This window comes from Hypanus sabinus, unplaced genomic scaffold (genome assembly GCF_030144855.1).
Source record: "Hypanus sabinus isolate sHypSab1 unplaced genomic scaffold, sHypSab1.hap1 scaffold_1085, whole genome shotgun sequence".
Lineage (NCBI taxonomy): Eukaryota > Metazoa > Chordata > Chondrichthyes > Myliobatiformes > Dasyatidae > Hypanus > Hypanus sabinus.
The window spans coordinates 61,092-133,180 of record NW_026779142.1 but is presented as its reverse complement, the minus strand read 5'-3'; the positions used below and the strand labels follow the sequence as shown (position 1 = coordinate 133,180).

The 72,089-nt window shown below is 45.1% G+C and overlaps 3 protein-coding genes across 3 annotated transcripts in view; 1 reads left to right on the top strand and 2 right to left on the bottom strand.

Moving 5' to 3' along the window:
• The window catches only part of LOC132386270 (carcinoembryonic antigen-related cell adhesion molecule 5-like), a 43,586-nt gene extending 15,103 nt beyond the window's left edge, over positions 1-28,483 (bottom strand). Inside the window, exons 1-3 of the mRNA XM_059958547.1 lie at positions 28,354-28,483; positions 3,288-3,563; positions 1,853-2,113 (exon numbers count right to left, since the gene is read on the bottom strand). Coding sequence (XP_059814530.1) covers positions 1,853-2,113; positions 3,288-3,563; positions 28,354-28,483 — 667 coding nt within the window. The remainder of the gene's footprint in view (positions 1-1,852; positions 2,114-3,287; positions 3,564-28,353) is intronic.
• A 19,107-nt stretch (positions 28,484-47,590) lies between these two features.
• LOC132386269 (hepatic and glial cell adhesion molecule-like) lies at positions 47,591-54,099 on the top strand. The gene is made up of 4 exons (XM_059958546.1): positions 47,591-47,667; positions 47,847-48,161; positions 51,366-51,653; positions 52,971-54,099. Exons 1-4 carry the CDS (start codon positions 47,616-47,618, stop codon positions 53,081-53,083), a joined length of 768 nt encoding a protein of 255 aa, XP_059814529.1. The 5' UTR covers positions 47,591-47,615; the 3' UTR covers positions 53,084-54,099.
• A 691-nt stretch (positions 54,100-54,790) lies between these two features.
• Positions 54,791-58,902, bottom strand: LOC132386271 (cystatin-B-like). The gene is made up of 3 exons (XM_059958549.1): positions 58,763-58,902; positions 57,005-57,115; positions 54,791-55,256 (listed from the first exon to the last, which is right to left on the bottom strand). The coding sequence occupies exons 1-3, from the start codon at positions 58,823-58,825 to the stop codon at positions 55,131-55,133; spliced, it is 300 nt and encodes a 99-aa protein (XP_059814532.1). The 5' UTR covers positions 58,826-58,902; the 3' UTR covers positions 54,791-55,130.
• Between the last annotated feature and the right edge of the window lie 13,187 nt (positions 58,903-72,089).

Below are 72,089 nucleotides of genomic sequence, written 5' to 3'. Positions count from 1 at the left end.
GGAGTCTCTTAAAAGCCGTATCCTATCGGCCCCGACCATCGGCGCCGGCAGCTCATTCCACGCACTCACCACTCTCAGGGTAAAGAAACTTACCCCTGACATCCCCTCTGTACCTACTTCCAAGCACCTTAAAACTGTGCCCATTCGTGCTATACATTTCAGCCCCGGGAAAAAGCCTCTGACTATCCACACGATCAATGCCTCTCATCATCTTGCACACCTCTGTCATGTCACCTCTCATCCCCCGTCGCTCCGAAGGGAAAAGGCCGAGTTCACTCTCCCCATTCTCATAAGGCACGCTCCCCAATCCAGGCAACATCCTCGTAAACCTCCTCTGCCCCGTCCCTGTGGTTTCTACATACTTCCTTCAGTGAGCCGACCGTATAGAGCACAGTACTACAAGTGGGGTCTGTCCGAGTTCCTATATGGCTACAACATTACCTCTCGGGTTTTAAACTCAATCCTTATGGTGTCCTAACCACAGAAGCAACCTGTGCAGCAGCTTTGTGTGTGTTACAGTAATATACTCGAACCCAAGATCCTCCAGAGTCTTACCATTGATGCTATATTCTGCCTTGACATTTAACCTAACGAAATGAACCACCTGACACCTATCTGTGTTGATCTCCATCTGTCACTGCTCAGCACAGTTTTGCATCCTGTCAACGTCCCGCTGTAACCTCTGACTGTGCTCCACAATATCTGGAAAACCTCCAACCATTCCGTCGTCAGAAAACTAACAGTAGACAATAGACAATAGAGAATAGGTGCAGAAGTAGACCATTCGGCCCCTCGAGTCTGCACCGCCATTCTGAGATCATGGCTGATCATTCACTATCAATACCCAGTCCCTGCCTTGTCCCCATATCCCTTGATTCCCCTATCCATCAGATACCTATCTAGCTCCTTCGTGAAAGCAACCCATCCCTCCACTTCCTCATCCAGACAAATTATAAAAAATCACTAAGAGTAAGGGTCCCAGAACAGATCCCTGAGGCTCTCCACGTCACCGATCTCCATGGAGATTATGACCCGTCGAAAACCACTATTTGCCTTCAGTGTGCAAGGCAGTTCTGGATCCACAAAGCAATGTCCCCTTGGAGAAGGGGAGAAGGGTTCAGGTTTCTAGAACATTGGGAACTCTTCTGGGGCAGCTGTCAACTGTACAAACAGGATGGGTTACACTTGAATCCTGGCGGGAAGGCAGAGAAAGGCTATTGGGGGGTGATTGTTACAAATGAGCTGGATGGAGAAGTAGAGGAATAGGTTAGTAAGTTTGCCGATGACACAATGGTTAGTGTGGAGGCCGGTCAGTGGTTAGAGCGGGGCATTGATAGGATGCAACACAGGGCTGAGACATGGCAGATGGAGTTCAATCCTTATAAGTGTGAAGTGGTTCATTTTGGTAGGTCAAATATAATGGCAGAATATAGTATTAATGGTAAGACTCTTGGCAGTGTGGAGGACCATGGGGATCTTGGGGTCCCAGACCATAGGACGCTCAAAGCAGCTGCGCAGGTTCACTCTGTGGTTAAGAAGGCGTAAGGTGTCTTGGCCTTCATCAATCGTGGAATTGAACTTAGGAGCCGAGGTAATGTTGCAGATATATAGGACCCTGATCAGACCCCACTTGGTGTGCTATGCTCAGTTCTGGTCGTCTCAATAGACGAATGATGTGGCAGGCACAGAGAGGGTGCAGAGGAGATTTACAAGGATGTTGTCTGGATTGGCGAGCATCCCTTATCAGAATAATGTCTAATCGGGTTCAGGCATTCAGTTGAATTGCACGGGCCTGGCCGCACCAACACCGTTAAATATACGACTTCAACAAAGGGAGGTACGGACTACCTACCGAACACATTGATTTGCGTAGTTGAGGCATTGTTCCTTTTTGTAACCATGTTATAGGCCTCACAAGTATACGTTCCCGCGTTGTTCACAGAGATGCTGTCGAGGACGACCTCCTGCCCACTGTGTAGGTGGGCACCGTTCAGTTGCCAATTCAATTGAGCATCTGGGTGGGACTGTGAGAAACATGTTAACCTTAGGGAGCCTCCGGCAATGTGAAAAGACGAGTGCGGTTGAGTGATGATGGATGGACGATCCGGTCCGTCTAAAAGAAACGGACAAAAGGGGTTGCAACAAATCACACAGGAGATACAACAGAGTTCCTCAGCTGCAGAGGAAGAACAGCCCACCACCAGAGAAAGCGCACCGACACACTGGAGAATGCATCCGTCTGAAAGCCACGCGCGGGAAAGAGGAGAGTCGGGACACTGTGTCAGATTATCCACGTCTTCCGAAACTATGAACTGCACAGTTACCTCATATCCCAAACCCGTCTCCTATTCCAACCTAGATACAATGCACGCCAGTCATAAGCGTATCGCTTTGTACAACTTCCCTATGTGTGTGTTTTGTGGAAAAGATTTCAGGAAAACTTTCCAAACAAAATACCCAACACCACTCTGCAGGGACTCGGAGTGTGGATGCAATAACTCATGTAATCAGGGTTCGGGCTAAATGTCATGTGGGCCCACATTATACTGTCAAGTCTCTGACCACGTGTGCAATTATAGGGACACTCCAGTTTACAACGTTTTATGGTAAGACGCGTTTTCAGTTCTAATATTCTAGTTTTAGTCTCTATCAGTGAGGACCGGTGGCTGTAACACCACTGCACTTTGTGATTTTCATCCAGATCTAACAGCTGTAAATTCCCGCTTCCACATGTGCACTGAAGCAATGTATCCCCCAGCTCGTCGAGTCTATGGACATTTGTCAGAAGGGTTGTGGGGCTGATAAGGGCTGTGGGCGTTTTAAACTCTGAACTCCACTGTCCCTTCCGGTGAACGGAATTATTATCAAAGTCCCTAAACGGCCTTACACAGCGCCGGAGATTCAAATGTCCATTTGTCTAAAAAGTAATATCTTTGCCCTCACTGGACCAAGTCCGGATCACCTTCCATTGTGTTGAGAAAAAACACAAACCAGAATTAGAATTTTGCAGAGATGATTTCGATATGAATGAATAGAACTGAAGTGACACACAAAGCTCAGCAGAGTCAAATCCAAATTTAATGGACATCACCATTGCCTTGAGCCGTGGGCATCGGACTTGTTCAAAACGCGTTGTTTTGTGTGAAGACTCATGCAGGATAGACCAGGCTATCCTGCACGTTTCATTTACCTGAAGTACAGATTTGAACCGACATAGTGTAATAAGACACGGATTTGAAATTTAACTGTGATATAACAGGTAACTACCGGAGTCTCGGGACACTTACAGTTGACATTAAGAGAAAACGGAGCGCTCGTGATTTCGTTAATCACGTTGCTTGCTCTACAGGTGAAACTTCCGTCTGTCCGTCGCACTCCAGAAACAGTGAGTGTGCTGTTATCGGCACTCAGCTCAAACCTGCCACCGGGAATGATCACGCTGTTCTGCTCAAGCCACAGGTAAGAGACATCCGTGCCTGTTGCGGAGCAGGTTAGTCTGACGGTGTCGCTGTACTCAATCAGTCTGGTGGCATCAGATGTAACAGTGACATTGGAAACAGGTCCTGTTAAAACAGAGGGGATTGGTTAGTGCACGACACAAGAATAGAATCTGCAGGTTTATGAATTCCGTTACGAATCTGAAAATGAAATCAAACATTTATCATTCCATAATAAGTAAACATTTATAAGTTATTCAATCTGATGGACATGATGTTTTGAGGTGGACGTTACAGGATTCGGGGAAAATTGCGAAGTTTGGAGGTTGGCTAACTGTGTTCCATTCATCGCGACCAGTGGGAAGTAGAAGCATACACGGAACAGGAACCGTGGTGTACAAAAGGCCGTTGTAAATAGAGTGAAGAAGGAAAAAAGAGCTTACGAAAGGTTCAAAAAACAGGGTAATGATAAAGATCTAGAAACCTGTCAGATAAGCAGGAAGGAGTTTAACAATAAATTAGGAGAGCCGGAAGCGGCCATGAGAAGGCCTTGCCAGACAGGATTAAGGAAAACCCCGAGGCATTCTACAACTATATGAAGAGCAAGAGGATAAGACGTGAGAGAATGGGCCCAATCAAGTGAGACAGTACAAAAGGGTGTATGGGATCGGAAGAGGTACTTAATGAAAACTTTGCTTCCCTATTCTCTACGGTTAAAGATCTTGGCGATTGTAGGGATGACCTGCAGCAGGCTGAAAAGCCTTTGACGATAGATGTTAGGGAATAGGATGTACTGGAGATTTTAGATATCATTAAGTTGGATAGGTCACCTGGACCGGAAGGGATGCATCCCAGGAAACCGTGGGAGGCGAGGGAGGAGATTGCTGAGCCTGCAGCGGTGATGTTTGCATCATCAATGAGGACGGGAGAGTTTCTCGAGGATTGGGGGGGTTGCGGTTGTTGCTCTCGTATTCAAGAAAGGGAGTAGGGATAGCCCAGGAAATTATAGTCCAGTGAGTCTTATCAGCTTGATTGATTTTTTTGAAGATGTGACGAAACACATTGATGAAGGTAGAGCCGTAGATGTAGACCGTATGGACGGGTTCGCAAATTTGTTGATGACAGAAAGACTGGGTTGTTGTGGATAGTGTGGAGGGCTGTTAGAGGTTACAGCAGGACACTGATTGGATGCAAAACGAGGCTGAGATGTGAGAGTTCAACCCAGATAAGTGTGTGGTAGTTCAGTTAGGTAGGCAGAATATAGATATTAATGGCAAGAATCTTGGTAGTACGGTTGATCAGAGGGATCTTGGGGTCCGAGTCCAAAGAACAGTCAAAGCCACTACGCAGGTTGACTCTGTGGTTGAGAAGGCGTACGGTGTACTGGCCTTCATCAACCGTCGGATTTAGTTTTCGAGCTGATTGTACTGTTGCACCTAGAAAGGAACCTGGAGAGACCCCACTCGGAGTGTGACGCTCATTCCTGGTCTCCTCACTACAGGAAGAACGTGGACACCATAGAAAGGGTGCAGAGGAGATTTACGAGGATGTTGCCTGGATTGGGGAGCATGCCTTAAGAGAGCAGATTGAATGTTCTCGGCCTTTTCTCCTTGGAGCGACGGGGGATGGGTGGTGACCTGATAGACGTGTAAAAGATGATGAGAGGTATTGATCGTGTGGATAGTCAGAGGCCTTTTCCCAGGGCTGAGATGGCGAGCAGGAGAGGGAACAATCAATCAACATCCTTTGCACTTTTCTTTTCTCAGCAGTGGAACGAGAACGGCTGCAGTCTTACTCGCTCTGCACTGGGACTCATATCGTCTGAACAATATTGACACTCATCTCAGGCTGCATCTCTCCATTCAACACAAACCGCTGCTTTTTACCATGTATGTCAAAGGTTTGGACTACAGGATTAATGGATTTGTGGCTATATTTGCCGATGATACAAAGATAGGTGGAGGAGAAATAGCGTTGAGGAAACAGCGAGTCCTCAGAGAGACTTAGATAGTTTAGGGGAATAGGCAAAGAAGTAGCAAATAAAATACTATGTTGGAAATTGTCTGGTCATGCACTTTGGTGAGCAAATAAACGGGCAGACCATTATTTAGATGGAGAGAAAATGCAGAGCTGCAAATTGGTTTGGCGGGCCTTGAGCAGGATACACAAAAGGATAACCGCCAGGTTCAAGTCAAGTCAAGTCAAGTCAAGTCACTTTTTATTGTCATTTCGACCATAACTGCTGGTTTGGTGCCCGGTAAAAACGAGACCACGTCACCTCTATCTATCCCCCTCATAATTTTAAATATCTCTATCAAGTCCTCCCTCAACCTTCTACTCTCCAAAGAATAAAGACCTAACTTATTCAACCTTTCCCTGTAACGTAGGTGCTGAAACCCAGGTAACATTCTAGTAAATCTTCTCTGTACGCTCTCTATTTTGTTGACATGTTTCCTATAATTCGGTGACCAGAACTGTACAAAATATTCCAAATTCGACCTTACCAATGCCTTGTACAATTTTAACATTACATCCCAATTCCTATACTCAGTGCTGTGATTTATAAGACCAGCATACCAAAAGCTTTCGTCACCACCCTATCCACATGAGATTCCACCTTCAGGGAACTATGCACCATTATTCCTAGATCACTCAGTTCTACTGTATTCCTCATGCCCGACTATTTACCATGTTTGTCCTATTTGGATTATTCCTAACAAAATGTAGCACCTCACACTTATCAGCATTAATCTCAATCTGCCATCGTTCAGCCCCCTATTCTAACTGCCCTAAATCTCTCAGAAAGCTTTGAAAACACACTTCATTGTCCAAAACGTCACCTACATTAGCATCATTTTCATTCTTACAAATCCAATTTACCACCCCATCATCCAGATCATTAATGAATATGAGAAACAACATTGGACCCAATACAGATCCCTCAGGCACACCACCAGTCACCGACCTCTAACCTGACAAACTGTTATCCACCACTACTCTCCGCAATCTCCTATCTAGCCATTGTTGAATCCAGTTTTACTATTTCAATATTAATATCTAACGATCGAACCTTCCTAACTAATCTTCCATGCGGAACTTTGCCAAAGGTCTTACTGAAGTCCATACAGACAACATCCGCTGCTTTACCCTCGTCAACTTCCCTCGTACCTTCTTCAAAAAACTCAATAGGATGTGTCAAACATGACCTTACACGCACAAATCCATGTTGACTGTTCATAATCAGATCCTGTATATCCAGGTAATTATATATACCACATCTAAGAACACTTTCCATTAATTAACCCACCACTGACGTCAAACTGACAGGTCTATAATTGCTGGGTTTGCTCTTAGAAACCTTTTTAAACAATGGAACCACATGAGCAATATGTCAATCCTCCGGCACCATCCCCATTTCTAATGACATTTGAAATATTTTTGTCAGAGCCCCTGCTATTTCTACACCAACTTCCCTCAAGGTCATAGGGAATATCCTGTCAGGACCCCGAGATTTATCCACTTTTATATTCTTTAAAAGCGCCAGTACTTCCTCCTCTTTAATCGTCATTGTTTCCAAAGCTTCCCTACATGTTTCTCTTACCTTACACAATTCAATATCCTTCTCCATAGTGAATACTGAAGAAAATAGATTGTTCTGAATCTCCCCCAACTCTTGCGGTTCCACCCATAGCTGTTCACTCTGATTCTCTAAGGGACCAATTTATCCCTCACTATCATTTTGCTATTAATATAACTGTAGAAACCCTTCGGATTTATTTTCCCCTTACTTGGATAGCAACCTCGCACCTTTTTTAGCTTTCCTAATTTCTTTCTGAAGATTCTTCTTACATTCTTTATATCCCTCGAGCACCTCATTTACTCCATGCTGCTTATATTTATTGTAGATATCTCTATTTTTCCTAACCACGTTTCCAATATCCCTTGAAAACCATGTCTCTCTCAAACGTTTAACCGCTCCTTTCAACCTAACAGGTTCATAAAGATTCTGTACCCTCAAAATTTCACCTTTAAATGACGGCCATTTCTCTATTACATCCTTCCCATAAAACAAATTGTCCCGTTGTTCGTTTTGTTAATAAAATGTGAGCCGTTAACATACCACTGTAATTCAGGAACCGGTTTCCAAGAAAAATGAAATCTCATTTGACACTGATCTAGACGCCGCAAGATCTGGGCTGAGAGACGTAGATTTCCCGGAACATCTAAAACAAATGCACAACTCATTTGCACGATTTAAGTGAGGATAATAAAGCAGATTCTCATAAGGCTCGGCAATGCACCGCCAGCATTACCCACTTCCATCGTTTACTCCACTACACATGAAGCGTGTAGATATTCAGGAAGAGGATGTGCTGGAGCTTTTGGAAAGCATCAAGCTGGATAAGTTGCCGTGACCAGACGGGATGCAGTCTCGTCGACTCTGGGCGGCGATGGGGAGGAGATTGCTGAGCCTCCGGCGACGATCTTTGCATTATCAATGAGGAGAGGTTCCGGAAGGATTGATGGGTTGAGGGTGTTGTTCCCTTGTTCAAGAAACGGAGCAGAGAATCCTGCTCTTTTTGATTTTTTTTTAATGACCTGGATGAGGTCATAATCATTTATAATAATTATCATGATTGTTCTTGTGGGTCTGAATCTGATTCGAATCTTTTGTAGTTTGTTTTTATTTTGGTATTGGTAACGAAGGCGAGGTATGAAGTTAACTCGGTGAAGTTGAATAAGGTCATTGACAAACTCCCGCACGGTAGACTGTTCCGAAAGTTTAGACATTCTGAGATTCATGGCAATGAGAGAGTTTGACTCAGAATTGGCTCAGTGATAGGGGGCGATGACTGAGGTGCATTCTCCGACAAGAAGCCTCCAACCAGTGGGATGCCACAGGATCAGTTGGGATCTCTGTCATTCCTTCTTTATCTGAATCACACGGATGTGAGTGTAAATGGCTCAATTAGTAAGTTTAGTGACGACACGAAATTAGGAGGTCTTGTTTCGAGTGCATCGGGTTCGATTGATTGATTGACAGAGAGATTTGATCTGACTGGGAGGCGATCCGAGGAATTACAAATTGGTATCAAAATATACTAACATGAGGTGATGTATTTTGGACATTGGCACGGACGGATAGGAGATTCTTTGCAGAGTTCGGGCGCACATTCCGGCAGGGTGGTGAGGAGGAAGTTTAGCACGCTGGATTTCTAGGAGACGGGACATTATGGCTCAGTGAGAATACAACTGGAGAATTGTCAGCAAGTGTGGCTACCATGTTATTGAGAAGGCATTGTCAACCTGGAGACAGAGAAGAAGAGATTTTCCAGGATATTGCCGAGAATAAAAGCATCAATTACAGGGAAAGGTTGGCCAAGAGAAGTATTTATTATATTCGAATATAGGCGGATACGGAATGACCCATGAATGCGCAGGATATGGCAGACAGCTGTAATCTCCGGGACGGGTTTGGATTCTAATTCGAGAGGGCACAGATACAAACGAAGAGGGAGGATATTGCAAGGAGAAATAATGGAGGATTTCTTTACACCTGATTCTGGAATGAGCTGCCAGAAGAAGTGGTACAGTTACAACAGCGTAGACACATGTCAACCTGGAGACAGGGAAGAAGAGATTCTCGAGGATATTCCATTCGAACGCAAGCTAATCCGGAGTGACAGATGAATTCTCGGGATACCGTAGACTGTTGTATTCTTTCCGATGGGATTCGGAGTCTGGACCTGCAGGGATCAGAGAGAAGTAAGATATTCCAAGGAGTACTAAGAGGCCATTTATTTGCACCGATGGGTGCATGCCTCTGGGGTGAACTGCCAAAGAAGTTGAAGAATTACAATAGCTAAGAGGCATTTGGGAGGCGACATGGGTGGGAGGGGCTTGCAGGGTAATGATTTAGCAGGTGGTGACGTGTGTTTGGAGTGAAACTGACAAGCAAGCCTGTGAGTGCTGAGGACCCGCCCCTAGTTTCTAATATCTATCCCGCATGCGCAATCACTCGCAGAATGCCGAGAAAGGTGGTTGAGAAAGATGGATCACTTGCAGATTTTAAACTGCAAACTAATAGATGAAATTAAAGACTTACTCAAAAATGAAGAATTGTGAGTAAGTTCAGAAAATGGGCTAAGTTTGGAAAACATTGGTGATAAGATAACTCGCATGAAAGGAGTATGAGAAAGCCTATTCCACACTGGTGAGCAAGCTCACCACGTGAGAGTTAAGTGGAAAAGGGGTAAAGGTTGATCAAATGCCACTTTGAATAACAGGTTCTGGTTTTGTTGGAATTCGACAAAGCATGTAAATAATAAAGACAACACCATGGAAGATTGAATGTTAAATTTTAAAGTAAAATAGAGACTAGTATTTGCACAAACTTCTGTAATGTAACACAGTATAATTACACATGTATTGTTTCACATTTTGTAACATACACAAGCTAAGATCACAACCTTTGGTATTTTTGGCTAATATATTAAATTGGAGTCTGATGCCACAGGAACTTATTAAGATATTAAGATACAACATATTAAAGGGAGTGATAATGTAATTGCTGACTGTTTGTCTAGATGCTAAGTTGAATATATACCTGTATTATCTTTGTAGTTCAGAACACTCCTGTATTTTGTTAGATTCTCTAATTCTATAAGACGCTGTATTAGTTAATTTTCCCCTTTCGTGAAAAGTCCTAGAAGCGTGGGGGTGTTACGATGATGAACAGCTCTGATGGGCAGAAGGGTGTAGGGTTGCCCATGTCCCCTCCCCTGGGAGAGTTACAAACCATTACTGTTCCCATGCCACTAATGAGAGAGAAGGAGATGGAAAAAAAACATACTGGGACTGGAACATTTGCTTCAGATAAGGGAGAGATAAAACTTGGAGAAAGAGACTTGTTGTTCCACCATATTATGACTCCTGTAAGATTTATGGCTCCGGAGAGGGCAGTTTGCTTGGTAGCATTCTGTTCATTAAAATTCCTCAGTGGACAGCCGGAGTGGGCTGGTTTGATGGACTAAGCCATTCAAAACTGATAGACACCTGAGACCCCGTGAGTAGGGATAAAAGTGAGGTCTGGGGAGGCACTCCTCAGTCACACCAGGAGAAGCACCAGGAGACACACCAGGGAGCACGGCTTAAGTGTTGGAACCCACGAGAAGGTGTGGGGCATCGGAGACCGAACGAAGGATCGGTCATTTTTAACTCACAGCGTTTATAGTAAGGCCGGTGAGGGCTTGTGTGTGTGTGTGTGTGTCCACCCTTGCCTGGGTGACGAGTCCACCATAGAAGAACGATCTAGCTAATGGCGAGAGGGGTCATACCTGAATGGCCGCAACAACACATCGACGGATCAAGAATGTAAAGGAAGGTTTGACTGGCTGTCACTCAGTGCTCTCTCTCTCTCCAACAATTACAACACATCGACCAACAACTACTTCAGCCTGTATGAACTGAACTGAACTTTATATTCACATATGACAATTCATTATCCCCTAGACATCGATAGAGCTTGTTTATTATTCATTATTATTATAACCACACTTTTAAGTTTAGTATTGCTAACGTGTATTATCTGTATATTTGCATTGTTGATATTGATTTGTCTATTTTACTAATACACACTGTTTTGAAAATAGTACCAGACTCCAACGGATAGTTCTATCTTTGCTGGTAAGATACTCAATTACGGGGTTCGTAACACCACTAGACATAATCACTATTATTATTTAATTATTTATGGTTTTATATTGCTATATTTCTACACTGTTCTCGGTTAGTCCGATTGTAACAAAACCCAATTTCCCTCGGGATCAATAAAGTCTGTCTGTCTGTCTGTCTGTCAGGTCATGATACATGTTGGGGCCAACGACATAGGCAGGAAGAGGGATGATGTCCTGAAGTGTGAGTTTCGGGAACTAGGCAGAAGGCCGAAGAACAGGACCTCAGGGGTGGCGTTCTTAGGATTGCGGCCAGTGCTACGTGATAGTGATGGTAAGAACTGGGGCAGATGGCAGTTGAAGGCGTGGCTGAGTAGTTGGTGCAGGAGGCAGGGTTTTTGATTTTTGGATCATTGGGATCTCTTCTGGGGGAGGCTGGACCTGTACAGATCGGATGGGTTGCACCGGAACTCGAGGGGGAGCAATATTCTTGCAGGTTGGTTTGCTAGCATGGTTCGGGAGGGTTCAAACTAGATTGCAATGGGGGTGGAAACTTTGCCCCGATGAGGAAGATAAAGAATTATAGGGTGAAGGAACCAATGAGAGAAAACTTGATGATGGTGAGGAAAATATGGAGGAATTTAACGAGGGGTTGAATTTAAGGTGAATTTAAATATAACCCCCCACCTTAAATTGAGAGAGAGAGAGAGAGAGAGAGAGAGAATGTCTTTAACTGCTGTCAGTTCCACCCAGAACAGAAACTATTTCGTCGACGTCCCTGCGGCAGGATACTTTATTTCTCATCAAATATCCCACTCATTTCACCAAACAACTACGGATATAATCAATCACATTGTTATATTTTTAAAAAAGAACAGCACTGTGTACACCACCTTGTAAACTTAGGTCATATCAAATTCTTCTCAGTCACTGGAAAAAAAAGCCAAGACCACAGACTTTTCCTCACAGGACAACTCACACGGTGCTGATGTCTCTCTGTTAAACCTTCTTTTGATCTCCCACCTACCCACACACTTCTGACGGAAGGGAATCAACACCGCAGACGGTGATCCACAACCAGTCTCAGCAACCGATTCTATAATGGAACCATCACATCTTTACACACCTCCCCGCTCCCCCCCCCATAAACTGCAGTGTGAGTAGTTCTTATAATTTCGCTCTCTCCCAGTAGCTACCGACCGAAATGTCGTAAAGATGTAGACAGAAAGTGTCGATCCCACCTGCGATGGAATGAACAAAGCAAATCCTCAGTTCCCTCGGTCGGGGATCGGTAAAGTCCCGAGTGTGGACGGATCGGCTTCCCGCTGTTGCAAGCGGTAGCCCGGGGACAGTTCCGAGATGCGGGAAGCTCGCACCTCCCGATCCTTCGGAGATGATTCGGAGCTGGGTTGAAAGAGCGGCGTTTCCGATAACACCTCCAACTACACCGGTTTCCCGCGGGACATGCACAGGAAGTCGATGTATTCAATTAGCTGAAGGGAATTATTAATCCTTTCAAAAGCGTTTCGCTACAGTTCAATTGCTGAACAATTGAATAAGTTCTCATTCTCATTTAAGGGGCTAACTGCCTTTGTGATGTTTGTATTTCAGTAAAAAAAAAGCTTCTGACCCTGTAGCGCGGCTCCAGATTCTGTTACCACCTTGTCCCGGTAAGGCTGTGTTACGGGTTCTGTAAGTAATGAACACACCCTGGTTAATGTTCAGTCAGCTCCTGGTGATAATCATTAAATAAACCCACAGCGTTATCAGTGGGTCTCTCCATGTCCTGTTCCTTAAAACAGGGTGCGTTCTGTCTCCAAACAAGCATCACTATGGAGATGAAATGTGATCTCAGTGATTTTGAGAGTGGAATGTGTGTCGGTGCCAGACAGTGCAGTTTTACAGACAATAGACAATAGGTGCAAGAGTAGGCCGTTCGGCCCTTCGAGCCCGCACCGCCATTCAATGTGATCATGGCTGATCATCCACAATCATTACCCCGTTCCTGCTTTCTCCCCATATTCCTTGACTCCGCTATTTTTAAGAGCTCTATCTAACTCTTTCTTGAAAGCATCCATAGAACTGGCCTCCACTGCCTTCTGAGGCAGAGCATTCCACAGATCCACCACGCTCTGGGTGAAAAAGTTTTTCCTCAACTCTGTTCTAAATGGCCTACCCCTTATTCTTAAACTGTGGCCTCTGGTTCTGGGCTCCAGACGGTGCCTGGTTTCAGATACTCACACAACCGGGACTATTTTGTCCACGTCCCTATCAAACTCCGTGGGATACTTTATGTCTCATCGATGTTTTAAAACCCTTTGCTTTAATCTTAATGACGTCAGCCAGGGAATTCCGTTCATCTGCAATTGATCACATTGACAGTTTCCATAACTGCACCGGTTACCACGACTTCACGCAAACAATATTCTATAGATACGGGTATTTCATGAAAGAAAGCAAACTTTCACCATCGAGCGTTAGGATGAACAATTAATTTTATTGCATTTCTGGAACATGAGTGAAATCACTGGCAGGCCTTCCTCCTTCAAAGTGACCCACCACGTCAACATAAAGTGAACAGAACGATGACGTCAGCTGGGGGCGCATCACTGACCTCCAGATTAGTTTTTTTTTTCTCTTTATCTAATTTCTCGCACTTTAACTGAAACTGGTTGATCTGCATCAAGCCCGTACCTCTCTGACCCTGTAACTCAGTAACTCTTTCTCTGAAGCTTTCCGCTCCTTTTGGATCCTTTTGTGTTCTCCTCCTGACCCCTCTCGCTCGGCGTCAGCTCTTTGCCGGTATTCCAGGACTTCCTGTTGTATCCTCTCTCGCTCGGCTTCTGCTTTATGTTTTCATTCGTTTTCCCTCTCTAATCTTTGCCATTCTGCCTTGACCGTAATAGTTAATTTCTAGCTCTTCCAGAAGTATAGTTGGTGTATTTTAAACGACGTTGTTAGCTTTTAACTGTTAGTCTATTGCGTCCTGATTTGAAAATAAAATACAGCATTAGTTTATTCACAATAGATAGTATAGAGTATGTTTTACACTATTAAGAAAATTGAGTATCATTTAACAACGTAAAAGATAGTTTTATTGAGGGTACTTACAGATCGTTTTGAATCAAAAATTTATGAGTATGCCAATCTCGTAAGTATCATTTGTACGTACGATTTCTATCCAATCCATTGAAAAGTTATTAAATTTAATCATGAATAGCTGATATACAAATAGTTTGGGGACCAGGGCGTGGGTAATGTTAAAAATAGCATTCTCAGGCACAGCACAGCCAGAGTTGAAAATATTTATAGAACATTAAAGAGAAGTGAATTTATTCAAGGCCAAGAACTGCACTGGCAGCAGTATGAAGCCATTTGGTAACATTTTTCTAACTGTTTGTCAACATTTATCTCATTTTATTAACTTTAACAATCTTAATAAAACTTAGGGTGATCTTAAATGAATAAGTATTACTTCACAAAATTTAAAGAAATTGCTCTTAAAATCTGAGAGAACATTTTTCAAAACTATTTCAGGAATTTATATTGTTAGACTAAAATAGACACTAGAATCAAGGCTGCTTTTTTCCTCACTGGTTAGACTAAAACCTGCTTATAAAATTAGCACATTCTTTATTACTTTTATTCTACTGATAAAACCAAGGATCTTGATTACCATTCTCTAAAGAGCTTTCTTAAAATGTCCAGTCATCTTCAATTATTGCTGTACATACATCCTCAGACTTTACTGTTCCTGAATCACTATTAGACTTGTACCATGTGGGTCAAATTGTTGCTCCTCACAGATCGGAAAACAAGATACCTGAGCATCAACATTGTTCATTACTGACTTATTACAAAACTGAGGTATGGGCTTGAATACTCTAGGACTCAATTCACACCAATGTTAGCAAATAACACATTTCTACGGACAATGCTCCAAAATAAATTACAGAAAAAATAGATTAAATTTACCTGTCAAAGGTAAGATCTTTGCAAGGCAAAGATTTTCTTCAATATGGAATGCTGAAGCATTCTAAACATAAACCCTGGTTTAGATTGCACTTCTTACATTCATAAAAAAAAAGTTCAGATGTATCAAAATAGCAAGATCTCTAGTTTTCTGTTGAGAACTCAATTAATTTTGATGATCGAAGGATAACTATATTTATAGGAGTTTAATATTAGTGCCACATCTCCGATTTAATCATTTGTGGATATGTTCTGCTTTCTAATCCTTTATTGGCAGGGAAGTTAAGATATTGTTATATTGAACAAGAGGACTGACAGTAATCTGTAATGCCATATTGCTCCCCAGTGTGAACACACCTGACCAGTTTTTCTTATCGACCTACATTATTTCAGTTAGGAACCAGTTAGAATGCAGCAAATTTACATTATTCTAGATATACATAGCAAATTGCATTCAAAGTTTCATCCAGTAAATTTTTTTGAATGTTTGGCTATGCAATAACAAGTGACAAAGTTTGTGTTTACTGTTTATAATGGGACTGAAGATTTCTGTTCTTCCCATTGTAATCAGGTTAGCTCAATGCAAGCCATGCTATTTCCAGCTTACACAACGGAGTGCATCATATAACCATTTTACTAGCCTACTCTGTGGTAATGTCTAATATAACACTTTCATTGCAGTTTAGAAAGGCATTCTGAGGAGCTTCTGGCTCATTAACTGTTCAATTTTGACGTTATATAGATTTTAAAGGGATGGTAATTGATCAGAGCCAATAGCCTTCCATTGTCCTGAGGGTGAAGAGAGAAATATTAGCTGGGCTTTCTGCTCCTGACTGTCATCCAGCAGCATCAGCTGCAAGGTTTGTGTATACACACGACAGGATAAGGATAAATTGGGTCAGACTTCATGAATGAATAAGCTGCCAATTTTCATTGGCATGGCTCACAGAAGAAAACTGGTCTGAAGCATATTGGATGGCTGTCCTCAGAAAACATCAGTGCCTCCGTGAGAGGGCTAAGAAGAGAGCCACTTGGAAGTCGGGTGAGGAGCCAAAGACTCATCATTTACTAGGAAAGAAATGATGTAATTTTACGACATGTGTTAGACCACTCCACTCTTTTGCAGAACCCTATTGATCACAATTGTAATGTTTCACATTCAGAAGACAAAAAGAACCTTTGATATCATTTATTTTAAGAAAAAAAAGTCAGTTCCTCTTTCAATATAAATAGACTAAAGACATCTTGATAGATGGGCTAGTGCCATCTGTAGAGCCAGGGTTAAAACCCACACATAATTTTGTTAAATAAATAAATGGAATGTTTTATTAAGACAAGCTGATTAAATGTTTAAAATGTACACAAATTCAAGTACAGAACATTGCATTTCATAGGGTTAAGAAAACAAATGAAGCAAACTCATTCAACATTTTGTATAATTCTTACCAAGAGGCAAAAGAGGAAAGAAAATGATGTGGTCAAATGCTACAAGTGAACTGATTCAATAAACTGTACCCAAAGTAAATAGAAGAGCATATCAAATTTCATTCTTTTATTACCTACACTACTCCCAGGGAAGATCAGAGGTATGGAGGAGAACTAAAAGGAGTCTTGCTCAGGCTCAACTTGTGAGTTCACAAAGTTCAAAGACTAAAGTAATGCTTGGCCTATAAAACTGAACATTTTAATTTATGTGATCAACAGCAAATTCCTCTGAGATAATTGCCTTAATGTTAAAACAGTGTGGAAAGAAAATTGAATAGTTAAGTCTTATTTACTTATTATACCCACACATATTATTTGAAAATATGCATCATTTACTAAAATAACACTACATTATTGAAAATTTAGAGATGGCATTTCTCCAAATGAAAACGCTAAATGGGAATTTATTTTTCCTGGCAGTAATCCTGTCTTCCAAGACTGTCGGGAGTTCATGGCGTTGAAAATCTATTTCTTTGGAAATTATCCCTTTACCAAAGGACCATGTGAAAAATGAAGCAAAATGAACCATAAAACCATAAGACTTAGGGGCAGAATTAGGCCATTCAGCCCATCGAGTGTGCTCTGCCATTTGGTCATGGCTGATTTTTAGCAGTCATGATTGTCCTTCAGTCACACAAACTCAACCCCAATGAACTAAAGTAGATAGAAAAAAACTAAGCCAACACCTTGTTATTGGTCCATTGCTCACAGACTACTCTAATGATCATTCATACAAATGTAGAGAAATGGTCAAATGTAAATGAAGTCTCCAGTGTACAACCCCAGTCAACCAGAAGTAACCACAGACCATATAATCCAGAACGATCTTCAAACAAGAAGGGGTACACTTCTCATAATTGTATTGATTATATATTAAAAATAAATTATAGTTGCTGATCTATATCAGCTCTACTTGTGTTTATTTACTGAATCTATTTGCTTTAATGGGTGGATGAAAGTAGAAAACTACTCTGAATGCATGGTCAATTTCCAGGCCAAAAGCAACTTAGGTCTCAATGCAACATTTTGGCTCAACGACCTACATATAGGTTGTTCTGCATTTACTTCAGCCTTTTCAATGGAGATGAAGCTCATAATCATTTATTTGTTCACAGAATCCTTCTTTGCACTCAAGTTAGTTTATCCCATCCCTGGATCCTGCATACTATCTAGTAACGGCTATTGAAAAAGTTAATACACATCATTTCCAGAACTCTGCAACAGAGGTAAACGAAATAGCAATTTGCATACGAGATTCCTTTTCCTTTGTGAATAGGTATCTGATCTCCAACATAAAAACTGAACCTTCAAAATAAGTATCTTTTGTTTATTTTCTGAAAAGGAACCTCAAGCTATTTCTTTTGTGAGTACTGGTTAGCTCAACACCTGATGTAACTAATTGTTAAGTTATATAGCTCATGCTTTGGTGTTTTCTACTGGAAACTGGTATCCGACAGTTTGTAAAGGACAGCAATTTGCTATTTCAACAGCTTTATTCCTCGAACTTGAATTGTGACTAAGAAACCCAACGATTGTCATCGAGTCATCCAAGAGGCTCAATGCGCTATGGATTCCGGGCTAATCGCCAAGCAGTTGTAAATCATGCAAACGCCAGACAGCACTGGACTTCAGGGTACAACCTGGGCCACCGAAAATTTGAGGTAGCTGTCACAGCACCCATATGGCCTATATTTTCAGCCTTCGGATGGGTGTTTTTCAGGAGAAAAGTAAATGGCCATTTTGAAATTTATGTGACAATTGCTTAGAAAGTGTTTGTGGGATGCTGACACCTAGGCATTAGATGACAATTTACAAAATTAACACAAGGACAGATATCATTTATGTTAGCTTCCAATGATTCAACGAAATAAGAAAAGATCTGCAATGGATTCAGTAAGGAGTCAACTGCCTGGCCTTTAAGTATCATTACAGTATTACAATGAAAGGACAATACAACAGGTAAATTCACACCTGTTAGAATTTGGCTATTTTTCTCTACTTAAATTGATCAAAAGGAAATTTTTCAAGTTGGGTTGTAAGCATATGATCTCTCACGAACAACTTTCTGCCTGACATTTTGCACAGATATCTCATAAGGTCACTAATGAAGACCAAAATTCATGTTTTTGACAGGATTTAAGAATAATTATTTAATGCACAAATGAACATGTTACTAGGAACTGTACAGCAGACTCAACTTTAAATGCTTGATTCACTACTCTCTTGATTTCCACTATATAAACCTTAAATACTGTATTTCCCTCATGAAGTAGTGTTTTTATTTTCCCCATGTATGAGTTTTAGGTTCTACCAGGACAAAGATAATATCTGTTACTCCTCATTGCAAAAATCTGATTCATAATAGTCTGACTTTTTCTCAGCTGGTAGGGCTTCACAAAATTTATATTTACTGGCCAAGGAAAACATTAAAGAATAAAGCAAAAGATTTATAGTGAATATTAATACTTAAGTCAATTTCTAACATTTAGTGAATGGAATTTTAATAGGTGTTTTAGAGATCAAATTCTTTCTGTTTTTATTTTGTTAAAAAATGTTTTTCCGTGGCCTTACCTGTCAGAAAACCTGACGAGCTATCAAAATGAACAACATTATGCAAAGGCACACGAGTGAATCTGCAGATGCTGGAAATAATTGATTGATACCTGGAATTCGTGGATTGATACCTGGAATTACGATGTTGCAGTTATTAGTGAAAAATGGTTGCAGGAAGGGTGTGATTGGCAACTAAATATTCCTGGATTTAGTTGCTTCAGGTGTGATAGAGTAGGAGGGGCCAGAGGAGGAGGTGTTGCATTGCTTGCCCGAGAAAATCTTATGGCGGTGCTTTGTAAGGATAGATTAGAGAGCTCCTCTAGGGAGGCTATTTGGGTGGAATTGAGGAATGGGAAAGGTGTAGTAACGCTGATAGGAGTGTTTTATAGGCCACCTAATGTGGAGCGGGAGGTGGAAGAGCAAATGTGTAAGGAGATACCAGATATTTGTAGTAAACACAAGGTGGTGATTGTGGGAGATTTTAATTTTCCACACGTAGATTGGGAAGCTCATTCTGTAAAGGGGCTGGATGGTTTAGAGTTTGTGAAATGTGTGCAGGATAGTTTTTTGCAACAATACATAGAAGTACCGACTAGAGATGGGGCAGTGTTGGATCTCTTGTTAGGGAATGCGATAGGTCAGCTGACAGATGTATGTGTTGGGCAGCACTTCGGGTCCAGTGATCACAATTAGCAATAGCTTCAATATAATTATGGGGAAGGACAGGACTGGACCTAGATTTGAGATTTTTGATTGGAGAAAGGCTAACTTTGAGGTGATGTGAAGGGATTTAGAGAGAGTGGATTGAGTCAAGTTGTTTTATGGGAAGGATGTAATAGAGAAATGGAGGTCATTTAAGGGTGAAATTTTGAGGGCGCAGAATCTTTATGTTCCTGTTAGGTTGAAAGGAAAGGTTAAAGGTTTGAAAGCACCACGGTTTTCAAGGGATATTAGAAACTTGGTTCGGAAAAAGAGGGATGACTACAATAGATATAGGCAGCATGGAGAAAAGGAATTGCTCGAGGAGTATAAAGAATGTAAAAGGAATCTTAAGAAAGAGTTTAGAAAAGCTAAAAGAAGATACGAGGTTGGTTTGGCAAATAAGGTGAAAGTAAATCCGAAAGGTTTCTACAGTTATATTAAAAGCAGGAGGATAGTGAGGGATAAAATTGGTCCCTTAGAGAATCAGGGTGGTCAGCTATGTGTGGAGCCGAGGGAGATGGGAGAGATTTTGAATGATTTCTTCTCTTCGGTATTAACTAAGGAGAAGAATATTAAATTGTGTAAGGTGTGGGAAACAAGTAAGGAAGTTTTGGAACCTATGACAATTAAAGAGATGGAAGTACTGGCGATTTTAAGAAATTTAAAAATGGATAAATCTCCGGGTCCTGACAGGATATTCCCCTGGACCTTAAGAGAGGTTTTTGCAGAGATAGCAGGAGCTCTGACGGAGATCTTTCAGATGTCATTAGAAATGGGGATTGTGCCGGAGGATTGGCGTATTGCTCATGTGGTTCCATTGTTTAAAAAGGGTTCTAGAAGTAAGCCTAGCAATTATAGACCTGTCAGTTTGACATCAGTGATGGGTAAATTAATGGAAAGTATTCTTAGAGATAGTATTTATAATTATCTGGATAGATAGGATCTGATTAGTAGTAGCCAGCATGGATTTGTGCGTGAAAGCTCATGTTTGACAAACCTTATTGAATTTTTTGAAGAAGTTACGAGGAATGTTGACGAGGGTAAGGCAGTGGATGTAGTCTATATGGAATTCAGCAAGGCCTTTGACAAAGTTCCACATGGAAAGTTGGTTAAGAAGGATCAGTCGTTAGGTATTAATGCTGCAGTAATAAAATGGATTCAACAGTGGCTACATGGGAGATGCCAGAGAGTAGTGGTGGATAATTGTTTATCGGGATGGAGGCCAGTGACTAACGGGGTGCCTCAGGGATCTGTTTTGGGCCCACTGTTGTTCGTAATATACATAAATGATCTGGATGATGGGGTGGTAAATTGTATTCTTAAGTATGCCGATGATACTAAGGTAGGAGGTGTTGTGGATAATGAGGTGGGTTTTCAAAGCTTGCAGGGAGATTTATGCCGGTTAGAAGAATGGGCTGAACTTTGGCAGATGGAGCTTAATGCTGAGAAGTGTGAGGTTCTACATTTTGGCAGGAATAATCCAAATAGAACATACAGGGTAAATGGTAGGGCATTGAGGAATGCAGAGGAACAGAGAGATCTAGGAATAACAGTGCATAGTTCCCTGAAGGTGAAGTCTCATGTAGGTAGGGTGGTGAAGAAGGCTTTTGGAACGCTGGCCTTTATAGATCAGAGCATTGAGTACAGAAGTTGGGATGTAATGTTAGAATTGTACAAGGCATTGGTAAGGCCAAATTTGGAATATCGTGTACAGTTCTGGTCACCGAATTATAGGAAAAATATCAATAAATTAGAGAGAGTGCAGAGCCGATTTGCTAGGATGTTACCTGTGTTTCAGCACTTACGTTACAGAGAAAGGTTGAACAAGTTAGGTCTCTATTCATTGGAGCGTAGAATGTTGAGGGGGGATTTGATCGAGGTATTTAAAATTTTGAGAGTGATAGATAGAGTTGACGTGAATAGGCTGTTTCCATTGAGAGTAGGGGAGATTCAAACGAGAGGACATGATTTGAGAGTTGGGGGCAGAAGTTTAAGGGAAACACGAGAGGGTATTTCTTTACTCAGAGAGTGAAAGCTGTGTGGAATGAGCTTCCTGTAGAAGTAGTAGAGGCCAGTTCGGTTGTGTCATTTAAGGTAAAATTGGATAGGTATATGGACAGGAAAGGAGTGGAGGGTTATGGGCTGAGTGCGGGTAGGTGGGACTAGGTGAGGTTAAGAGTTCGGCACGGACTAGGAGGGCCGAGATGGCCTGTTTCCGTGCTGTGATTGTTATATGATTATATGTTATATAAATAAAAACACAAAATGCTGGCAGAACTCAGTAGGCCAGACAGCATCTATGGGAGGAGGTAGTGACGACGTTTCGGGCCGAAACCTTTATCAGGAGTGAAGTAACATGGAAGGGTTTTGGCCCGAAACGTCATCACTACCTCTTCCCATAGATGCTGTCTGGCCTGCTGAGTTCTGCCAGCATTTTGTGTTTTAAACATTATGCAATTTAATCTCTGCTGTTGTTGTGTTAATGAACTGCACCATCATTGCAAATGGAGGAACTATTTTCAGAGACTATCTTGAGCGTGGTATGTAGGAGAACAGTACAACTTGACAATGTGTTGATTATTCTTTTGAACATGCCAAACAGTAGATGTATTTTGCATCTCTTCTCAAGCCATTATTGATTGTTAACATTTTATGAATGGCCAGATCTTGCTGGGTTTGCCCATCTGCACTTACTTATATTCATTTGGAGATACAGCATGGTAATAGGCCTTTCGGCCTAATGAGTCTGTGTCTCCCAATTGCAACCATGTGACCAATTAACCTACTAACTCGAACATCTTTGGAATGTGGGAGGAAACTGGAGCACCCAGAAAAATTCACGTGGTCAGTGGGAAAGAATACAAATTATTTAAAGAGAGTGGCAGAATCGAAACAGGGTCACTGTGGCTGTAACAGTGTTACACTAACAGCTATACTATCGTTCTGCCCCCTTCAAAGGGGTCGTTTCCGGAGGACTGATTTCCATATGCTCCTGCATCATTGAGGTAGGTGATTTATGGAATTATTCTCTTGGCCTCAACAAACTGAACAGAAAAATAACCCTTTCTTTCAAAGTACAACTTGCAATTGCTGAAAACCATTAGACTAGATCCTAGTATTGATTTGTACTTTATTTTAGCAACTGAAAAACGATTTAGAATATGCAAGAGAACAGTCGTCTAATAAATCTTGCATGAGATTATCCAAGACATTGGAACCAAGGCCTATGGAACAAGAAAACAATGAGCAAGCATGACCAATTAGGAGAACATTGTTTTGGTGGTCAATGGGAATAAAGGTAAGGAGGTATGAACATTGCTACTACACTCAGAACAAGAGCTGACCTGATTAGACAGAAGAGTCATCATCCCATTCAGTCAAATTCAACAAGTCCTTCCAGTCAAACTGACAATTCCAAGAATAATCATATGTAGCAACCAGCTGAGATAAGGATCTATACATAGAATAGTTTAAGCAATTCGTTATAGTTAGAGAGGGTACTGATCCGACTTGCTGAATAAAATTATTCTGCCCGTTTTTTCCCAGTCCTGATGAAGGGTCTTGGCCCAAAGCGTACACTGTTGATTCCATTTCACAAAAGCTGCCTGACTTGCAGAGTTCCTCCAGTATTTTATGTGTACTGCTCAAGATTTGCAGCACCTGCTGAATCTTTTGTGATTGTATTTGATTACTGGATACAACTTGGCTGCGTTTTGTAAAAGTATAAAGTTGAAATTCTAAAATGGTTCGGTTAGCGAGCTCTCAGAAGTGATTAATACTCAGATGAAGCAGCACAATAGCTCTGTCCTGACACACTCCTTGCAGATGAAAGGTAAAGACTGCGAGTGGAGCTTCAACTTCTGTCAAAGGTATCACCACTGATAAAAGTTATTTAAAAATTATTGTAAAATCTTTATTTAAAAATCTTTGTTCACAGCTGCAAGTGAGCGGCGACTGTCCAACTGGTTGAACTTGATTTCAGCGGAAAGGACGCACCCTGTTCTGAACCATGCGTGGGTGTTGGAATCTATCCAACATACAGGGCGGATGCTAGCACGGAGATAATGAGCTCCGAGTTTCACAGAAAAACAACGGGCTCTTCCTGTACTTAAGAAGAAATGCTGATGCTGAAACCCAAAGCAACACACGGGAAACTCTGAAGAAATACAGAATACCAGACAGTTGACGTGTCGGGCCGAGACCTTTGATCAGGAACTAACCCTCAACTCCTAAACCAGCCAAGTATTCCCCTGCTCGTTGTTCGGAATGAAGGTAGAAACAACTACTTGGAAATATACCCACAAGGAAATAGAAGATTGTTATGTTACGTACCCCGTAACTGAGTGTCTGACCAGCAGAGAAAGAAGAATCCGTTGGAGTCTGGTGGTACTATATTCAAAAATGTTTATTAGTAAAATAAGCAAAATAAATACCAATAATGCAAATATATAGATAACACAAGTTAGCAATAATAAACCTAAAAATGTGGGAATAATAATAAGCAATAATAATAAACAAGCTCTATCGATATCAAGGGGGTAAATGAATTTGTCATAGAAAAGTACAAAGTTCAGTTCAGTTGATGAGTGCTGAGTTAGATATGATTGTTGTGTTGTAATCGTTGGAGAGAGAGCGAGCGAGAAGTAACAGCTACAGCTGTCAAACCTTCCTTTGCGTTCTTGATCCGTCGTATCGTTGAGGCGATTCAGTTACGTCCCCTCTGTCATTCAGCGAAACCGTTCTTCTGCGGTGGACTCGTCACTCTGGCATGAGTGGAATCACACACGTCCCCACCGGCCCTGCTATAACACTGTGAGTTTTACGGACAGATCTCCTTGTTCGGTCTCTGATGCCCCACACCTTCCCATGGGTTCCAACACTCAATCAGTGTCCACTGGTGTGTCTCCTGGTGCGTCTGAAGGGTGCCTCTCCAGACCTGATTTTTATCCCTACTCACGGGGTCTCAGCTATCAATCAATTTTAAATGGCTGTGTCCATCAAACCAGCCCACACTGGCAGTCCACTGAGGAATGTTAATGAACAGAATGGTATAAGATAAATAACCCTCGCAGAAGTCATAATACGGTAAAACAACAAGTCTCTCTCCCCTCTCTTATCTGTAGCAGATGTTCTTGCAGGTTTTCTTTTCATCTCTCTCTCTCATGAGCAGCATAGCAACAGTAATGGTTTGTGATACTCAAAGGGGAGATATGGGCAACCCTGCACCCTATTGTCCATCAGAACTGTTCATCCTTCATAACACCCCCATCCTTCTGGGAATTTTAGGTGAAAATTAACGAATACAGCATATTGCAGAATTACGGAGTTTAACAGAATACGATAGTGGTCTTAACTACAAAAATAATACAGATACACATTCAACTTAGCATCGAGACAAACTGTCAGCAATTATATAGTCACACCCCTTAATATGTTTCATTTTAATATCGAATTCCTGTAGAAACAGACTCCAACTTTGTAACCTCCTATTTTTGTTTTTCATGTTAGCCAAAAATACCAAGGGGTTATGATCAGTATAAACAATTACTGGCCGCTGTGCTGAACAAATATAGACCTCAAAATAATGTATCGCCAAGATAAGTGCTAACAATTCTTTTTCCACAGTAGAGTAATTTCTCTGGTGCACATTGAACTTTCGAGAAAAATACGTTACCGGGTGATCCACTCCATCCCCTGCTTTCTGCAGTAGGACTGCCCCTGCAGCCTCATCACTTGCATCGGTCGCCAGGGAGAAAGGTTTCAAAACGTCAGGTGCTCATCCCGAGTGTCACAGCAAACCACCACATCGTCAATATAAGCCCTTGTATTTGGTAACTCTCTAATCACTGCAACGAGCATTCTCTGAAATGTCCCAAGTGTCACTCCAAACCACCACATCGTCAATATAAGCCCTTGTGTTTGGTAACTCTCTAATCACTGCAACGATCATTCTCTGAAATGTCCCAAGTGTCACTCCAAACCACCACATCGTCAATATAAGCCCTTGTGTTTGGTAACTCTCTAATCACTGCAACGATCATTCTCTGAAATGTCCCAGGTGTCACTCCAAACCACCACATCGTCAATATAAGCCCTTGTATTTGGTAACTCTCTAATCACTGCAACGATCATTCTCTGAAAGGTCCCCGGGGCATTTTTCATTCCAAACGGGAACACATTGTATTCATAGAACCCGGATGGGGTGACAACATTCTCGAGCCCTGTCCGTTAAAGGAACGCACCACAAGCTTTCGGACTAGACCATTTCTCTTTAAGTAGGGTTAAAGGTCCTCTGGGCCTGCGACCAAAAACAAGCTCAAACGGACTGAACCCCAGAGATTCCTGAACCGGATCCCTCACTGCAAATAACAGAAGTGGTAATGCATCATCCCAGTCTCCAGTGTTTTCCTGACAGTAAGTTTTGATCATGGTCTTCAAAGTAGCGTGGAATCTTTCCAACGCTCCTTGAGATTCCGGATGGTATGAAGAGGCTAAAATTTGTTTAACTCCCATCTGTGTCAACATTTGCTGAAATGCTCTGGATCTAAATGTACTCCCCTGATCCGACTGTACTTCCTTAGGTAGCCCAACTGTGGTGAAGAATTTAATGAGGGCCTTCACCACCGCAGGCGTCCTAATGTTCCCCAGGGGCACAGCCTCTGGAAATCGTGTAGCAGCACACATCATTGTCATGACGTACTGCCGCCCACTCGCAGTTCTAGCAAAGGACCCACAAAATCCACAATGATTCGGGAAAAGGGCTCCTCAAAAGCGGGTAACGGTCTGAAAGGAGACTTTGGGATAACCAGTTTGGCTTTCCTACCACCTGACACGTATGGCACCTTTTACAATAGTCAGCTATCTCCTTCCTCATATTTGGCCAGTAAAAATCTTTCATAACCCTATGCACTGTCTTCCTTACTCCCAAATGTCACCCAGAGGTTCCTTGTGAGCCAGGTTTAAAATTTCATCCCGATACACCTACGGAACCATCACCTGGTGTACCACCGCCCAGTCCTCATCGACTGGCACCGTGGTCGGCCTCCACTTCCTCATCAACACTCCGTCCTTCAGGTAGTCACCCTCTGGTTCTTTATCCAGTTCTGACTCAGAAAGAACTGACTCTCTCAATGCCACAAGCTCCTCGTCACGTCCCTGCTCTTTTATAAATTCTCTCCTTTCTAAGGCTAAGTCTACATCCTCTCCTTTCCTCTCTTTCACCTCCCTATTCTCCGCTTTACCATCCCACAACCCCTCTTGGTACAGAGTCGGTAAAAACGTCTCAGCCAAATCAACAGTGGACTCATTTAAACTGTCCTCTTTCTCAGCCGCCTTTCTCGACATGCTGCGAGTGATTGCGCATGCGGGATAGATCTTAGAATCTAGGGCCGGGTCCTCAGCACTCACTGGCTTGCTTGTCAGCTTCACTGCTGAACACACGTCACCACCTGTTAAATCATTACCAAGAAGGACGTCCACGCCGTCTCTCGGTAATTCTCAACGCACCCCGACTTCGACTGGTCCAGATAACAGGTCTCACTTTAAATGATCCTGTGCAAAGGTACAGATTCCTATGTCTCTTAATACCACCTCTCCAGTTTCGGGACCGAAATCCAGCACCTTACTTAGGATCAATGACTGGTCAGCCCCAGTATCCCTCCAGATTCTCACTGGAACTGGGGTTTCTCCCTCTTTCACAGACACCGTCCCTTCCGAAATAAATTTCTGACGGCCCTCTCGTACTCTATCGACATTTGCCTTCCTTGTCGACTTGCTGATCGACTCAATACACCCTGTAGGGACTGCCGTTTACCCTTTTCCCGTCTCCTTCTTCGGAGCAAAGCACTTAGATGCAATATGACCAACCTTTCCACAATTATAACAGGTCAAGCCAGGAACCCTCCTGCGAGCTTGCTTGTCCTCCTCCTTATCTTTACCACTACCTCCCTGCTTATTCTCTACCTTAGCCGCTGGGCTTTCTCTACCGTCTCTACTGCCTTTCTGGTAACTCTTATTTGGGGGAAACTTTGTCTTGTGGGTTAGGGCATATTGATCTGCTAACCTGACAAATTCCGATATAGACTTATTCGACTTCTCGTTCAGATATGGCCGGATATTATCCGAAACACAACCTTTAAATTCTTCGATCAGAATTAACTCTCTTAAGCGATAGAAATCCTCCTCCACCATCTCTGCAGCGCACCAACGACCCAAGAGCACACCCTTCTCGTATGCAAACTCTGTAAACTTCTGATTCCACTGTTTCTTTAAATCCCTGAACTTTTGTCTATACGCTTCAGGTACCAGCCCATAGGCCCGAAGGATAGCCTGTTTTACTTCCTCATAACCCTCTGCAGCCCCCTCAGAGAACGCCGCATATGCCCGTTGAAACTTCCCGTTTAATACACTTTGTAACAACGCCACCCACTTATCTCTGAGCCACTTCTGATTCACTGCCACCTTTTCAAAATGCAAGAAGTACCTATCAACATCCGTCTTCCCGAACGGATGTACTAACCTAAACTCCCTACCAACATTAAACTTCTCCTCCCGGTCTGCCCCGCTGCCCATATGTTGCCATCTCTCCCTCCCGAACTGCCGTTGTTTCTCTGCCTCCTCCCACTCCAGCTTCTTCCTTTCAATTTCCCTGTCTGCTTCCATCTATTTCATTCGAAGTTCATGTTGCCTCTGCCTCTCCTTCTGAGCCAACTCAGCTCTTCCTCTTCCTTCCGTGCCTCCAACTCAGCTCTTTCTTTCTCCCTTTTCGCCAACTCCTTTAGCTGGATCTCATCCTCCATTTTCTTCTTTTCTGCATCCAACCTTAATTTTTTAATCTCTAACTGAGCCGCCCCATCAACTGGTTTCCTCTCAGGAAACAGATCCAATAACTCAGACGTGAACACAGCCTCGGATACACAATGATGGTCTATGGCCTTCTGTATCTCCCACTTTCTCATTGACGACTTCACCTCTGGGAGATGTAATCGTTTCGTAACATTCACCAAGTCTGCCTTTTATGCATCATCTAGCGCCTTCAAAGTCGGCTTTTCTATAATTTTGTCTATTTCCATCTCTGCTGGCTTCCCGTCTGGTTAACCACGCAACCAGATAAGATAAGGGACTTTTAGCCCCGATTCACTGCACCCCCTCCCCAATTTAGTAATAAAATGCCGGAGGAGCCCCCAATTTGTTACGTACCCCTTAACTGGGTGTCTAACCAGCAGAGAAAGAAGAATCCGTTGGAGTCTGGTCGTACTATATTCAAAAGTGTTTATTAATAAAATAAGCAAATTACTATCAATAACGCAAATATATAGATAATACATGTTAGCAGTAATAAACCTAAAAATGTAGGAATAATAATAAGTAATAATAATCAAGCTCTATCGATGTCCAGGGGATAATGAATTGTCATATATAAGTATAAAGTTCAGTTCCGTTCATACCTGCTGAGTTAGATATTGGTTGTTGTGTTGTAATCGATGGAGAGAGAGAGAGAGAGAGAGAGAGAGAGAGAGAGAGAGAGAGAGAGAGAGAGAGAGAGAGAGAGAGAGAGAGAGAGAGAGAGAGAGAGAGAGAGAGAGAGAGAGAGAGAGAGAGAGAGAGGAGAGGGAGGGAGGGAGGAGAGAGAGAGAGAGAGAGAGAGAGAGAGAGAGAGAATGAGAGAGAGAGAGAGAGAGAGAGAGAGAGCAGTAACAGTTACAGGCAGGCAAACCTTCCTTTACGTTCTTGATCCGTCGTTTCGTCGATGTGGTGGCCATTCAGTTGTGACCCCTCTTTACTTCAGCTAGACCGTTCTTCTGTGGTGGACTCGTCACTCTGGCATGAGTGGACACACACACGAGCCCACACCGGCCCTGCTATCACACTGTGAGTTCAACTGACCGATCTCTTTGTTCAGTCTCCGATGCCAAACACCTTCCCGTGGGTTCCAACACTCAATCAGTGCTCATCTGGTGTGTCTGACGGGTGTCTCCCCAGACCTCACTTTTATCCATACTCACGGGGTCTCAGTAGTCAATTAATTTTGAATGGCTGTGTCCATCAAACCAGCCCACTCCGGCTGTCCATTGAGGAATTTTAATGATCAGAATGGTGTAAGATAAATAACCCTCTCAAAAGCCGTAAGTCTCTCTGAAATCATAATATGGTGAATCAACAAGTCTCACTCCCCTCTCTTATCTCTCTCTTATCTGCAGCAGATGTTCTTGCATGTTTTCTCTTACATCTCTCTCTCTCATGAGCAGCATAGCAACAGTAACGGTTTGTGATTCTCCCGGGGCGGGGGGGAGGGGGGACATGGGCAACTCTGCACCCTTCTGCCCATCAGAGCTGTTCATCCTTCAAAACACCAGCAATACTCTCAAAACAACCCAGTTCCTCCTCCATCGATCACTTCCCCGCCTTCCAGGTCATGGTGAGTAAAATACAGACAGTTTTGCACATCGATGGAAATAATAGCTTGTTTTCCCATCGTGGCTGGAGCTTTTACTAAGTACATTATTCACACCACGCCCAGGCCCATCTCAACCCACTCTCAAGCATTGAATCAGTTCCGTGTGAATGTAATAAATATTAAACTAGAGGTCAGACAATTCATCCCCCAGCAAGGTTCACATGCACGTGTATGCCACAGACATAAACACACACACACACACACACACACACACACACACACACACACACACACACACACACACACACACACTCACACACACACACCCCGGATGTTCGGATTGAACCCGGTACACGGGAGTTGCACGGCAGACGTCCCACCCACACGGTCAAATATATCATTTCGAACGTGCTGTTAACCCGATGGATTAAGTACAATCAGCGACTTGGTTTGCCGCACATGAATGCTGCCAGATGAACCTCCTCCGGGATCGCTGTAAATTTCGAATCCACTTCTCAATTAATCCGAAAGTTATTCGTCCGAACGCACAGCGCCCTGCAGGAGGATCAAACACACTACGCTGGAGGAACTCGGCAGGTCCAGCATCACCTGTGGACGATCACCGCTGTGGTGCGAGACCCTTCACCAGGACTAGAAAGGATGGGGAAAAGTGACCAGAATAAGAATGTGGAGTGAGACGAAGTCGGTCGGTCAGACTGAAAGGCCCGTCATGGTGACGTCAGCGGTGACCGGGTTGTTGTTCAAACCTTGCTAGCGAGCAGTGCCTGAATCTAGTCCGGCCCCCGTGACGCAGCAGGGTCACCAGCCCGGGGCCCTGCAGGCAATTCCAGAGAGTCCAGGAGCAAGCAGGGGAATGGGCTGAAAACAATCTTCATTCAGAATAAGAATGTTTTGCAGGGTAAACCGTGCAACGCCTCCTCCATCTTTCATGAAGGGAGTGGGTGGCGGTGAAGACTACCGTCTCTCCACAGAGTCCAAAATTTAACTTTGGGGCAAAAGTGATGTTTAATCGCCTTTTCTCCTTTGAATTGGCAGGCGCTGTGGGCTCTGGAGGTGACATCCTGTCCCTGGATGATTAACCGCATCATTTGCTGGACCGTTCACGCTCTGTGCATCAGATACCAATCTTGCTCTCCCTCCAACCACCCCCCTCCCCCACCACAGCCGATCTTCTTCTCCTTCCTCTGTCCTGATTACCCTTAATTTTGGCAGTCGGATCTTTGCAGAGATAGGAAGGGGGTGAAAATGTTGGTTGAGGTTTCAGAGAGGGTCTGGAATCTCAGAGACGGAGACAGTACCCATCCAAGCGAATGAACGGAACGCACTGCCAGCGACGGTGATGGAGTCAGATACACTAGGATATTTTAAGACACTCTTTGGTAGGTTCACGGATCACAGAAGAATAGAGGGCGATGCGGTAGGGAAATTCTCGGCCGTTTCTAGAGTAGGTCACGTGGTCGCCTCAGTATTGTGGGCCGAAAGGCCTGTGGTGCGCTGGAGATTTCTCTGTCTATGTCCTCTGTTTTGTGTTGTTTCCTCAGTTTACAACGCTCTCCGGTTGTTTTATTTCCACACTGACCGACAAGAATATATTGACTGTTCACAGTTGTGAAACACAGATCAGACTGGACAGACGCAGAGTGATGACGAGATGTGGGGGTGGAGTTTGAAAATTGTTTGGAACCGGAGCGTTCTGGAGCATTGGAGTGGGCGCCGAGGAAGTTCACCAGGATGCTGCCTCGATCGGAGGACCGTGTGCGTTGGAGAGAGTTCGGTTAATCCTGTGTTATCCTCTCCGGGGTGTTGGAAGCCGCCCGGATATCGCTCACGGGTTCCCAGCCGAGGGTCCATTGGCGCCTCGGTTAATGACAGAGATCTATGCAGTAAAACAGAATCTCAGGAATCACTGGCAAAGTCACGATTGGGGAAGTTGCTCGCAAAGTGCTGTCAGGCAGGCAGTTGCCTGCTTCGGACCACACCAGTGTGAAGGCACGGGAGACGGTTTTCCGAGTGGGGCTTCTCCTTCTCTTTTCTGCCCTTCGGCCTCAGAGCAGCAGATGATGGGTGGGGAGTGAGAGATTAGGAGGGGCTGGTGGAATAACCCTGGTGAGTAAAGATGATGCAGTTCTGTAAACGTTGCACACATCGGCCACTGGGTGTCGCTGGTGGAGGAAGGGAACTACTGCAGAGTCGAACTCGACACTGTCTGCGAACAGCAGGTAAGAGAGAAAAGGGAAACTGTGGTAATGACTTCCTCATAGTTCCTCAGCAGTTCAATTAAACAATAAACAATACAAACAGAAACCACTTTCTGATACTTTTCTCCCTCTCCGCCACTGGCCAGTTCATGGTAAACAAAATACAGGCTGATTTAAACATCGAAGTAAATAAGAGTTTATTTTTCCATCAGGACCTGAGACTGTACTGATTATAGGATTCACTCAACATCCAAGCCTTCTCAACACACTCAAGTGCTGAATCAGATCCATGGGGCTGCAATGATACTAAACCACAGGACATACAACCCATCCCCCAGCAGTTTCCTCTAACCCGCTCTTCACAAACACACACACACACACACACACACACACACACACACACACACACACATACACACACACACAAACACACACACACACACACACACACACACACGCACACACACACACACTCACACACACACACACACTCACACACATACAAACACACACACACATACACACAAACACACACACACAAACACACACACACACACACACACACAAACACACACACAAACACACACACACACACACACACACACAAACACACACACGCACACACACACACACACTCACACATCATCTCGGGAGGTACTCGGGAGCTGACCGGCATCGGCCCCACCCATGGGTGCACTGTGACCGACGTTGCAGAAGCGACAAACTCCAACATGTCGTCGCTTCTGAAGGATTGAATACGGTCGGGGACCCGGGTAGGTTGCAACAATTGGGTGATGCGGGTTCAAACTCCTCCGCTATCGTTGTAAATCATCGAGCACATTTCTGAAAATAATCTGAGAGTTGTTTTCACACGCCCAGCAGTTACACACACACAGAGCTTGAGGGACTCAACAAGTCTTGCAGAATACATGGAAGGACAGTGTTGCAGTCCAAAGCCCTTCACCAAGACTAGACAAGAAATGACAAGAAACCAGCACAGGAATGTTGGGGAGGGAAAGCGGGTCAAACTGAAACACCAGTGATCGCGTCTTCAGCAGTAACTAGACTCTTGTTCAAATCCAGCTGACGGGCAGTTTACAAATCTAGTTTCTACTCCGCAGATCAACAGGGTCCCAATACTGGCCCCAGCAGCCAGAGGAGCATCAGAGACATTGCAGATGTTCCGGAAAGCGTCTGGGGAAAGGAAATGTCCAGTTTGGGTGTGTTAAAGTACACGTGGAACACTGCCTACCGTCTGGGTGGGAGAACCAGCTGATGGTTTGGGTCCTGGGACCTTCATTCGGGATCTCGGACCCGAAACGCAGACTGCGTCTCTCTCCACAGCTGTTGCCTGAACCTGGGTGTCCTTACAGTAATTTGTGCCTATTCGAGGAAGAACTGACAGTCGGAAAGAAATCACTGACAGGAGATCAGAGACCAAAGTGTTCTGCTGTGGCGCAGCTACAGAGTCCCGTGCTCAATCTCTCTTTCTCTCTCCGTCCTCTCTCCCTCCCACTGGACGCTAATAAAGGGTTAATTATTTTGCTATGGATCTGAGTTCGCAGCTGCAGTCGGCTCCATCCTTTGTTGGAAATAAATTTCGTTTCATTTTTCAATCTTTTTATTGATTTTCAAATAAAGAATATACAAATCGAAAGAGGAGTTTAACAAATAAATCATATAAAAGACATATAAACAGCAATATTAAAAACTGGAAGTATATAATATCAAAATCAGATAAGTAATATATTATGCTGTTATATATAAAATGGTCAGAGAGAAGTTACAACTCCTCATCGCAATCGTAAAAAAAGATTCCCTTAATGTTTCATGTTTGAAAAGCCTTATCCAAAGTTGATGGTTCAAAAAAGAAATTAGAATAAATATTACTAAAGTAAAAAAATCATTTTATTCAAAGAATCTACGAAATTGAAAGCAATTTTTTAAAGTATGTTTAACAATAGGGTTAAGAACTTGTCTACCTATTCTGGAGAGCGAAAAGGGTAGAGGAGCTCCTTATAAAGAAGCTAACGAAAATCCCGCTACTGAATTTTCCGCCAGCTGTAACCATGAAGCGCGATCTTGGTCGTCTATATCCTAAATCCAGAAAGTAATATAGCGAATATTATTTGCCCGATATTAAAATCTAAAGTTTGGTAAAGCCAATCCTCCATCATTTTTTTTTTGATTTTTGCAATAAAACTTTATTCACTCTAGAGCTTTTATTATTCCAAACATAAGACAAAATCAGAGAGTCTATTTTATCAAAAAATGTTTTTGGAACAAAAGAGGTAACTGCGTGAAATATATATAAACATTTCGGTAGAATAACCAATGGTATAGCATTTATTCGACCTATCAATGACATCGACCTATACCTACATAGGTCTTTAATTTTTTTGTAATTTTGATACCGTTAAGTAAAATGGTTTTTGGCAAAATTAAAAGGTATTTGATCATAATAATCAGAATAATTATTAATAGAAAATAACTCACATTTATGTAGATTAAGTTTATATTCAGAAGAAGTACCAAATTCCATAAATATGGATAATATAGAAGGACTAGATTTCTTAGGAGTTGAAATGTAAAATAATGAATCATCAACGTATAACGAAACTTTATGTAATTTATCCCCTCTCCTAATACCCTGCACAGAATTGGAATCCCAAAGAGCAATAGCAGGTGGTTCTAAAGCCAAATTAAATAACAAAGGGCTAAGGGGACAGCCCTGACGAGTACCTCTATATAATCTAAAGTAAGGAGTCTTTTGATTATTAGTTAGAACCGCAGCTACCGGGGCATGATAAATCAATTTGATCCAGGAAATAAATCCTGGACCAAAATTGAACCTCTTCAAATCCTGAAATAGATAAGGTCACTTCACCCTATCAAAGGCTTTCTCTGCATCCAAAGATACAATACATTCAGATTCTTTGGCTGAAGGGAAATAAATGATATTTAATAATCTTCGAATATTAAAATGTGGGTATCTATTTTTAATAAATCCTGTGTGATCATTTGAGATAACATTAGGCAAGATACTCTCAAGCCTATTTGCTAGAATCTTAGAGAGGATTTAAAAATCTACATTCCCTAAAGAAATAGGTCTATAGGATAATCATTCCAGTGGGGCTTTCCCTTTTTTTGGAATCAATTAATTTAGTGCTTCATAAGAAGTTTTAGGAAGGTTCCCAGAGGATGTAGAGTCGATAAACGTTTGCTGAAGATGTGGTATAAGCATTTCATGACAGGTCTTGTAAAATTCCACCGCATAAAGTTCTACCGCCATCTCCTCCTGTTTAATAGGTGCATCTAACAAATCAGCATCTTGAAAGAAATTTGAGGTGTGTTTAACCTTTGCAAAAATATATTCATAGTAATATTACTATCAGATAATTCCGATTTATAAAGATTAGAATAAAAGTCCATAAATATCATTAATTTCATAAGGATCTGAAGTTTCTGTTCTATCTGGTCGCCGAATTTTTAAAATCTGTCTTCTGAGCATCCCAGCCTTTAACTGACCCGCTAAAAGTTTGGCAGATTTTTCCCCATGTATATAAAATAAACTTTTAGATTTAAAACTTTGCTGTTCAATGGGAAAGGTCAGAAGCAAATCATACTGTGATTGAAGTTCGACCATTACTTTATATAGGTCTTCAGTAGGTTTAACTGAATACGTTTTATCTATCTGTTTAATTTTATTAATAAGCACTGACAATTCCGCTTCATTTTTCTTTCTCAAGGCTGCTGAATATGAGATTATCTGTCCCCTAAGAAATGATTTCAAGGTGTCCCATATAACCAGATTTGACATTCCTTCAGTTGTATTAAATTCAAAAAATATAGAAATTTGCCCCTTAATAAAATTAACAAAAGCTGGATCCTGTAACAAAACAGGGTTCAATCTCCACTGTGAAATTTTCAAAAATTCTATCCGGGAGCTTAAGGGTTAACTTTAAAGGCGTGTGATCAGAAAGCGCAAGGATGTCACACGCACATTCAACAACGGAGTTTAACAGACGTGAATCTAAAAAAAAGTAATCAATTCGAGAATATTTGATATGGGCGTGTGAGAAAAAAGAGAAATCTTTATCATTGGGGTGTTTATATCTCCAAATATCGACAAGGCCATATTCTAATAAAAAAGAGTTAATACAAGCTCACGCTTTATTAGGAAGAGACGGATTGGTCGATGAGCCGTCAATCGCCGGATTTAAACAACAATTGAAGTCACCACCCATGATCAGCTTATATTCATTGAGATTCGGTAACACAGAAAAAAAAGTTTCTTAAAAAAATCAGAATTATCTACATGAGGCGCGTATACACAGACCGGAGCTACCTTTTGCTGGCAGAATAAACCAGTAACAATTAAATATCTTCCAATCGAATCAGTGGTAGTATTAAGGTGCACAAAAGGGATTCTGGGACCGAGAAATATAGAAACGCCTTTTGTTTACTATCCGACAAAGGCCCTTTCCAGAACCGGAACAATCTGTCCTCATCCTGTTTTTGTATATGATTTTCTCGCGCAAAGATAATATCAGCGTTAAGTGTCTTTAATTTCTTAAAAATCGTTTTACGCTTAATGGGATGATTGACACCGTTCCAATTCCAAGATATTATATTAATTTTATTAACACCCATGTTTAAAATTGAATTCAATATTATATGAAAGAAATGTTACGCAAGTACAGATTAAGCCAAAAGGTGCCGGTACGACCAGAAGGAGTGATGCATGTACGAGAAATCCATCAAAAGAACTGCCCAAACAAGAAATAAAATCTACTCTGATAGACCCCTCCCCGCTCCCGCCGCCCAATAGATAGAAATGAAGGACCCAATAGGCTGGTCCCATGCTAACTAATCACCTTAACCCTGTTCTCCATCTTGCAGCTCCATATATATATATATATATATAAGCAAAATTTCCATGGAAGATAGCCATAATAAAAGGCACAAACAGAATTCAACAACTATAATGTAGTGTCTAACATTAATAAAGACATAATCAACAACGGCCATTTTAGAATCACCTGAAGTAGCTTAAACACATATTCAGAAGAAGGAATAAATCCGAGCAAATAATGTTACAAGCAATATTATTTCTCTCAAAAAGAAATGCAAATGAGCATATGTATATAAGAGACCTACAGCTATAAGTATTGAAACAAATAAAAGAAATAAAAAGATTAATACAAAACAGGTCCGACACGGACCACTGAAGTACAATACTATAAAGGTTCCCTACAAAACTGTTATAGATATACTAATTATTAATAAGGTAAAAAAATTAAATCGAACACGTCCCATATCAGAGAATGAAAAGGTTCAGCATGTACTTAACTCAAAAGCTCAATAAACAACTCATACAGCAGATACTTCAAAATTGCCTATTGAGTAATCGGAGCAACTTTAATATTTTACTCAGTAGGCTTAACTTTCAGGTTTTTAATATACTCCCATCCCTCCTGAGTAGAGAAAATTCTCAATGGTTGAGATTTTTCAGGAAAAATTTTCAGCTTTGCTGGAAAGCGAAGGGAGGGATTTAAATCTAATTTATACATTTCACTCATAACTTCTCGATATTTCTTTCTTTCGGCAAAGATTTCGGGAGGATAGTCTTAAACTACACGAATCTGTGTTGAATTAAAGAGTAATTTCCGTTTCTTTCTGGCTTCTGGAAGAATAGCTTCTTTAGTCGTGTTGAAATGCTCGAGGACGGAATTCGGCAGAACGCCGAGAGAATGGAATTCTGTGGGCTCTGTCGATTAAGGGGCTAGTTTCGAGTGTCCCATTGAAAAGTGAATACAACATATCTGACAAGAATTTTAACAGATCGCCAGTTTCAGTATTTTCTGGCAGTCCCAGAATACGCAGATTCCACTGATGCCCTCTTCTGTCTAAATCAACCATTCTTTTCTTCGTTTTGGATAGTTCCATGTTAATTTCATTGATTTTCTTTTCAATTGAAGATATCTCCATTCCTTGATAAATCAAGGAATTTATCTGCTTGAATAAATCATGCTCACTCTCGATTCGGGTTGTAGTCTGGTGAAGTGTTTGAAGTTGAGAGTCCAAGTTTCTCAGCGAGTCTTGAATCGTAGAAATAGCTTTTTCGAGCTTCCCGTTTGAACCGGTCAGCTTATCAATTTTACTATTAAGCGATCCGAATTCCGACTTCGTATCTTGTATTGAAGAAAATATTCTCGCTAGTGTAACAGATTCCTCCGTTATCTTGGTTTGTTCAGTTTGTTCTATTTCATGGAAAGTCTTGTCGCTTCTCAATTCAAAACCAGAACGACTTTTTCCGGCCATTGTAATTAAGTCGTGAAATCCTTCAGCAGAAATAATAAATCCTGCAGTAGAAGTAGTAAGTCATCACAACTAAAAGGGACCAGTTCGTGCAATATAAAATATATTAAAAGAGAAAGAGCCGCTAAAAATGCGGCCTACTCCATATGCTGCGAAGTGGAAAATCCCAATAAATTCGGTTCTGAACAAACTGGTATAGTGTAACGAACACTTCCCGAGCTCAATTCACCCAGCCCTTAATTATCTGGAAAACAATGGAAAAGCATCTGGAAAATGTCAAACTTTGACGTGCTTAATCCTGTTTTGTCAGATCAGAGACTTGTTTTGTACCTACAGTGCCCAGAACATCTGATGTCGGATGCGCACATGGAGACAACAATAATGGAACCACTCGACTCCTCTCACCTCCATAAACATTCACAAGGATCTACCCCGGACACTCCTATCCCCGTTCCCCATCACCTCCGATACCGCGCCAACTCACCACCACGACACTGCGGGCAGTATTCGTCTCCTCTTTAATTATCACCCCCCCCCCCCAGTGGTCGGCCCTCAATTTCCATCCTGGGTAGATGATTCCTAACGTCTGAACAGGATTTGCCAAACACACCGGATTCAAACTTGCAATTCTGTCCCATCCACAAATAGTAAAAAATTACATCTTCACAGCACAATGTGCACATCTCCCGGGGAATCATTAACAGTGTACGCAGTTACAGAGATGGGGAAGGTTTTTAGTGTCCGGAGAGGTTTACGGTGACTCTGATGGGAGCAGCAATGGAGGTGCATACAGAGACAGGGTGGTTGTAGGGGGCAGAAATGGAGAGATGTGTAATGCCTGCCGGGTGCTTCAGAAACCGTGAATGATAAAGGGGAGGGGAGTTTCGGATAGAGGGGTGTAGGATCTTGACGGATTTCCAGACAGATAGAGATGTAGCGTCAGCAGCGGAAATTGGCAAAGCACAGAGCAGGGAGTATCCATCATTTTGATCTGTTTCCTCATTTTTAAACGTTCTCCACTTGTTTCATTTCCATGGTGACTGACATGAATATATTCAACGATTACAGTGGTGAAATACAGTTCCGTCTGGGCAGACATTGACTGTTTGGGAAATTTGAACCTGATGTTTGAAAGTTGTGTGTGGAACTGAAGCGGCAAATGGCAAAGCAGAGAGCCCAGCCTCCGTTTCCAGCACAGGATTTTCCGGAGCCTAAGCAACTTCCGGTGAGATCCTCCCACCACGTACATCTTTCCCACCACACCACCCCGATTTCTGCTTTCCGCATGGATCGCCCCTGCGCGTCGCCCTTCTCCATCTCTCCCTCCTCACTGATCTCCCTCCGGGCATTTATCCTTGCAAGAGGAACAAGTGCTAGACCTGTCCACGCCCCTCCTTCCTGACCACCATTCAGGGCCTCAAACAGTCCTCCCAGGTGAGGCGACGCCCTTCTCCATCTCTCCCTCCCCACTGATCTCTCTCCGGACACTTACCCTTGCAAGAGGAACAAGTGCTAGACCTGTCCACGCCCCTCCTTCCTGACCCCCATTCAGGGCCTCAAACAGTCTTTCCAGGTGAGGCGACGCCCTTCTCCATCTCTCCCTCCCCACTGATCTCTCTCCGGACACTTACCCTTGCAAGAGGAACAAGTGCTAGACCTGTCCACGCCCCTCCTTCCTGACCCCCATTCAGGGCCTCAGACAGTCTTTCCAGGTGAGGCGACGCCCTTCTCCATCTCTCCCTCCCCACTGATCTCTCTCCGGACACTTACCCTTGAAAGAGGAACAAGTGCTAGACCTGTCCACGCCCCTCCTTCCTGACCCCCATTCAGGGCAACAAACAGTCTTTCCAGTTGAGACGACGCCCTTCTCCATCTCTCCCTCCCCGCTGATCTCTCTCCGGACACTTACCCTTGCAAGAGGAACAAGTGCTAGACCTGTCCACGCCCCTCCTTCCTGACCACCATTCAGGGCCTCAAACAGTCTTACCAGGTGAGGCGACGCCCTTCTCCATCTCTCCCTCCCCACTGATCTCTCTCCGGACACTTACCCTTGCAAGAGGAACAAGTGCTAGACCTGTCCACGCCCCTCCTTCCTGACCCCCATTCAGGGCCTCAAACAGTCTTTCCAGGTGAGGCGACGCCCTTCTCCATCTCTCCCTCCCCACTGATCTCTCTCCGGACACTTACCCTTGCAAGAGGAACAAGTGCTAGACCTGTCCACGCCCCTCCTTCCTGACCCCCATTCAGGGCAACAAACAGTCTTTCCAGTTGAGACGACGCCCTTCTCCATCTCTCCCTCCCCGCTGATCTCTCTCCGGACACTTACCCTTGCAAGAGGAACAAGTGCTAGACCTGTCCACGCCCCTCCTTCCTGACCACCATTCAGGGCCTCAAACAGTCTTTCCAGGTGAGGCGACGCCCTTCTCCATCTCTCCCTCCCCACTGATCTCTCTCCGGACACTTACCCTTGCAAGAGGAACAAGTGCTAGACCTGTCGGCGCACCTCCTTCCTGACCACCATTCAGGACCTCAAACAGTCTTTCCAGGTGAGGCGACGTCCCACCTGTGAGTGATTTGGGGTCATATACTGTGCCCGGTGCTCCCCGTGTGGTCACCTATATATCGGTGTGACCCGGCGTGGAGTGGGAGACCGCACTGCCGAGCGTCGTTTCGTTCGCCTGAGAAAGCGGCATCTCCCAGTGGCGAGTCCACAGGACGGGTTACCAGAGAGTTCATTTGCTTCACATTTATGTTGGTGGTGACTGAAGTTTATGACAACGCACGCGCTGGAATTAATAGAAATATCAAAAATAGAGTTAAATCAGGAATACACTCAGACAGTCAGGCAACCTCTGTGGAGAGGAGGAACTTTTACGATTTCAAGTCGAAGTTCCTCTGTCAGAACGGCTGAGCTAATCTCAGGCCCCATGTCCCTCCCTCTTTGGTGGAAGTTCACTTCACAGTTTAGTGCCGCTTTATTGCCTCCCCCACCCCACCCCACCCGTCTCCTCGTCCTGCATTGTAACCTCGACCTCTGTTCCTCCTTTCACAGATGCTGCCCGACCTGCTGAGTGTTTCCAGCAGATAATGTTTCTGCCCCATTAACGTGATGTTACTTATCCCCCTGGTAAATGGCTCCAAGTTTGGCTCGTTCAGTACTCCCAGCGGCTGTTTTTTATTCTCAGATTGGTTGTTACTTTACTTCGTGAAGTCACGTTTACAGCGCTCGGGGTTCTGTATTCTGAGAAACGCAACAACTTCTCCAAAAACGTCAGGAGGTTCACTCGATAATACGTCGTGACGTCAACTGAAGCTGCTGCTGTGAAGAACGGCTGTGAGCGGTCCTGCTTGCAGGCCTGGGCACAGAATGTCCCTCGGGTACCGAAGCAGATAAGCCGACATGGCACTGCAGAATTTGAACCGTATAGTTCTGCCCTCTCTTTAGTTCTCTCTGCTCTGAGAAACATGAAAGACTCTTCGCCATAGACTTAAATGAAGATATTAATTTTCCGGCATATTGACTTCTAAATAAATCACTCCAGAATGTCGATGATATCTGCAACTCTGCTCCATATTCACTACATACAGTTCTTTTTTACTTCTGGTGACCGCAGTCGACAGAAGTGCATACCGTTATAATTGCAGAATAAAATTACTTGGACATTTCAGTGTTCGATTGAAGTGGAATATCAACAGGAACTCTTATTTAGGCGGCAAACTGATCTATACAGAAAGTCTGCTGTGTTGGCAGGTATAATTTCCACTTATTTATCAACATTGATAAATGACTCGATGGTGTACCCTGCCCTGTCTGCTGATTATTTGCTCCCTTGCGCCATCTATAGTCAGTATTGGGAACTGACTGGACTGAACAAGTTGATTTCAGACTTGTGACAGTACGTCTATATTTTCCGATCATTTCTGATAAAACGCATTATGTTCGGATTAGCTTTTTTTTCTGAAAAGAGAGATATTGCCTCGGTTCGATGTCTTGCAACCATGTTTTATTTGAATTGCGCCCTGAGCTTCACGGGTGAATACAACTGTATCGATGTTTTCCTGAGGACTGTAATAGTTGATGTTTACATTGACAGGAGACACGGGCTCTGCCAATAGAACTGAAAGAGGAGTGGAATCACTCCTTTCTACTGCAGTCCAATCACATCAGCTGGGAGTCTGTAAACAAAGTTACGAAATGCAGTTTATGAAAAGGAGTTCCCGGCCATAATTCTACGGATTTATTTTGTAGGCCTCTTTTTTCACTGTTGGCCTAACTTAATGTCACTTAAATTTGTTTAATTCTGTATGTCCAGCGGCTGAATTTCGTTCACAAACGGATCGAATCCTTAACATCGTGAAATCACGCTCGCCCTGCTCGGAGGTCTGTACTCTGAGATACAGATCTACTTCTCAAAACTTCAGGAGCTTCACTGCACAGTTGGTGGTGATTCCAAATGAAGCTGCCGGTGTGAAGAGAAGCGATGTGAAATCCAGCTTACAAGCATGGACACAGACAGTCTCTCTGTGACAGAGGCAGATAAACAAGGACGGTTTTCATTTATTTTAAATGAAGAGTTAAAATGCTCTGGCAAGCTTGGGACATTATCGCTGTAGCCTTAAATGTTCATCTCCAGAAATTTGACAAATAAATCCAGGACAATGAATTATAATTAAAAGTCCTGAAGGACCTCTAGTATATCTGTTATTCTGCTCCACTTCCCCTGTTCCTGATAAAAAGTTTTTTCCCCCCGTGACGACTAAAGTAGATAGAGTAGAACAGCGTGAAAACTGCAAAATAAAATTGCTTATAAGTTGAATCGGTGGTTGGAAGTGGAATATCGACAGAACCGTTCACTTGTCCGGTAAAGTGATCTTTACAGAAAAGCAGTTGTGTTTCATGGTTACTTTGATCTCAATCTGACAAGTATAATTTCTACCGTCAGCTTTGTTCACCGGCTCAGTGGGGTTGTTCTGGCCTGTCTGCGCATAGTTTGTTCTATTGCGCCATCTATTGTCAGCATTGGGTACTGACTGGGCAGAACAAGATTATTTCAGGTTTGTAACGGTATCTGCCACAGTTGGGCCCTGAAGTTGAATCATGAAGTTGTCTGGCCTATCTTCAACAGAAATCGAGATGGTGCGTTGTTTCTATAATCAGTAACACTGAATATAATTTGATGTAATCAGCTACCTGCTCATGACATTCATGTAAGATTCTGCATCGGTCTAACTGAGAGGGTATCGGTATCCGGACGAAGGCAAAGAGTTCAGCGGGAGTGCTCATGGCGTTGAAACGGAGTCTTGAAGGTGTTAGTGGGAACAGCGGCTGTGGTTGCAAAATCTCCTCTTGAAGATCGGCACTAACAAGCAACAACTCAGAAGCGAAAGGCATGCCCCCCGTTTGCAGAACAAATATAAAGGCGTGGTAGTTCAGAGGGGTCCCTCATTTATAGACCGAATATAATTTCCTACATATGTGAAGGGTCTTGGTATATTCAGCAGCTTCACACAAGAATTTCAGTGTCTGGGCATGACAGAAGAAGAAACACACCTGCACACGGCGATAAATGACACTGGTGGCAATACAGTGACGTCAGGAGTTTCACCGCTTATTGAATGTAGAACCTGTCTCTTATTTTGGTATCTATGCTATTTGCTTGCGTTTGTTTTCACGGTTTGATCTTTTTTTCCTGCACATTGAGTGTTTGACGGTCTTTTAATGGGGTCTATTTGGGTTCTCTGTGTCACCGAGACGACTCACCTCCCACACTCTGAATGCCGCGTTCCGGCCCAAGGAGCTCCTAGTCCACCAGGCAGAGCGCTTGCCCGCGTCAGATAGCAACAGAGCAGCGTCGCCTCTTTCATGACAAACTCATCATGGAGCTCCGACGTGTGACTCCGAGAGGAAGCGAGTATTTCTTCCATGTCCACAGAGTATGCGTCCTGATCCTCTAAATGAGGAATTCTCCAATCACCATAGCACTCCTCTTTCACCATTCGCTTCTGGGCCACAGAGTTGATCGCAGAATCTTCCTCCTGGTCATTCCCAAGCCCCGGCAAACCACCAACCCCATCTCAAGCGATATACTTATTATTGAGGGGCATGGCCACAAGGGGGCACTGCTCTTGCTGCATATTCCCTTCCACTCTCCTGCCGGTCACCCAAGAAACTGCCCACTTCATCTCGGGCGTCTACCTCCCTGTAGCTTCTACCTATCCCCTCCTCATTGTCCTGTGTGAATCGAAGCTCATCGAACAGCAGCTCCCGTTCCTTAACATGCTCCCTCAGGAACTGCACCCGATGCACATTCTGCAGATGTATTTATGCGGGATAGAGGAGGTATCTCAATTTCCCTAAATCTCACACAAGGAACACGACACTGACTCCACATCTATTATCAGCATGATAGCTATGTCATAACACTGAAAGGAAATCAAATCACCAGAAACTTCATTCCTTATTTCGAACATGCGTCTGCGTTTGTCCAAGCGTGATCATGCCTAAGATTGTTTAACTAAAGGCGGCCCACGCTAACAATTCCCCACTCCAGCAATGACCGCTCCAGCAATGGAGAATCCTTCTCCATCGGGGAGACCAAGTCAGAGAATTGCTATCATTGCTGTCTTAAACGCCAGGCGGCGTAACATAAATAGATAATAAATGCATAAAATGTACATATTATTTAAATACGTAAACAACTGAATGAACGAATAAATAAAGGAAACAACAAAATAGTAAATGAACAAATAAATAGAAGAGGAATTATGAGGTAGAATTCATGGATCAATAGATCGTTTAGAAATCTGATTGCAGAGTCAGCAGGTAAATCATTGAGCGCGGGTCTTCAGAGTCATGTAACTTCTTCCAGATAGCAGCAATGAGACAAGAGCACATTCCGGATGGTAGTAATGAGACAAGAGCATATCCAGGATGGTAGAAATGAGAGGAGAGCATATCCCGGATGGTAGTAATGAGACAAGAGCATATCCCGGATGGTAGTAATGAGAGGAGAGCATATCCCGGATGGTAGTAATGAGAGGAGAGCATATCCCGGATGGTAGTAATGAGACAAGAGCATAACCCGGATGGTAGTAATGAGAGGAGAGCATATCCTAGATGGTAGTAATGAGACAAGAGCATAACCCGGATGGTAGTAATGAGAGGAGAGCATATCCTAGATGGTAGTAATGAGACAAGAGCATAACCCGGATGGTAGTAATGAGAGGAGAGCATATCCTAGATGGTAGTAATGAGACAAGAGCATAACCCGGATGGTAGTAATGAGAGGAGAGCATATCCTAGATGGTAGTAATGAGACAATAGCATATCCCGGATGGTAGTAATGAGACAAGAACATAACCCGGATGGTAGTAATGAGACAAGAGCATAGCCCCGGTTGGTAACAATGAGAGGGGAGCATATCCCGGATGGTAGTAATGATAAGAGAGCATATTCCGGATGGTAGTAATGAGAGGAATGCATATCCCAGACTGTAATAATGAGAAGGGAGCATTGAGCGGTTCTAACTGATGATAAGAGAGCATATTCCGGATGGTAGTAATGAGAGGAAAGCATATCCCTGACTGTAATAATGAGAAGGGAGCATTGAGCGGTTCTAACTAATGATAAGAGAGCATATTCCGGATGGTAGTAATGAGAGGAAAGCATATCCCAGACTGTAATAATGAGAAGGGAGCATTGAGCGGTTCTAACTGATGATAAGAGAGCATATTCCGGATGGTAGTAATGAGAGGAAAGCATATCCCAGACTGTAATAATGAGAAGGGAGCATTGAGCGGTTCTAACTAATGATAAGAGAGCATATTCCGGATGGTAGTAATGAGAGGAAAGCATATCCCAGCGGAAAGTAGCATTGAGCGGTTCTAACTAATGATAAGAGAGCATATTCCGGATGGTAGTAATGAGAGGAAAGCATATCCCAGACTGTAATAATGAGAAGGGAGCATTGAGCGGTTCTAACTAATGATAAGAGAGCATATTCCGGATGGCTCTAATGGGAAGGGTGCATATTCCGAATGTCGATGGCGATGGTCTTTAACTGGGGACCTGGACTTCTGCAGGTGCAACGTTTTCAAGATGTCCAGGATTACGGTGAGGCTAGTACCGTGATGGATGTGATTGTGTGCACAGGTGTTTGCATTCTGTGTGGATCCCAGGCATTGGGGCCCGCACACCAGACGGTGATGGAAACAGTCCGAATGCTCCCCACCTTGCAGGTCCGTACATATCCCAGTCTTTGTTGACATACCGATATCAGACCTCCTCCATCACCGAATAGAATCCAGCCGCTGACGTGCGGTGACAACACTCAACCTTTCTATCTACTTCAGAGGAGTGTAGTTTTGAGGAAAATGTCACGTGATCTGGTAAACATGAGGGCATAGTATCGAGGGCTGAATAGTCTGTTTCTTCAGCGCTTTAAGTCTGTTTATTTCCCTGCTTCTCGCTCTACTATCCAACAGCTCCGAGGTTTGACCTAGCACACTCTCGACATCTGGCACGGAGACGAGGAAATGCGGATCACTCTCAGAAAGTAACAGAGACAGATGCCGCTCTCTCGGGATCGCGTGGATGACGTTCACTTTACTCGCTCTTTTTCTCTTCATGTCGGTGGGTGAGAGACACTCTCTTTGAGATCATTATCGCACTCAACAAAACAGCAGCAGATAGTTGTAGAACAACACACAGGATTTGATGTAGATTCGAGCAAAGTACAGACTCTCTGATCCAATCAGCGCTGCCGCTTGTGACGTCAGAATCCAGATATCAGACCCGCAAACCAGGAAGTGCGGCTCAGTCTCCGAGTGTAACAGAGATCGGCGCTGCTCTCTCGGGATGTCGGGACTGGCCTTCGCAGCTCTCGTTCTTTGTCTCCACATAACGGCGGGTGAGGGTCACTCTCTCGAACAGTGAGCGGTCAGATAATCAACAGAACGGCGGGTGGTCAGAGGATAGAAGGGCAGTTTATAAGAGGCGATATGACTATCAGTGTCGATTGAGCTAATTGCAGTTCTCGAGTCTCTCCGCATCTGTCACTTTTCACTCTTACGATTTTCTCATTCTCAGGTGAGTCTCGGCAGTTTACCATTCTCGAGTTCAGCCAGATAAATGTCACCGTCAGGAGAAATGCGTTCTTGTCGGTGCGGCCGTCGGCCGTGGTCACCAGTGGAAGCTGGAATTTTAATGGGAGAACAATCGCCCAGTGGATCGGCCAAACCGTGTCTATTGACAACGCCTACACATCGCGGACTGAGCTATTCACGTCCACAGGGTCGCTTCTGCTGAAGTCGGTGAAAATGTCTGACGGTGGGGAATACCGTGTGAATATGGTTCCAACTAGTGGCTCCATGACCTCAGCGACTATCTCTCTGCGTATCATTGGTAAGTGAGACAGAGTTATACAGAATCATGCGATCTCGGACTATAACTTTCATTTTATTTCTGGTGTGATAGAATACAATATAACCTTCCCTGTTCGCTGCTGGGAGATGCATTATTTCCGATTGAACAAAACTATAGCGGGTGAGCAACATAGTTCCGCATTAGATTTAGATTAGAGTTCCTCTCGGACATGCATAGGTGGCTGTGATGCAGAAACGGGCCACCAGTGCACCCTGCCAGTCCCACGTTATGGACTGTTCAACTCTCACTCGTACTCTGTAAAGCTGCAGATCAGTAACTATAACAGGAAGAACACGATAGTGGACCGGACAACATACTGTGCAGATTTAAAAATATAAACAAATATTAACAAAAATGGAGAACATGAAATGACGAGATAAAGTGTCCTTAAAGTGAGATCACTGGTTATCACTGGATGGGCAGGTGAGTGCAGTCATCCGATTTGATCAGCCTGATGGCTGAAGGGTGGTAACTCTCCTTGAACCGAGGGCTGCGAGCACTGAGTTTCTCGCAGCTTCTACCTGATGCCAGCATGGCGAGAAGTCCTGCGTGGTGAGGCTATTTGATGACGGATGCTGTTTCCCTACCACGGCGCTTCATGTAGATGCGCTCAATGGTTGCGAGTGCTTTACCGTGATGGACCGGGCTGTATCCAATACACTTTGCAGGATTTTCCGTTCCAAGGCATTAATTTCCCTCACACCGGACCATGAGGCAGCAGGTCAATGAGCTCACCATTACACATCCATCGACCTTTGTCGCAGTTTTAGACGTCATGCCCAGTCTGCGCAGTCTCCTTAGGAAGTAGGGGCGCGCCCATGCAATCGTCGCTATTGCACCTACGTGTTGGGTCCAAGACCAGAACGTCCTCAAACAGTTAGCATGCTCCCCACGGTACATCTGTAGAAACTGGCGAGTATCTCTGGTGACATACTAGGTCTCCTTAAGAAAAATGGCGGTCGCGGTGCCTTCAGTGCAATTACATCAATATGTTGGGCCCAGGATAGATCCTCACAGAGTCTGACAGCCAAAGGAAATTCAAACGACAGTGAGACATAGGAGCAGCATTCGGCCGTCTGGTCCATCGAAACTGCTCCGCCCGTCAATCATGGCCGATCATTTTTTTTTAACTTTTCTCCGACACCAATTCCCGGCCTTCTCCCTGTAACCTTTGATGCCATGTCCAGTCATGAACCTATCAATCTCTGCCTTAAATACCCCCCATGACCTGACCTTCACAACTGCACGTGGCCACAAATTCCACAAATTCCGGACTCTTCTTTTCACGTTGCCGGAAGCACCATCAGGTTAACATGTTCCACAGAGTCCCGCCCAGGCGCTGAATTGAACTGGCAACTGAATGGTGCCCACGTACCAAGTGGGGAGGAGGTCGTCCTCGACAACATCTCTGTGAGCCACACGGGAAAGTAAACTTGTGAGGCCTATAACATGGCTACAAAAAGGAATAATGCCTCAACCGCGGAAATCAATGTGTTCGGTAGGTCGTCCGTTCCTCCCTTTGCTGAGGTCCTATCACTAATGGTGTTGGTGCCGTCAGCCCGAATAATTCAACTAAGTGCCTGAGCCCGATTAGAATATCGTCTGACAATATCGTTTGACGACGGTGCATATTTAAGAATAAGAGTATTGATGAAGATGTGAATCGGATTTGATTTGAATTGCGGATTGGATTGCAAATGGTTAATTGCTGCAGTTAAGACTACAAGGCGATACAGCATGGGAAAGAGAATTAGACCATTTGGCCAATGGAGTCCGCTCCGCCATTTCATCATGGCTAATCCAATATTCCTCTCAGTCCCATTCACAGGCGTTTCCGCATATCCCTCATGCCCTGACCAATCTATCATCCTCAGCTTTAAACTTACATAACGACATGGCCTCTCCAGCTGCCTGTGCAACATAATTCCCAGATTCACCACATTCAATTCAAATAAATTCCCTTTCGTCTCCGTTCTCAAAGGACGCCACTCTATTCAGAGGTTGTCCTTCTGGTGTTGAACCCTCCCGCCATAAGGAACATCCTCTGTATGTGCACTCTAAAAAGGCCTTTCACAACTCGATGGGTTTCCGTGAGATTACCCCCACATTCTTCTGAATTCCAGTGGATGGTGGCCAGAGCCGGCAAACCCTCTTCTCAGGAAAAGCTGTTCAATCCCGGAATGATTTTGCTGAAGCTCCTTTGAAACGCCTCCAGTTTCAACACATCCTTTCCGCAGAAAGGGGCACCATTTTAGAAAACAATGTGGACAGGTTTTTGGACGGGAAAGGAGTGGAGGGGTATGGGCTGAGTGCGGGTCGGTGGGACTAGGTGAGAGTGAGCGGTCGGCACGGACTGGAAGGGCCGAGATGGCCTGTTTCCGTGCTGTAGTTGTTATATGGGTGACAGTTCAGTTGTGTCATTCGAAGTAAAATTGGACAGGTATATGGACGGGAAAGGAATGGAGGGTCATGGGCTGAGTGCGGGTCGGTGGGACTAGGTGAGAATAAGCGGTCGGCACGGACTAGAAGGGCCGAGACGGCCTGTTTCCGTGCTGTAATTGTTATGTGGTTAAGGTTATACAAAACAGATCACAATCCTCCAAGTGGGGCCTCACCACTGGTTTCTAACATTTCAGCATTTTCTCCTTGTTTTTATATTCCCGTACCCTGGGAAAGAATGCTTTCATTGCATGAACTTTGATACCTGGAAAGTCCAACATATCGCCAGTGAATTCCACAGTGAGGGATGATGCAGAATACCTATTCAGCTCTTCCACCAATTCGTTGTTGCCAAACACTACCTCTCCTCTCTCGTCTTCCAGCAGTTTGATATCCACTCTCGCGTCTATTTTTACACCTCACGAATCTGAAGAAACTTTACATATCCTCTTTAATATGATTGGCTAGAGTGATTTCGAATTCCATATTTTCCTTCTTAATGACCTTTTAGTTGCCTTCTGTTATTTTTTTAAAACTTCCCAGTCATTTTACATCCCAGTAATGATTGTTCCATTGTACACCCTCCTTTTGGCCTTTGTGTTAGCTTTGACTTCTCCTGTGAAGAAGCACATAGGGATAAGAGCTGGCAATGGCGTCGATGCTCAGTTGGCAGATTCCAAATATTATGTACATGATGTAGATAAAACCCAGTGAAAGCTATTTGCATTTTAATTGTATTTACAGAGACAGTGACCGGGGTTGCCGTGGTGACCAATAATTCCACTCCCCTGGAAAACCTCGATACCATCGCACTGAGTTGCGACGCGTCGGGCACTGTTCAGACACGGACATGGTTCAAGGACAACCAACCCATCCGGGAAAACGGCAGAATATTTACATCTCCCGACAAGGCGAAACTGACTATAATCAGCGTGAACAGAAACGACGTCGGGACGTACAAGTGCATCGTCAGCAACTCTTTCAGCAATGGCTCTGGAGAGACCTACGTGGAGGTTTACTGCAAGTACACAGGTAACCAGCAACCATCATTTGTACCGGATTTTATTCTACTAGACAGGTATTCCCATTTTGTAGATAGGCCGGAGAAGGTCAGAATTGAACCGGGCATGCAAGTTTACTGTCAGTCCACAGTTAGACAACCGCGTTAATTTGTATCGGATATCCCATTGTAGAGATGGACTAGAGGAGGTCAGAAAATCCCGGATCCACCAGGATATTACTCTAATCAACATTTTATTTTCATTTTACTGATAGACCAGAGAAGGTCAGAATCGTAGCCGAGCGTCCAGTTGTGTCCGATATTGTGTCCGATGTAAACGGTGATGTATCAGGGTTTCAGTGAGGTGTTGGGCAAGGTTCCCAACGATGAGATCATTCGGAATGTCAGGATTCACGGGGCCGAGAGAAACTTGGCTGCGTGGGTTGATTGGTTAGAGAAGAAAAACGGTGGCAATAGCGGACAGGCGTTCTGCATGGGCGTCATGGAATAGTGGTGTGTCGCTGGGATCTCTTCTATTCTGGGATGGCCGCTTTTTGCGAACGGTTTGGATGAGAGAGTCGAAGGGAGGGCTAGGGAGCTTGAGATAACACGACGGGTGAGAGAGCGGACGATTTTCCTAGGTGATATCCGCAGGAAGCAGAACTGTGCTGAGAAGTGGCAGATGAAGTTTAATCCAGAAAGGAGTGAAGTAATACACTTTGGAAGGTCGAAAACAAAGCGCAAGACGCGAAATACTCAGCAGGACAGAGAGCATCTGCTCAAACAGAAATATTGTACTTTAGTCTGCTTGATAAAATGAACACAAATTTAATGTTAGAGCGAAGGCGGGGGGGGGGGCAAAAGCAGATTTCTGAAAGGGCGGAAAGGATGGGGATATGTTGTGATCCAAGTGGTGAATTTACGCCTGCAAAGTTTTTAAGTTTAAAACATGAACGAACAGAAGACCTGGTGATAGCGGAAACTGGAGGATGCAAATGCAGTCAGAAATGGTAGAAGAGCCGGGACTGGGGTTCTGTATCTTAGTAACTAATTCAATGACCATTTCCAGTAGCTGAATTCGCGTTCATTCACTTTACCTTTCCTGTTCAGCCCTCTCCGGAAGCAGGTGACTCCCAGATCTCCTTGCGTGGTGAGTTGAACTCCATGCTGTCTGTACGGATTACAGACGAATGGCATCGACATGATGTCGGAATATTGGACCAAAACCAATGTTCAATATGGAGACAGCGTCCGGAACGATTCCGAGTGTGGATCAGTCATCATTTCCAAAAAAAAAAAACAAAGATGTGTTTTCGCAATCTAAAATTGATGTTTGTTTTCTCTCTTAGCACCAAAAACAGATGGAAATAGTACCCTCAGCCCTGGAGAGTTCGCGCTCTGTGCATTTGTTGTACTTCTCATGAGCCTGTGCAGAGCAACCTGTAAATGGTGCCTCAGATGATCCTAATCTCGCTTGTGATAAGCTGCAGACAGAGGCACGTTTCGCAGTTGCAGTCGTCAGCGAGAAGGGACGCCTCCCTGCAAAAGGAGCATTCAGCTCTCCTGCCCGACATCTCCACTGTCTCGGCGGAGCGGTTATAAAGTGGGTGGAGGGGACAAGACTTCAACGTCGCGCTTTACTTTCCTTTGCTTTCTCTGCCTGAGGCCTCAGCGATCTCAAGATGACCACTCTGACTCTGTCCAACGTCATGTACTCCGAGGGTTCACTCTTTCTGTAGACTGTCCCTTTAAAACGCCGAAAGCATGAGACTAACATTTATACGCCGTTGGATTTCTGCTGACGACAAAAATTGCTCCTGTGCTATGGCGAACAGCTCGTGTTTCTATTTCTCTGGAATTACACCAGGACCTACCAGAACTGCTGTCGGCTTCTGGGTTGCCATCGGTGGGGAGAAGCAGGAAGCAGTTACATGATGGGCAGCTGGTGTTCAGTCTGGGTGTGTTTAAGCAAGGTGAGCTGTCTTTCTCGCGGAGTCACACACAGTGGGACTTCCGACAGCGCACAAGGGTGAGTTGAGATCGATCCCGAGTATTGATAACTGACTCTCACAAGTTGCTGCAACTGGACGAAGTTTGCAGAGACGGGGAGGGGAGAGGAACGTTTGAAACAAAGAGATCACTCTTTGGACTCTCTCCAAGTAGCCTCTAAGTATCGTTCCTATACTGAGCGACCAGAACTGGACACAGTACTCCAAGTGTGGCCAAACTAGAACTAGGCCTAACTGTGGCCTAATTTCGCCCTGGATTACAAATATCTCCCTCAACACAACAACAACAACTCTGTACATTTGAACTGAACTGAACTTTCTAACATCCCATCGTAAGACTGTAACGATTACCACCCGAGTTTCAATTTGCTTGGCGAAATTTATCTATACATTTACGTTTGCATAGTACTGCTAACTTTTTAACCTGCTTTAAGTTGCTAAATTTAGAAGTTACTCGTAAAATAGAGACTGTCAACTGCAAAATGAGGTGTGTCCAATTGCTGCTGATAGTTTTACAGGGTTGCGAGCATGTAACAGGAACTCTCCCCAGGGTTGCGTGTACCTAACACCACGCAAACCACCGCCGCCGCGCTTGGCACAGCCTTCCTTTAACTTGCTCCTGCTAACCAATCCCAGAGGCCGGCTGGTCGCTAGTCGGAGCTCTTCTTCGTGAATTGCCCCGAAACTCTGCCTTTGAAAATCTCCATCGCCGCCCTGATTGAAAGGTGTCCCTCTTACGCGCTCCCTGCCGCAGATTGTACAACGCGAACCGCTCTCTCCACTCGCCCCCTCTCTCCACTGAGCCCGACCTCTCCTCCCGCAAACCCCGCCCCTCGTCCGTGACGCGCCCCCTCCTCCCACGAACACCGCCCACTATTTCCTCTCATCCCGCCCACCTCCCACTGACCCCGCCCTCTCATCCCACTGACACCATCCACACCTCGCAGTGATTCCCCTCCACACGCCACCTCGAACCGCGCCCCCTCCCCTTGTCGCCGTGACCGCATCCCTCCGATTGGATCTCCGTGAGACTGTAGGTCAGCGGCCCGCATACGTCCAGCTCCCCCTCTCCCTCACACATCCGCACTAACTGCCTCGCAGCGTTGCCCCCGCCCGCAGCATCCGAAAGAGGGGATGGTTAAAGACGACCAGACGGCCAATCGGATCAACGCGTTTTATTAGCGAAAAGATTCTGCGTCGAACAGCTGACGGTTCAGGTGGCCTCAGCGAGCTGGAGAGGTGGGTCTGCTGGTATTCCGGGAGCGCGGGACGTGTCGGTGAGTTGGCGGGGGGGAGGTGGGTGTGTAGGGTCTGGGGGAGGTGTGAGTGTGTCTGGGATCTGTGCACAGGAAGAACCAAACCCAGCATTAAACAATGGGTTGCTGAAGGGTGTCCCAACTACCCCGTGTGACGAGCTTCGTGGGGAGGGAGGGGAATATTCCCGAGGGGTGGGCCGCAAGCACAGCGAGGGGTTGGCATCGGTCAGGAAACTCTCGTTTCTCAGACCAAGGGTTCCAGCGGAGCGCAGTTACTGAAGTTTTCCTGGATGGCCACCAGAACTGGCAGTTTGTTACTGGGTACGAACACCTCCATGTGGACGAAGTTGTTGGGGTTTCCAATATCGACCTGTGGGCAGGGTCACTCGGTTAGTCATGGGAGTCCCGTCCGCTAACCCCCTTCCCACTGCCACCTCCGTGACCCGCGCTCTCGCGAGACTTCCCTCCACATCCCCGCCACTTCATCCCTCGCTGCTCCCCTCTCCGACTCCTTCAACCCTCCCTCCCCTGCACCCCTTCCAGTCTCTATCACCCCTCCTTACCCTACACTACCGCCCCGTTTTAATCGTCCCTCCCTCCCCCACATCCCTCCCCGGCTTTGATAATCCTAACCTCCCTTACACCTCTCCCCGTCTCCGTCAACCCCTCCCTCCCCTAAACCCCTCTCCGACACCGTCACACGCTCCGACCCCTACACTTCTCACCGTCTCTGACCCACCCCGTCCACTTCACTGTCATCCCATCTCTCCCCTCTAACCCTCCCGGTCTCCGTCACCTCCTACCTCCCCTGAAACACTGCTCGTCTCCGTCACCCCCTCCCTCCCCTAAACCCCTCTCCGACACCGTCACACGCTCCGACCCCTACACTTCTCACCGTCTCTGACCCACCCCGTCCACTTCACTGTCATCCCATCTCTCCCCTCAAACCCTCCCGGTCTCCGTCACCTCCTACCTCCCCTGAACCTGTCCTCGTCTCGTCACCCCCTCCAGCTCCTACATCTCCTGAACTCTCCGTCATGCACTTGCTCCGCTACGTCCGTCCCCATCTCCATCTTACTCCCTCTCCCCAACCCCATCTACGTCCCTGGCAGACCTCCTGGTCTCCATTCCCCTCCCACCCCTCCCCGTCTCCATTCCCCTCCCACACCCTCCTGGTCTCCATTCTCCTCCCACCCATCCCCGTCTCCATTCCCCTGCCAGAGCTGCTCCCTTCCCGTCTCTGTTAATCCTAACCTCCCGTACACCTCTCGCCTCCTAACCCCTCCCGATCTCCATTCCCATCCCACACTTCTTGGTCTCCGTTCCCCTCCCAGCCCCTCCCGGTCTCCATTAAGCTCCCAGCCCCTCCCGGTCTCCAATCCCGTCCCGTCTCCATACCCCTCCCTCCCCATCCCGGTCTCCATTCCCCTCCCACCCGCTCCCGGTCTCCATTCCCCTCCCACCCTCTCTCGGTCTCCATTACCCTGCCAAAGCTGCTCCCTTCCCGTCTCTGTTAATCCTAACCTCCCGTACTCCTCTAGCTTCCCACCCCCTCCCGGACTCCATTCCCATCCCACACCTCTCGAGCTCTATTCCCCTCCTAGCCCCTCCACACTTCCCGACTCTGATAATCCTAACCTCCCCTACACCTCTCCCCTCCCACCCCCTCCCGGTCTCCATTCCTCTCCCAGCTCCTCCGGGTCTCCATTCCCCTCCCACCCCCTCCCGGTCTCCATTCCCCTCCCACCCCCTCCCGGTCTCCATTCCCCTCCCACCCCCTCCCGGTCTCCATTCCCCTCCCACTCTCTCCCGGTCTCCATTCCCCTCCCACCCTCTCCCGGTCTCCATTCCCCTCCCATCCCCTCCCAGTCTCCATTCCCCTCCCACCTCTCCCGCTCTCCGTTCCCCTCCCACCCCCTCCCGGTTTCCTTTCCCCTCCCACCCCCTCCCGGTCTCCATTCCCCTCCCACCGTCTCCCGGTCTCCATTCCCCTCCCACCCTCTCCGGGTCTCCATTCCACTCCCACCCCCTCCCGGTCTCCATTCCCCTCCCACCCTCTCCCGGTCTCCATTCCCCTCCCACCCCTGCTCCCTTCCGGCTTCTGTGTGGAAACTCCACCTTGATCAGTAGAAGTTTTCCCAGCATGATGGTCTGGTCCTGCTCACGGTACGATTTCGCGACGAATATCTGCTCTAAGGCGTGGATGTGACTCTCCGCGTCGGATTTCACCTGGACAGGAACAACACAAACTTCTGTATCTCCCGGGGAGGACAGAGCGGGACGAGGAAGGGTGTCCGGAAGCGGGTGGCGGTACCATTTATTTTTTACTTCACCTCCCTCCATTTCACCGCTTTACCTCGTTCCGTCTCTCGCCTTTCCCCACCTCGTACCCTTACGCCCCACTCTTCCTCGTCTCTCTCTGATCTATCATTTTATCATCTCCCTCTTCCCCCCTCTCCGCCTCCCCTGCTCTTTCACCCTTCACCGTCTCTCTCTTTCTTCTCTCTCCACATTCCCTGCTCTCTCACCCCCCTCACCGTTTCCCTTTTCCCTCTCTCTTCGATTCCGCTGGTCACTCACCCCCTCACCGTCTCCCTCTTCCCCCCTCTCCGCCTCCCCTGCTCTCTCACCCCCCTCAACGTCTCTCTCTCCTACCGCTCTCTCGCCCAGCCTTGCTCTTTCCCCCTCTTTCTGTGTGCCTCTATAATCTTTACCCTGGCCAGGCTTTTCTACATCTCTGTCGCTCCGTCACTGATCTTTCTCCCCTTCTCCTGCCCTGTCCTTCGCCTCACTCTCTGCTCCCTCATTCCACATTCCCTGCTCGTTCTCACACTTTTCCCGTCTCGCTCTCGCTCTTCTCCCTCTCCCGTCTGTATCAGTCTACAATCTCTCCAATTCCCCTGCTGGAACTCTCACCTTTTATCCGTGTCTCTGCCTTCTTTCTCTCCCTCTCACTTTCTCTCTCTCGCTCGCGCACTCTACTTCTCGCTCTTTCCTTCCCTCTCCCTCTCCGTGCTCGAAAATTCCTCTGCCCTCCCTCCCCTATCTCGCCTGGCTCCCTGGCTCTCTGCCTCTCACGTTTCTCTGTTTTCCCTGCTCTTTCTCCCCGTATCGCTGTCTCTCTCCCGCATGTCCCCACTTCCGCTACTCTTTCTCCACCCTCCCACCTCTCCCCACTTCCCCTGATCTATCCCCTCCCTCTCCCCGTCTCTCTCTCCCTCTCTCTCTACCTCCCCCCTCTCTCTCCCCCACTCTGTTCGATCTTCAATTACCCCGCTATTCCCCCACTCTTGCTATTTCTCCCTCTTTCCACTCCTGGCTCCTCCTCCTTCCACCTCCCTTTCTCCTAACTGCCCCCCGCATTCCGTTTCGTTCTCCAATTTTCCTCCCGCCCTCTAATCCAAACACTCACTCTCCCCCTTCTCCTCCTCCTTCCTTCCCTCTCTCGTCCCCCTCCCTTTCCCATCCCCCTTTCTTCCGTCTCCCTCTACCTCCCTCCCCTTTCCTCTCCCATATATCGCCCCCTCACAATTTTTCCGCAATCTTCCCCTTCATCCAGCCTCCGCCCTGTTACTGTCGCCATTATTCACCCCGTCCTACACTCAATCCTCTCCTCTCCCTGCTCCAAATGGACTTCCACTGTCTATTCCGTACCTCTACTTCTCTACCTCCCGCTCTTTCCTTCTCTCTCCCTCTCCGTGCTCGAAAATTCCTCTGCCCTCCTTCTCCTATCTCGCCTGGAGATATAAATATAAATATATATTTTATTTAATTTCTGACCCCGCCTCTCTCTTCTATCCCCCCGAGGAGGGCAGTTTAAGGGGTGTGGGAGTGGGGAGGACTGTGCTCCTGGTTCTGGAAGAGTTTGGAACAAACCTCATCTGCGACCTTATGGACCTCTGTCGTGGCCGGCTGTTCTTTTGTCCAGACTGGTGCCATCTCTCTCTCTCTCTGTTGCACTCGTTCGTTCGCTGACTCTCTCTCTCTCTCCCTCTCTCTCGCCACTTGTCACGGCCGCTTATAAAGATCTGGCCCCTCCCCCACCCCTCCGACATGCCCCTCCCCCCTCTCAGCTATTCCCCCGCCCCGTTTTGCCCTCTCTCGGGCTCTTGCCCTCCGCTTGGGGCATGGAACCTGACCCCGGCCCCTTACGGATGTGACCTACTTACGGGAAAGGTGTACAGAGCATAGGGAACATTCACAGAGATGCTCCTGGGTCTGCGGGGCCTCTGGTTTCAGGAAACATTGAATGGGACAGGATTCTAATGAACGTAGAAGATTGAGAGGGGATTTGATGGAGGTTCACTGGCTTTATCCGCTGTGGTTGGGTGGGACTGCAAACAGTGATCAAAGGTTAAGGGTGAAAGGTGAGAAGTTTAAGGGAATTATGAGGGGGAACGCCTTCACTCAGAAGGTCGTGAGAGTGTGGAATGATCTGCGAGCACGACTGGTCCGTGCGAGCTCGATTCCAACGTTTAGGCGATGTTTGCACGGGTACACGGATAGGAGGCTTCCGGGGGTCTATGATCCAGCTGCAGCGGGCTGGTATAATGCAGCTTAAATGGTTTCCGCATGGGCTAGATGGGCCGAAGGGCGTCCCTGTAAGTCGTGTTTCTCTGTGTGCTTTACTCTTTGGAGAGAAAGAGGATGAGAGGAGACATAATAGAAGTGTACAAGATATTAAGAGGAATAGACAGAGTGGACAGCCAGCGCCTCTTCCCCAGGGGACCACTGCTCGGTACAAGAGGACATAGCTTTAAGGTGAGGAGAGGGAAGTTCAAGGGGATATTAGAGGAAGGTTTTTCACTCAGAGAGTGGTTGGTGTGTGAAATGCACTGCCTGAATCAGATACACTAGTGAAGTTTAAGAGACTACTGGACAGGTATATAGAGGAATTGAAGGTGGGGGGGGGTGGTATATGGGTGGCAGAGTTTGAGGGTTGGCACAACATTGTGGGCCAAAGGGCCTGTACTGTGCTGTACTATTCAATGTCTATGTTCTATTACAGGACAAGAGGGCATGACTTCAGGGTTGAAGGACTTTCTTTTCAAACTGAGATGTGGAGAACTTCCATTAGTCAGAGGCTGGTAAATCTGTCGGATTTGTTGCCACGAGCGGCTCTGGAGGCCGTCATTGGGGTATTGAAGGCCGAGACAGACATTCTTAATTAGCCAGGGCATCAAATGGTATGGGAAGAAGGCAGGGGAATGTAGATGACTAGAAGAGTTTGATCAGCCTATGACTGAATAGGGGAGCAGACTCGATGGGCCGAATGACCTACTTATTTCCTATATCTTAAGGTCCAATTATAGTAAGGCCAGATTTGGAGCACTGGGACATTTCTGGTCATTCCACTGTAGTCGAGGCTTTGGAGGGGGTGCAGAGGACGTTTGCAAGGATGCTGCTCTTTCGAGGATGTGAGCTACCATGAGGAGCTGGATAAATGTGTAGTTCACTGGAGCACTAAAGTTGACGAGAGATCTGATACAGTTTTAAAATATTATCAGAGGCTTTAATGGATTGGACAGGGGTTATCAGTTTCCCAAGGTTGAAATGTCTGATACTCGAGGGCAGACGCTGAAGGCAGAAGGGATATATTCAAGTGGGATGTGAGGGGTAAGTCTCTTTATTCAGAGAGTCGTGTTCGGAGCAAGTGCTGCCTGGTATGGAGGCAAAGGCATGAGAGGTTTTTAAGAGACGGTTGGATTGGCACATGGATGTATGGAAGTTTGGGGATATGGACATAGTGCAGGTAGGAGGGATTAGTGTTTGTGTGCTTTGATTTGCTTTGGCACTACATTGTGGGCCGCATTTCCTGTTCGTGTGCTATGCTGTTCTATGTTCTATGTGGAAGAATTCTCCAGGCTGCCCTGACTGAGCAGTCTCATGACATTTTCCCCGAGATAGGAACGCCACAAGCCCCTTTTAACCCCTCCCACATTCCTGCATCTCAAACAACGGAACCCGGTAATTCTGAGCTGCCAGCCCTGCCGTCCGGCAAACAAGTCTAATGGCCACAGTAGCTCATCCTCCTGTCCTTCAATTATTATTGCACTTAAATATTAGTCATATCACCACCAGTACATCATCATATCATACTTCACCTTTTGATTTCTCTCTCCCTACCGCTTTCTCCACCCTCTCTCTCCCTTTACTCCACACCCCTCCCTACTATCTCACTCGCCTTGCTCTCTCCCTTTCTCACCATCCCCGAGTCTCTTTCTCTCACAACCTCCTCCTCTAACTCGCACTGTCTCCACTCTCTGTCCTCCGCACTCTCCCTACCCTCATCCTCTCATTCTCTGCTGTCTTTCTTTCTCTCTTCCTAGCTGTCTCTCTCTCGCCTCCCACCTTCTTTCTCACCCTATCTGCCTCAGAGAGTGAAACACATCTACGGCTTTACCAAGTTCCACAACCACATTCTGGGCTACCCCTCCCTCTGATCACCCCTGAACATCCACATCACTGTGCCCCTTCCACTCACTCTCACCCATACATCAACACTATTTAAACGTTTACTGGTAACTGTGTCTGGGAATGAACCAGCTTCCAGACACGTGATAACGGTCTTTATTTTGTGGAATGTCGTTATTGTATGTATATACTTAAAAACATCATGAAAAAAAAATAAACAGCAGCAGATGATGCGAGCTTGAGGTGAACATTAAATGCTCTAAACTCGCAGCAAATGGGGCAACAACTGTAACTGCTAAAGGTGCTGGTTGACGACCCTCGGTATTTTTTTTACATTGATGTTAAAGATTCTATGGCATTACCTTGCAGCAGAAAGAGTAAAATACAATTTTGATGTGACTTTTTTTTTCCACACCCGCATAAGGGTGAATTGCTGATAAGATCTGGTTTCAGCATAAAGGCCGCGCCCTGTTCTGAGAAATGTAAGCGAACCAGCATCTGCTTGCACGCAGACATTGAGCTAAGAGTCAAGCAGAACAACAACCCGTATCTTCGAAATCAATGATCGGGCCTCTTCCTCATTCCCTTTTCTAATTCCACTACGTGTTTCAGCCCGAAATATCGGTTTATTTTTCAGTTCCATAGATGCTGCCTAAACTGCTGAGTTCCTCCAGCATCTTGTGTGTTGTTATGCTTACGAAAGATCTGCGATAGGGAAACTGTCGGGCATTGGACAAAGCACTGTGAAACGACTTTAAACATATCTACACTGTTGTGAATATTCCTGGGGAATTAATGTGTTGAATATTTCAACTGATGAGATAGGGCAAGTGACTGAGATATGTGTTTGGGGAGCCTTCGGGTCCAGAGATCTCAATGCCATCAGTCTCAATATAATTATGGAGAAGGATAGGACTGGAACCAGGGTTGAGATTTTTGATTGGAGAAAGGTTAACTTTGATGAGATACACAAGGATTTTGAAGGAGTGGATTGGGACAATTTGTTTTATGGGAAAGATGTAATAGAGAAATCATGTCATTTAAAGGTGAAAATGTGAGGGTAGAGAATCTTTATGTTCCTGTTAGGTTGAAAGGAATGGTTAAAAGTTTGAGACAGCCATGGTTTTCAAGGGATTTTGGAACCCGGTTTGGAAAAAGGGAGATATCTGCAACAAATACAGGCAACATGGAGTACATGAGGTGCTCGAGGTATATAAAGAATGTAAGAAGAATCTTAAGAAAGAAATTGGAAAAGCTAAAAGAAGATACGAGGTTGGTTTGGCAAATAAGGTGAAAGTAAATCCGAAAGGTTTCTACAGTTATATTAAAAGCAAGAGGATAGTGAGGGATAAAATTGGTCCCTTAGAGAATCAGAGTGGACAGCTATGTGTGGAGCCAAAAGAGATGGGGGAGATTTTAAACAATTTCCTTTCTTCGGTCTTCACTGAGGAGAAGGATATTGAATTGTGTAAGGTAAGGGAAACAAGTAGGGAAGTTATGGAAACTATGATGATTAAAAAAGAGGAAGTTCTGGCGTTTTTAAAGAATATAAAAGTGGATAAGACTCCGGGTCCTCACAGGATATTCCCTGGAACCTTGAGGGAAGTTAGTGCAGAAATAGCAGGGGCTCTGACGTTTCAAATGTCGTCAGAAACGGGGATGGTGAACAGAGGATTGGCGTATTGCTCATGTTGTTCCATTGTTTAAAAGGGTTCTAAGAGTAAACCCGTCAATTATAGGGCTGTAAGTTCGACGTCAGAGGTGGGTTAATGAACGCAAAATATTCTTAGAGATGGTATATGTAATTATCTGGACAGCCACTGTCTGATTAGGAACAGTCAACATGGGTATGTGCGTGGAAAATCATGTTTGACAAATAGTATTGAATTTTTTGAAGAGGTTACTAGGACAGTTGACGAGTGTAAAGTAGTTGATGTTGTTTATATGGATTACAGTAAGGCCGTTGACAAGGTTCCACATGGAAGGTTAGTTAGGAAGGTTCAATCGTTAGGTATTAATATTGAAGTAGTAGTAAAATAGATTCAACAGTGGCAGGCTGGGAGATGCCAGAGAGTAGTGGTGGATAACTCTTTGTCAGGATGGAGGACTGTGAACAGTGATGTGTCTCAGGGATCTGTACTGGGTCCCATGTTGTTTGTTATATACATTCCTGATCTGGATGATGAAGTGGTAAATTGGATTAGTAAGTATGGAGAGGATACTAAGGTAGGTGGCGCAGGTGAAATAGGTTTTCAAAGTTTGCAGAGAGATTTAGGCCAGTTAGACAAGTGGACTGAAAGATGGCAATTGGAGTTTAAAGCTGATAAGTTCGAGGTGCTACATTTTGGCAGGAATAATCAAAATAGGACATACATTGTAAATGGTAGTGCATTAAAGAATGCAGTAGAACCGAGTGATCTCGGAATAACGGTGCATAGTTCCAAGAAGGTGAAGTCTCATGTGGATACGGTGGTGAAGAAAGCCTTTGGTATGCCGGTCTTTATAAATCAGAGCATTGAGTATAGATGTTAGGATATAATGTTAAAATTGTACATGGAATTAGTAAGGCCAAATTTGGAGTATTGTGTACAGTTCTGGTCACTGAATTATAGGAAAGATGTCAGCAAAATAGAGAGAGTACAGAGATGATATACGAGAATGTTACCTGGGTTTCAGCACCTAAGTTACAGAACAAGGTTGAACAAGTTATGGCTTTATTCTTTGGAGCGTAGAAGGTTGAGGGGGGACTTGATAGAAGTATTTAAAATTATGAAGGGGGTAGATAGAGTTGACGTGGGAAGGCTATTTTTTCATTCAGAATAAGGGAGATTGAAACAAGAGGACATGAGTTAAGATTTAGGGGGCAAACGTTTAGGGGTAACACGAGAGGGTACTTCTTTACTCAGAGAGGGGAAGCTGTGTGGAACGAGCCTCCAGTAGAAGTGGTAGAGGCAGGTTCGATATTGTCATTTAGAATAAAATTGGATAGATAAATGGACAGGAAAGGGATGGAGGGGTATGGACTGTGTGCAGATCGGTTGTAATAGGTGAGAGTAAGCGTTCAGCACGGACTCAAAAGGCCAAGATGGCCTTTTCCGTGCTGTAATTGTTATATGGGTGGATGGTTATATTTATTTTGGATCTTTATTTAATCAGCTCGTTATGATTAATTAGTTATAGAGTAATATAAACCTTAATACACTATTGCAGTGACTCAGCTCTCCACGCAGCATCTATGGAAAAGAGTGCAGTAGACGTTTTGCGCCGAGTCCATCAGCAGTCCTTTCACAGAAACAGAACCTGAACCACTGAAACAGCTTTCTCCCATCGGCCTTCCCCGGGGTAATGGCCCACCATACCTCTATCATCCAAACTTCTCTTCAACGTTGAAATCGAGTTCACATTCAACAACTCGTTCCACACTCTCAGGACGCTCTGAGTAAAGAATATTGCCCTCACATTCCGCATAAACCTTTCACATTGCACCCTTAACCGTTATATGAACTTTGCTTGCATTTATCTTATCTATACCCTTCATAATGTTGTATACCTGGTTCAAATCTCATCACAATTATCTGCTTTGAGAAGAATAAAGTCCTAAACTATTCAGTCACTTCTCATAACTCAGTTTCCCCAGACCCAGCAATATCCTTGCAATTTTTGTCTGTGTTCATTCAACCACATTTCCATCTTTTCTGTAGGTAGGTGACCAGAAATACACAGAATCCAGCAAACTCGGCCTATCTAATGTCTTGTGTAACTGCAGAGTTACATTGCATCTCCTGGACTCAATGCAGTCATTTATGACAGTCAATGTGCAAAAGCTTTATTTACTAGCCCACCAACCTGTGATACTATATTCAATAAACAGTGGAGCTCTGCCGCACCCCTCAGTGCCCCACTGTTCACAGTGTAATATCTATCCTGTTTTGTCATGCCTGCCTGCATTACATTCCATCTGCCTATTTTTCCAGCTGGTCCAAATTGCACTGTAAGCTCTGAAAGATTTCCTCACTGTTAACTATGCCCCAATCTTGTTGTAATCCGCAAATTTATTAATTCAGTTAACCACATTCTCATACAGATCATTGATATAGATGACAAACAACAACAGACCCAGAACCGATCTCCGGAGTCACAGGCCTCCGCAACTTACCTAATGCTAAGCATCATTTCACATATACCTCCTACAACCCCTGCAATTTCCGCAATTTCCTCCTTCTCGGTCCGAGTGAATGACTTGTTAGCCGCTGAAGATTTATCTAACCTAATTTCTATCCAGTCAGAAAACACCTCCTCCTATGTACTCTGTATAGGATCATGACCTTACTCTGCGGTGGGTCACTTCAATAGATTCTGTGTCCGTAAACACAAATGCAAAAAGAAACATTTAAGATCTCTAGCATCATTTTTGTCTTCATGCATAAATTACCATTCTGATAATCCAGAAGGTCAATTCTCTCCCTTGCAATCCTTTTGTTCTGATTATATTGTCAAGTAACACACTCAACAACTTTTATAAAGTTGTATCGTGGAGAGCATTCTCACAGGCTGCATCACTGACTGGTATGGAGGGGCTACTGCACAGGACCGAAAGAGGCATATAATTCAGCCTCTTCATCTCCTTGAAGACTGGAGTGACATTTACAATTTTCCAGTCTTCTGGAAACACTCCAAGACATCCTGATTCTTGAAAGTTCATTACTAATGTTACCACAATCGCTTCAGGGAAGTCTTTCTGAACTCTGGTGTGTACACCATCTGGACGAGGTGATTTATCTACCTTCTATCCTGTCAGTTTCCCTTTGTCCCTTTTAATGGCAATATCACACATTTCTTGCCCCTTGGCATCTTTAACATCAGCCATACAGCTAGTCTGTTGCAAATTATTTATTCATCTTTCTGCGTTACCTTGTCTACCATTCCGAACTCTTCAGCATAGCTTCCAGCGTTTCGATACCCAGTCTCGCCTCTGTTTTACACTTCATGATTCTGAAGAAACTTGTGGTATCCTCTGCAATATTATAGGTTAGCATACATTCGTATTCCATCTTTTCCTTTCAACGACTTTATCACTTGCTTTCTTTGGTTTTTAAAATTCTCTATCCTCCAACTCCCCACTAATATTTGCTCTATTATAATCTCTTTATTTGGATTCTTTTGTTGTTTTCACCTTCTCGTTGGCAGCGGTTGCCTTTACAGTACCTCTTCTTCTTCCGGATTCTTTCCAGAAAATCCAGCCATTTCTGTTCTTCCGTCATCCCTGCCAGTGTTTTGTCCCAAGCAATTCCTCCCTCATGCCTCTGCAATTCCCTGTACATCTTTGTTATATTGATACATCTGATTGTAGCTTTTCCTCTCACATTTTTGAGTGAACTTGATCATATTATGATCACTTGCCCCTGAGCGTTCAATTACAGTTGTTTGCACAACCCCCAACCCAGAATATCTGGTGCCGTAGTGGGCTCAGTCTCAATCTGCTTTATAAATCCATCTCGTAAACTTTCATTCCGGAACGTGCTTAAGAAGGAAATTAGGAGAACCAGAATGGGCCATGAGACGGCCTTGGCAGGCGGGGTTAATCAAAACCCTAAGGCATTCTATAAGTATGTGTAGAGCAAGAGGACAACTGTCTTAATCAGTCAATGTTTATCCAGACGTATATCTGGTCCCTTAGAACAGCTTTCCTCCCATTGTTATAAGACTATTGAACGGTACCCTGGTATGATTCTTGACCGCTGTACTTTTCCAATATTGGAATCTTCTCCACACGGGTTTCTCTGAAGTTCCGTCCCTCTGCCAATGGAAAGAAATTCCTTCTGCATCTCAATTATTTCCTCTGCATGTGCTCCCCACACCCCTTCCGAATTCAGCAGGTGTTATTGGCCTGGTCTTCATGCTCTTCAACTTCTATTAGTCAGCAAGATTCCACCAACCTTCACAACTCTTTTTATATTCTCTGCCACTCCACGACTTTCAGCATTTTTAAGGGAACATTTCTCCCTGATTTTCTGAACGATTCGGCCCTCGCCACCATTAAGTCCTGGTCCTGGATGAGGCCCGTCCACTGTGATCCAGGAACATGGAGCTGAGCAAAATAGCGGGCTGAGCGCTGGCGAAATTCTTGGCAGTCTCTAGAGTAGGTCTCTCTGCTGTGGGCCGAAGGGCCTGTAATGTGCTGTAAATATCGATGTTCCATGTTCACACAGTTTTTTTTCACTCCATCCAGAGAAAACAGTAATGGAGTGGTACATCTGTTATTTCTGTGTACTCGATGGAACGTTTAAAGACACGCCGCCTGTGGTTTGGACAAACGACAGGCGGGTGAGGAACCGCTCCTGCTTATCGTCGACGTTTCAGTTCCTGCCACTTTAATTCCCTGTTCCGGTTAAGTTCTGATCTTCATGTGTCTGGCCACATGCACTGATATACGGGTGAAACGCCACCGTTTCCTTGGCTGCGGAAGTCTAAGGAGAGCACACTCAATTCCCGCCGAACCGGTGAGATTGAGACGGCTCGAGCCCACCTCAGACCCCGGGTTGTGTGGATGCTGTGTAATTTGCTATCCGGTTACAAATAACAGACTGCACGCTGCATACGATTAAAGGAATTATGCTTATGAATCTCGACTTAACTGGAAGGTTAGTAAAGAGTAACAAACGGAAACTGCCCAATCCAAATTAAACAGTCAAATGTGCACAAGTTGGAGCTCATCTGGAACTTCTCTGTCACTCACGCGCTGGGTCCTCGGTCAAGCTGAAAGCTCACACCAGCTTCCGCACGTCGCTCGCAACCCATCTCGAACAAGCGGCTCTCCCACCGGATCCTATGCTTCGACCGGTTCTCTGCAGCGTCTTCTCTCCCCATCCCCCGCAGAACAAAACCCAAGCCCAACCTTAGTGTCCCTCACCAGAGAACCATCTCCTTAACTCAACCATCCGAATCGGATGGCGCACATGTCCCCTCATCTCTTATGTTCAACCACAAGCCAAACAAGCTGAAAACAAGCTGCTTTTACAGAACAGCCAATATGAAAGACATACAGCATAACAGTAAAAGTAAGAACCGTGGCATTACACTCTCCCCCCACCAAAATAGTCATGTCCTCATGACTTGTCATCTTGTCAACTTGTCATCTCAGAATAATAACACCGTTTTCAGTAGAATTTCCTGATGTCAGCAACTCCAGTCCACTTGTAAAGGGTAGTGACATATCTCCCTCGTGGGATATTCGTAGCACTCAGTTCCCCTGGTGCTACATAGACAAGCCTACCTGGGGGTCTCCTGATTCTTTGAGACCCCTTTGTTCCATCAACTAATCCTTCAGTTTCATACACTCCTAGGGATACCTCTGGTGTCCATGACGAGGCTTCCCCCAGTCTATCACTCGTGCCTTCCTGCAAACCGGATCCCCCTGCTCAGTTTCATCCCCAGTTACTGTGGAGCCCACACCCTCTTCCTGGTCCAGCTGCAAGCCTGTCTGAGCACTGCTAATGTCACAACCTCCACCCCCGACCAGGTCACCTGCCTCAGTGTGGGAAAGATTAGGAATCTCCTCCTCACATTTTGGGGAGTTGGCGAAAGGCAGCAGATACCACAACCCCTTTTCCTCATCCTCTGAGACATTCAATCTCTCCACGTTGCCGCAGAGTCCTCTTACTAAGTGTAGGGTCCAGTTGAGGCAACTCTTGCCCCAGATGTTCCGTTTCAGAATCCATTCCCATGCTCTGGTATCGTGCATAACACTGGTACGTTTGACACCCCAGTCTCCATTACATAGGGCGCAACTCCCAGCGGCCAAACAACTTATGCTTCCCAGGTCGCCCCAGATATTTATGAGTACTCATTCTGCATGCATGCGTGAGGAGAACCTAACTTTTTGATCATACCTCCTGTTATTTCTTTGATTCTGCCTGGGAGCCGAGACCTCAGCTAATTCATCAGCCTTTTTCAGCTCCCTTCGCATCTCGGACACATACTTCAGATAAGTGTTCTGCGGTAGATCTTCATCGCCAGTCTCAAAACAGAGGTCGACAGGCAAACTTTCCTCGCTCCCAAACCCTACCATAACTTCCCTGTCTCATCGGAACGTACCGACGGAGAACTCCACACCGAACAAACTCCACCGCATCTAAAACACTTGCTCTAGGGAGATGCCAATTTATATTTGTGAAATTAAAATCTCCCACCATGACAACTGTTATTTTTATAACCTGCCACGATCTGTTTCCCTACCTGCTCCTCGATATCAATGTTACTACTGGGCGGCCTATAAATAAAAGACCCAGTTCAATTATTGACCCCTTCCTGTTCCTAACGTCCACCCACAGTCTCCGTAGACAATCACTCCATGACGTCCACCTTTTCTGCAAGCTTAACACTATCTCTGATCAACAGTGCCACGCCCCACCTCTTTTGCCTCTCTCCCTGCCCTTTCTGAAACATTTAAAACCCTGCACTTTCCTGTCACCGAGCCATCCAAGTCTCTGTCATGGCCACTACATCATAGATCAAAGGTCTGATCCAGGCCCGAAGCTCAACCGCTTCATTCACAATACTCCTTACGTTAAATCAGACACATCTCAAACCGTCGGTCTGAGCGTGTCCCTTCTCTATCACCTGCCTATCCTTTCTCACACATTGTCTCCAAGCTTCCTCTATTTGCGAGCCAACCGCCTCTTTCGCAGTTCCCACCCCCCCCCCCCAACAAATCCAGTTTAAACTCTCCCCAGTAGCATTAGCAAATCTCCAAAATAGGATACTGGTCCCCCCTGGGATTCAAGTGCAATCCATCCTTTTTGTACAGGTTACACCTGCCCCAAAATAAGACTTAATGATCCAGAAATCACTGCCCTCTGCTCCAATCCCTCAGCCACGCATTTAACCTTCACCTCATTCCATTCCTATACTATCACGTGGCACAGGCAGTAATGCCGAGAATACTACCTTTGCGGCCCTGCTTCTCAACTTCCTTCCTAATTCCCTGGAGTCTGTTTTCAGGACCTCTTCTCCTTTTGGGACCAATATGTACCACGACCTCCGGCTGCTCTCCCTCCCACTGCAGGATATCGTGGACACAATCAGAAACATCCCGGATCCGGGCACCTGGGAGGCAAATGCCATCCGACCTTCTTTCCTGCGTCCACAGAATCGCCTGTCTGAACTCCCGACTACAGAGTCCCCTCTCACTACCGCCTTTCTCTTCCTTTCCCTACCCTTCTTAGCCACAGGGCCGGACTCTGCGCCAGGTAGACTTGCTTCCCCCAGGTAGACTGTCAGCCCCCCCGCACCTGTACTCTAACAGGAGTACTTAATGTTCAGGGAACTCTCTAGTACCTGACTCTTCCCCTTCCCTCTTCTGTTACACAATTGCCTGTCTCCCGTGGCGCCGCTGTGACCAACTGCCTCTAACTCCTTTCTATCACCTCCTCGCTCTCCCTTACCAGACCAAGGTCATCGAGCTGCAACCGCAGATCCTTAACGCGGTCCATTGGGAGCTGCAGCTCCACACAGCATGTGCAGTTATGGCCGTTCGGGAGTCACCTCCTCGCTCTCCCTTACCAGACCAAGGTCATCGAGCAGCAACCGCAGATCCCTAACGCGGTCCATTGGGAGCTGCAGCTCCACACAGCATGTGCAGTTATGGCCGTTCGGGAGTCACCTCCTCGCTCTCCCTGACCAGACCAAGGTCATCGAGCAGCAACCGCAGATCCCTAATGCGGTCCACTGGGAGCTGCAGCTCCACACAGCATGTGCAGTTATGGCCGGTCGGGAGGCTGGGAGACTGACACAATCCCTACAGCGCACAGGGAACTGGCTTGATCCAGGCTGACTACACTTGGACAAGTCTACTCATGTTACCTGGCCATGCCCGGAATTCCCATTGCCAAAGGAGCTGGCCTCATTATCCCAGCACTGCTCATTACTCTAACCAGAACAGTCTGCCACCGATGTCTAGTGGGTTTGCAGGTAAGGACAAGGGGGACTCTGCCAATGTTAAGGGGACGGTAAGATGGAGTGAAGGAGGATTTTCAGGACACAGAACCGATTGGACTGAGATCAACATCAATGGTGGAGGAAGGGAAGAGCGAATCGCTGGTGCCCCGCAAAGGACAACTTCATCATGTTGTAAAGGGGGTTTTCTTCTTTTTTCTTCGTTACTGTGTTTGTAATCACAATGGCTTCTTTGTTTTGTTGAACGCAGGAATGCTTCTTTGTTGCGAGAGCGTCCTGGAAGCATGTTTGGGTTAAAATTTACTGATAACGAGAATTGTATTCCTTTGTAAACCAATTGGGGTTAATGTTGTTCTTTCTTCTGAGACTGTAAACTATTGTTGGCGGGCTTTGGGAGATCGGAGCGGGGGGGGGGGGTGAGAGAGAGAGGAAGCGATGCTGTAAGCTGGACGAGGAACGGACCCCAAGCGGGGGCCCGAGGCCAGGAGGTACCCCGAGGAGAAGAGATGAAGCTACATGTGCTTGGTTGACCACTTTGGAGGGTCCTGAGCTGCGAGTCGAGGAGTTCGGAGGGTCCTGAGCTGCGAGTCGAGGAGTTCGGAGGGTCCTGAGCTGCGAGTCGAGGAGTTCGGAGGGTCCTGAGCTGCGAGTCGAGGAGTTCGGAGGGTCCTGAGCTGTTTGGAGAGTCGAGGAGTTCGGAGGGTCCTGAGCTGCGAGTCGAGGAGTTCGGAGGGTCCTGAGCTGCGAGTCGAGGAGTTCGGAGGGTCCTTAGCTGCGAGTCGAGGAGTTCGGAGGGTCCTGAGCTGTTTGGAGAGTCGAGGAGTTCGGAGGGTCC

Coding starts and splice junctions, on each gene's coding strand:
- LOC132386269 (XM_059958546.1), top strand. CDS start 47,616: ATGTCGGGACTGGCCTTCGCAGCTCTCGTTCTTTGTCTCCACATAACG. Junction 47,668..47,846: donor TTGTCTCCACATAACGGCGG/GTGAGGGTCACT, acceptor TCTCATTCTCAG/GTGAGTCTCGGCAGTTTACC. Junction 48,162..51,365: donor TATCTCTCTGCGTATCATTG/GTAAGTGAGACA, acceptor TTGTATTTACAG/AGACAGTGACCGGGGTTGCC.
- LOC132386271 (XM_059958549.1), bottom strand. CDS start 58,825: ATGGCACCAGTCTGGACAAAAGAACAGCCGGCCACGACAGAGGTCCAT. Junction 57,116..58,762: donor TCCATAAGGTCGCAGATGAG/GTTTGTTCCAAA, acceptor GTTCCTGTCCAG/GTGAAATCCGACGCGGAGAG. Junction 55,257..57,004: donor GAAAACTTCTACTGATCAAG/GTGGAGTTTCCA, acceptor CCCTGCCCACAG/GTCGATATTGGAAACCCCAA.